Genomic DNA, 71,313 nt, shown 5'->3' on the forward strand with positions numbered 1-71,313 from the left:
AGTCCGTGCTGCACAACAAGAGAAGCCACCGCAACGAGAAGCCCGTGCGCCGCAATGAAGAGTAGCCCCTGCTCGCCACAACTAGAGAAAGCCTGCGCGCAGCAGTGAAGACCAAGGCAGCCAAAAAATAAATAAATTAATAAATTAAAAAAAAAAAAAAAGACCCTGTTTGGCGTAGCAGAGAGGCACGGTTCTAGGGCCCAACGAAGACAAGGTGAGAGTAAGAGGGGAAATATAGGGCCAAGCTTTAGAAAGGACTCTAGTTGTATGTGCGTGTGTGCGGGTGTGTATATTTTGCACCCCTTTTAAGCAAGGGTACTTGGGATGGAAGCTACAGTGGAAAGAAAGAGGCTTTGGGCTTCCCTGGTGGCTCAGTGGTTGGGAGTCCACCTGCCAATGCAGGGGACACGGGTTCAAGCCCTGGTCCAGGAAGATCCCACATGCCACGGAGCCACTGAGCCTGTGCGCCACAACTGCTGAGCCTGCGCTCTAGGGCCCGTGAGCCACAACTACTGAAGCCCACGTGCCTAGAGCCTGTGCTCCGCAACGGGAGAGGCCACCGCAATGAGAAGCCCCCGCACCACAACGAGGAGTGGCCCCCGCTCGCCACAACTAGAGAAAGCCCATGTGCAGCAACAAAGACCCAATGCAGCCAAAAATAAATTAATTAAATAAATTTAAAAAAAAAGAAAGAGGCTTTATTTCTGTTTTGTGAAAGATTTGTTATCAAATAAGTCCCAGCCCGTTTATTTGGTTGGTTATTAATTATTTTCTCCCCAACATGTTTCAAAGAAACTAGGGCAGTGTGGCTGTGCCTGTGGAGAGCAAGCTGGGACAGGAAGGAAAAGTGGGGACGAGACTTCTCACTACAGAAGACTCTTTCAAGGGCTCGTTCCTCCTTCGGAACCAGCCTGTTCAAACAGCCAGGAGAGTTGGGCTATTCTTCAACATCGTACTTTTCCTAAAATACCTTGGGGAGCTGAAAAAGTCCTTTCCTTCCTTGCTGTTCTATTTATTTATTTATTTATTGCGGTACGCGGGCCTCTCACTGTTGTGGCCTCTCCCGTTGCGGAGCACAGGCTCTGGACGCGCAGGCTCAGCGGCCATGGCTCACGGGCTTAGCCGCTCTGTGGCATGTGGGATCTTCCTGGACCGGGGCACGAACCCTGCAACGGCAGGCAGACTCTCAACCACTGCGCCACCAGGGAAGCCCTATGTATTTTTATTTTTTTAAAATTTATTTATTTTTAAATTTATTTTTGGCTGTGTTGGGTCTTCGTTGCAGCGTGTGGGCTTATTGTGGTAGCTTCTCTTTGTTGCGGGGCACGGGCTCTAGAGTGCAGGCTCAGTAGTTGTGGCATGTGGGCTCAGTAGTTGTGGCACGTGGTCTCAGCAGTTGTGGCTTGCAGGCTCTAGAGCGTAGGCTCAGTAGTTGTGGTGCACGGGCTTAGTTGTTCTGCGGCATGTGGGATCTCCCCGGACCAGGGATTGAACCTGTGTCCCCTGCACTGGCAGGCGGATTCTTAACCACTGCACCACCAGGCAAATCCTCCTTGCTGTTTTAAAAGAGAGAAGGGAACTTGATTGTGTGCCTGGATGAGAGTTGCTGGAAGGAGTTCTGTGTTCTCAGATATGAGAGCTCAGAACTTAAATGACCTGCCAGGAAGCAGTTTTGACCTGAAACTAAGGCCTGCTATTACTCATGCTAGAGACCCAGTGAATGGAACAGCTAAAACAAACAAAAAACAAACTCCCAACCTCCCCAAAAACCTTTGGGGAGGTGGGAACTGGAGAACCCCAGAAGAAAGATAGGGAATAGCTGCTATACGGGAAACTAATTTTCCCGATAGGCGTTTTGTTAAAAACAAAAAAATGAAACAAAGAAAAGAAAGAAAGGACTGCCACGCCTGACTCTTTTTCATCCTTCCAAATTCATCCTTTCTTCAAAAGCTTCAGCTTCACAGTTCTCTGACTGCGGATTCTAACCAAGGTGGGCAGAGCAAAGCTCGTACTCCAAGGGAATGAAACTGGAAACCAGGGCTGCGAGTCACCAGAGGCAAGCGCTGGCAGAGAAGCGTGTCAGGGTCCAATGACAGGCTAAGCTCTGGGCTTGCACAGGTAAGCTCTCCATGTAGCCGTGGCAGACCCCTTCTCAACTTTGACATCCACTGACGTTACCCAAAAGTGGATACACATCGAGCACAGCACAGTCTCAAGTGGGCATGGGTTTTTATTCTCAGTGCACAACAGTTTGGTTTCTGCGCATCAGCAACAGCTTTATTGGTTCCAAAAAAATTACCCTTTTTTTTCCTTCTTTTAAAACTCCCCTTCGATTCTTCCTTTCTCAATGGAACAACATATTTGAATTTCAGATTTGCCAGTTTATAGCATTTTTTTTCTAAGAACCCTATAAATACATGCAAAACATTGTACAGAGAGCTTAAATAATATCAAAATGCAAGTACAGATTGGGTGCACGGTTTAGGTGAACTGCAGATTACGGCAACACACACTGGGGTACACATTGCTTTGATATCACCATTTGTTTGTTTATGTCATGCAGATCACAACAGTCAATCTTTTGTTTTGTTTTTTTTTTCCTTTTATATAAAAATACCAGTGCCTGTTATACTAGTTACTGAAAAAAAAAAAAAGAAGAAGAAACTCAAAATTCCTATCTGCTGATTTGAAAAGAACAACACAGATAGATTTGTTGGCACATATATATGGCATATTCACATATGGCATATATACATATGGGGAGAAATATGTACGAAAGGCCAATTCAGTCATGGGGAGCTCACTTCCCTCCATCTCTCCTAATCAGGAGGAAAGGGGACAGCAGGCCCAACAGCAGGGCTGGAAAGGCAAAGGACAGCACTGAGCTAAATGGAAGGGTGTCTGGTCTTTTCTGAGGAAGAGCCTGGAATGGCTTAAGAAGAGCAGACATTTATAAGTGCCCTACCCCCACCACAGTAGTGGGGTGGGCCTCAGATACGGAGAGTGAGGAAGAGTGAGGAAGTACACACTTCGTGATGGCATCATGGGCTGCTTCAATCACTAGGCAGGGAAAGGAGGAAAGAAAGGAAGTGACGTGTTCAGAGGTTTCAGGGCACATGTGAGCTTGCCACACCCCTCTGGTTTTTGGCAGTAAGGTCATCACTCAGATTTAAGTGTGCAGACTCCCCCACTCTGGAGCTCAACGGGAAGAAGGAACACAAACTCTAAAGAACTCACATGTGCTGGTGGGATTTCTCGGTGGTCTCTCTACAACCTTTAGAGATGGAGAGTCATTTCAGAGGGCAGAGGGCACCTGTGGGAAGGATCTAGTCAAGACTGTCACCCAGGCTAGAACCAGCCTTTATTTTTCCACTTAGAGCTCTACCTCCCAACTAACATATCACGTGAAACTTTTCTAGGGGAGGGAAGGAAGTCTCAAATCAAATCCTTGCACAAAAAGTCGCTAATGGAAAACTCCAGGGGAAACAGGAGGTGAAAAGAACCATAAAAAAAGGCAAACCCCAAATCAGAGAGAGTATCCTTGCAGCCCAGTGTCTTGGGTACCACTCTGCCAGCTGTTCTTCAAGAAATATAAATCTATCTGAGGTCCCTGGTCCTGACCACTAGTTCCTGGTACCCATTTCCATGGGGGTGCACGCTCATTTCCTGCTGGCTGTCCCTTCTTCCTGGATGCCTTCCTTCCCATCCGTAATCCACTGCCCATTCTCCTAGGTTTATCAAGAGAGGAATCTAGGATAATATTTCCCCCTTTTCCCCATCAGACCCTTTTCAAATCCAAAGCACCATTTTTGGGGAAAGCTTTATTAACTTACGCCATATTTATTCACTGCCAGTTGGATCACTGCAACTGAACAGGAAAAAAAAATTTATATAAAAAATATATGCACATAAATACTTAAACTTAATTCCATATCAACAAATTTATATTAAAAACATTCTAGAACCCAACAAATTTTTTTTTCCCCTAAGTATAAAGATGGCTGTTTGGAGAAAGGAAGTTTGGTGCATTGGTTTTAAAACCAATTGCAAATATACTATAAGTCACCTGCCATGTCTAACAGCTGGTTATGTGCTCCCTTCCACAGGGTTACATGACAGAACTTTATTTTAAATCCTTTAAACAAAATACATATGGCTGACTCAAAAAATATCAGTTTCTCGTCTAAAGAAAACTATATTTCTTTGCATAATATTTCTAAATTTTCTCTCCTACTATGGAAACTAGAATACACACAAAATCCCCATTGACTTTAAACAAGTAGACACAAGCCCTCACAAGTAACCTGTCAGGCACCATGAGAGTCTTCTGGGAGCAGGAATGATAAAATAGCCTCCAAAGTTTGTTTTAAAAACTGATCTGAGGTAATCAAAAAGACTCGACAGAACTAAATCTTCCACTGTACTTAATAAATATATATGTGAACACCTATCGCCTCGGGTGAGCTATTTTTTCCCCCATTAGTATTGAAGACAGAGAAAAGATCACTGAAACATGTAACCTTTACAAAACCAAAATCAGATCTGGTCGCTGATGTAGTAATAGGGATGCGCAGGGGATACTGTTTCTTTATTCTTCCTTCCTAGGGCAGCTCAGGTGAAAGGGTGAGGGAGGAGGGATCCAGAAGAAAAGGCCGGAGAGGAGAGGTTCGGGTCACCTGACTCCCAAATGGAAATTCGGCAGTTCCTAACAGCCTCAAGCCCCTTCTCCTTACTCCCATCACTCTAGAAAGAGGGGGTAGGCTTCATTTACCCAGTGGGAGATGGGAATTGGCAGACATGAGCTGACCCCTACATGGAAGAGCTTGCAGCAGCATGGTAGGGATAGAAACGGAGATCCTGCAAAGGCGGCTCCACCCCGTTGCATTAAGGAACACTTAACAAATCTCCTAGCCAAGTCCCCGGCTCCTGAGAGACAGGTGGGAAGGGGACGCTTTGGGCAGTGTTCAGGGAGAGAAGGCACAGGGCTTAACTGTGCAGTACTGAGCACATTCTGGAGGGGGCTTGAGTGGGGTGTGCAAGAGGGAGGGTGGAAGGAGGGGAGCTTTACAGGGTGGGTCTTTTGCTCCTTTAAGTCGGGAAAGCGTCAGTGAAGCCTCCCACTTTGGATACATGTTTTCAGAATCAGAATATTTGAGAAAGGCTGGGGCCTTTTCAGAGACCGATGTTGGCGGACATGGCAAAGAGTAGAATTAAAAACTAAAGGGCACGTCAAAGCTGGTCCCCAGCCACCTAAGCTCAAGGTTTCTGGTTTCTGAGAGGAAGGTTTGCTCAGATGCTGCTGGAATGGCACTTTGGCTTCTCCCAAGGCTTCTCAATACTCACTGTCCCAACAATCAGGTCCTGCCCTGGAAGAGCCTTGGTGGATGGCTTTGAAAGCAGTAGTGGTCACCCCGAGGAGGACTCCACCGAGTTGACTTTGATGGTCTGTTTTCCAAGTCCAGTTAGGAGGCAAGGTCATTCTTAATTCATTCCTTTGCCACCACTTTAGGAACAGGAGAAAGCTCAGGCTTCAGGTAAAAACTACAAACCGCATATATGCAAGCTTCACGTCAATGCTGATCTCCCTGGCACTTAGAAAGCGCACACACCTGACAACATGGCAGTTTAGAAGCAGATAACCTGGCAACAACAGGAATATATTTTTACCAGCTCTCAATTGCTTCCAAAGGACCCTGTTAGCAAAGAAACCTATCTGCCTCTAGAACTAAATCAAGGGCTCCACTGGGGCCAGAAGGGAGCATGGTCAAAGTCGACTTAACTCACCCATGTCCTTTCCATCTTCTAATCATCACAACTTAAAAAAAAAAAATTAGTGAAGCTAAGGAAGACAATGGTCACAAAAGACCAAGAGACCATGGGGAGGCTTGACTGGAAGGGCAGAAAGAGGTAAAGGGCTTTAGGTATAAGTTTTCAAAATGGAGAAATTGTTTTAAAACAATCACGCTACAGGCTGATTCTGTACCTTCCATTCTTACCTCAACACATTCCATTTGAGGATATCTGTCACTCTGAACTTTTAACTGAGCCTGTAAACAGCACAGACTCATAGGGTAAAAATCCAGAAGTGAGGAGATGGCTGACACAGGTATGAATACTGGTGAGAATTTGGGTTGGGGCCAATGCCAAAAGGATTCTTGTCATTTCTTTAAAAATGACAACTGATACAGGCAAGGAGTATAGATCTACCATTCATTACTTGCCTGGGGTCTAACTGGGTCCTGCTACAAACCCCAACTCAGGTTTCAGCTGAAGTCCTCGTAGGTCTGTGCTCTTGCCTCTTCATGGCCAGGTGGGGGTTCACACATACTTGGGAGCAGCTGACATGACAGTGAAAAGTCCCATCATCCCCTTAGTGACGGGGTAGATGAAAAGGGAAATAGGGAAAGCAGGAAGGGGAGTCAGAGAATGAAGTTCAAACTGATGTCTCCAGGCTGTGTAGAGGGTTGTCTGAGTGGCAGGCAACAATTTGCACTTGGCAGCAATCCACCGCATTGTTGTTTTTGTTGGCTTGTGGAGTGACCTCACCATCCGACGGGAGCATCCTAGTCCCAGGCTTAGAGACCTTTTCAAAAGTGTCCTCTTCTTGCTCATCCAGGAGTGGTGTTCGTGGCCCCTCCTCATCTATGGCGAATTCAGGGTGGGTCATGAAGTTGTGGATGGAGTTTTGGTTCTTGGGTTTCTGAATGCTTTCGTGGAGGGAACTATGGAATGCTTTGACCACTTTGATCTACACCAGGGGAAGGAAAAGGAGGATGAGAAAATACGGAGGCAAGAATTGGTTAGTAGAACAAGGAACTGGGGGGTTTGAGGACAGAAACAGAACCCAAACTACAAGACACTACTGCTCAACAACCAAAACCAAACATATGAGAGGAGGTCATGAAACACTAGAAACATCACGCGGCTCAAATTTCAAGCACTGGGGTGGGTGGGGCGAGTGAGTAATGGCAAACAACTGGGATATTTCAAAAGCTGCGTAAAAACAAAGCAGAAGACCCAAAGCAGAGTTAGCATTCCCAAACAATCCACTCTTAAAATGAAACAGGAAACAAAAAGATTCATTAGTTCTTTTGGATGGAGGGCAAGGACGTTGGAACTAGGTGCAAATTAATAGCCGAACTTAAAAGATAATTCAGACATGTGGATTTTTGTGTTGAAGCCAAACATTTTGTGAATGTGGAATGGAAAATTACACACTGAAGTTTAGTTACCTGTTTAAAACCCTCAAAGAGCCAAACACATATCAATTCGCACGCAATACACTTTGGGTGATAAGTGACCACGAATACCATTCAGCGAGGCAGACAAACCGATCTTCATTTGTGGCAGCAGCATGCAGGAAATGAAAACTCTTATACTCTCCAATTTAATAATTGCTCTTTCAGTCAGGAGACATGCATATATTTATAGTCCACAGCCTCCACCATGTCCTCTTCCCCCAAAGAAAGTACGACTCCATGCCTTCAGCCCCTCCCCTGGAAGAGGATGAATACAGGCATCAAAAGAAGCCTCCCCCTGACGCTGACAGAAGGCCCGCTCTCTCAGCTCAGATGAGGCCGGACACGCACGGCCATGTCTCTGACACACAGCAGCTGTGCCCAGTCGTGCAGCTTTCTCCAGCTGTTTGTAAATTATGAAGAGGAATGTGATCTTACGTGGAGAAGGGAAAGGATGGGACCAGGACAGAAAACACCCCATCCAGGAGGCAGTGCTACAAACAAGAGGCTTTTCTGATGGGGGGGGACCAAGAGGATGGGGGAAAGGAAACAATTTGCAGTTTGACCGGGCAAAGGGAAATGCACTGCCCTATAAGTGTCAAAGTCTTTGTTCTACTGCACAACAAAGGAAGGGATTCAGTTTAGAGAAGAGGAAACATTGACAATAATTGATCCCTGGGCCCAGCCTTCACCTTATCCACAGGGAGCAGTTCCTTTTCTGAACTGGGGGCCTCGTTGAGGCATGCTTTGCAACTTGGGTTGGTAGAATTGGAGGAGGGGAGAAGGTTGGATCCTGAGAGTTTGGAGAGAGAGGCCAGGGGAAAAGAAAGTGGTCCTAGGACAGTTTTAGTTGTTGGGAGGTGGCTGATCCTAGTCTTGCCCCAAAGTTCTTTCCTCAGAAAAGAAATGGAAGTAATGCAGGAGAAACTGTTGAGGTGGGGAGGGGGATAAGGAGAAATGATGAGGGTGGGGGTAGGGCACACCTTTCGTTACTCTGCTCTTTAAGCAAAGAATATGTTCCTGGAAAAGAGGCAAGAATGTGGAGACATCAGAGCACCCAAAGAGGCAGGCAAATAAACTGGTTGGATTGCTTGTCTCAGTGTTTCCTATCACTGTACAGAACCTACAAAAGTAATGCATGAAGAAGGTTCATTAAAGCTGTGTCTCCGCTGGCTAAGGCTTTCCTTACCTTGCCTCACTCCACAACAGACCGGCAGACTCACCCAGGATGGAGGGTGCTCAGAGCTCAGAAGGCAAAGGACTCTGTCACTCAATGGAATCCGCTCAACGCTTCAGCCAAGAAGAATCAAGGAACCTGGGCACACATTCACCATGCTGCACAGAAAGTTAGGACCTACTTTTCTATCTTTAGGTGAGATCAGATGGAATATAGGTTCCATCTGGCTTTCAGGAAATCCCAAGTTTTAATGGATCTATGCCAAACATCTTAGAGCAAGGCAACTTGGATTAAGTGAGCCCAAACCCAATGCCTTCTCCCCTGGCCCTAGTCAAGAAATGGGCTCAAAGCCATACCACCCCCTGTAGGAGTGATAATATAGCCCACACTTTTCACTCACTCTTCAGATCTCAACATTTCTAACAAGTGCTACAGGAGAACAGGTACTTTTATACCATGAGTTGATCATCTTCAATATCAGTGATATTCCTGCTTCTATTTTTTTTGAAGCAATTGAATACTTTGTTAAAATAATGATATGTGAAGTCCTATCTAGAAAACAGATTTTTAAAAATAGGAGTTGGGATGGGGGTCTGGATCCCTGTTTGCTGGCTTTTCCTCTCACCTGTTGGGGTGATCAATCACTGTTACAGGTAAACAATAAGGGAGATCAGAGTGAATTGGGGATGGGTAGATGGAAAAGACAGGGACAATTTCTTTTTTGGGGGAGCAAGGAACAGTCATCCAGCTAGATAACAGGACTTCTGGAATCTAAAGGGAAAGCAGCCACCTGTAAGGGAAGCTCAAGACAAGAGGAGTGAGAGAGCTAGGGAGCCCCATCTTGTGGCCTAGCAGGTGGACAGAAGGGTGGGGCTGTGCCAGAACGCTCCTCAACTCCAACACTGGCCTCAGAGACTATACAGTGTGTGCCGATGAACAATCACACAGCTACGTCATCACCAATCCACCCCAAGTGGTGGCATCTTCCTTTCTTGATGCATGGTGCCTGATGCATGAGCAGTGTATGGGGAATAAGACACAGATAGTGAGGCGGGTGCTGTGAAAGCTTCAGGTCCTCTCCACTCAGTCAATCAACCCTCCCTTCCCCAGTCATCATCTCTCAAAGTCTCTGGGAAATGTCTCTTCTGTGGCCCCTATCCTACAGGTGAAAGCGGATGACTGAAGGACAACCCTTTCTCATGGCTCAGAAGCCCAAACCAGGCTGGACCTTAGGTTAGGTATGAGCACTAAGGGCCACTCTCTGGAGCTCAATGAATGGGCAGATGAAGACTCCATTTCCTCAGATGATATTCTGTAGGTTTCTGCTCCTTTGTCAGAAACCAGGGGAAGAGAAGGGATTAGGACCTTCTTACAGAGAGATTCTATCTTAGAGGTTTATCTACTTGAAGGTTAGATAAATAAAGGAATTCATTTGGAACTCTGGAATGAGGAATGGGTTTTAAAATGCATGACTATAACTTCCAGGCCCTCCAATAGGAAGGCACAGCTGGAGAAAGAGCAGGTGTGGCCTGTCTCTCCTGAGTCTCTGTCTTTGAGGGTTTGCACCATATCCTCCACCAGCAGCTCTACTACATGAGCCCAGTGGGCTCTGTCTTTTCCTTAGTCTCCTTCTACCTTCAAATTACCAGGGCAGCTGACACTACCCCTCCTAACAGAGAGGCATGATTTAAGAAAGAACAGTAACTAGTTAGAAGGACAAAACTGGAAGAAAAAAGGAAATGAGAGGAATATGGAAGGACTAGAATGAGAGGCTCTTGCATATTTGTAGGGTAAGACTTACGTAGTTCTTTGACTGCCTTTGAGCCTAAAGAATATGCATCTATATAAACCTCCTCTCCCCCTGCCCCTCGTCTCTCACACAAGAACACTTAGAGTTGGCTAGAAAGACAACAGATAAGCTAAGTCTGACCAACCTACACACTCACAGTCAAGTGAACCACAGACAGTGCAATTGTTCTTTCTTTATCCCCCGTCCCAGGGTTACGGTGGTGGTGATTGGGAGTGGGGGAGGAAGAAACAGACTCAAACACTCAGATATTTGAGGCCCAGAGTATACTTAACGCAGAGAGACTCCTTCCCCACCAAATACCTTAACAGCATTATCAGCAAAGAGCCTTCCATTTCCTCTCTGTGTCCCACTTGGGGAAGGTAAAAAGATCAGGAATAGGAAGGCATAGCATTAGCAAGGATCCAATAATCTACCAATAATCCACCAGATCTTAGGTTGAGCCTTCACAGCTTTCCGGCTAATAGGCTGGCTGAGAAAGGGGTTCCTCAAACTTTACATGCAAAATAAGATATGAAGTGCTGGCTATAAGTAAAACAAACTAGAGGGAAGGAGAAGGGAAAAAAAAAGTTTGCTCTTCGGAAATTCCTAAAAGAAAACAAAAGACTTCCTGAGTCTTCATTTGGCTTAACCTTACACCTAACCTTAGGAGACAGAGCTGAGACTCAAAGGAGCAGAAGGAGAGAAGAGGAAAAACAACATATTCAAACAGAGCAACAAACAAAGTAAAGTCAAACAAACAAACAAACAAACAAACTCAAGGAAGGACCAGGCAATGCAGAGGAACAATCAGAAAACAGGATTACTGTCTTTAAAATGGTTACGGTTTAAGAGCTTTGCAACATAAAAAAAATAATAATAAAATTAAATAAAATGGCACACAGCCTGGTTCAGGAGTGGAATTTCTGCCCCGCTTTTCTTCCCTTAAGTCAAAGATCAAAGGGAAAAACCAAAAGGAAAAGATAACCACAGCTGGTTAAAGTGAATGCCACGTGCTTTCTTGTGGTCATTTTAGCAAATCATGCATCATAATAGACTATCACTCACTGCCCAGAGTAGGAGATGAAACAGCAGCAGCAACAGAAGTGGTGGGGGGAGATTTGACTGGTGCAACTGTTACATAGGATGAGCTAGGAACATGTTTTACATCAAGGTGTTGACCCATGGTCTGGCGCTTTAGGACTCCCTTAAAAGAGGCTCCCGTCTGGAATGTGTTAATTACGTCGATCTGCAAAGAATCAGAAAGTGAGACAGCTTTGCTCCACAGTCAGAAAGAAGTGAAGAAAGAGGAAGGGAGGGTCCAAGAGGGTTAGGGAGGGGGATGGAAAGAGCTGGGAAAAGGGGACAGGAGTTGGAAAGCAAGAGAGAGAGTCCCTTACACACAAAACAATGGTGAAGAGAAGGGGGAAAAACATTAATTGCACATCACGCTTCATTTAAGGAACAGTTTGCCATGGAGTCTAAATACCCAGCCAGAATCCAGTCTTCTCTTCCCTTTTAGCCTATGATGGACATTTTAGGTGTGCCGGTATCCAAAAGTATCTAAAAATTTAAATGGACTTTCCCACTCATGAGTTCTGACAGAGAGTGACAGCTTATTCACTGTCTTATGCTCTGACCTGTACTTTCTTTCTTTTTTTTTGACCTGCACTCTTAAAAAAATAAGGCATGCAATTTAAGATAGTAGGCAAAGTGTATATATCACTGAATTTTGAGGCTCAGGAACCTCTAAACCAATGAAATTGACTACCTATTTTTGCAGATTTTCCAGGAAAACAACTCATGTGTTTAAACAGAGGCGTGTAGTAATCCACACACAGGTGCCATGGTGGAAAGGCTCCTGGACCATGAGTTGCTGGGCTCACCCTCTTCTGGGTTCTTCTTTGAGACTCCCTGTCCTTGGGCAGAAGTGGACAAGGCCCCTGAAAGTGGAGCTCAGGAACCCAGTGGCCAGGCTCTGTGGAGAGAATGCCGCTGGCAGCATTCGCGCACTGGAGATCCTGAGAGGCTGGCGCAAGTGCCGACGAGAACTCAGCAGTTAGACGGGGTGGGGGGAGGAGGAGTTGGCTGGCAGTGGTGGCAGCAGCCGCAAGTCTAGCCCCATACAAGTTGTCTCTGGTTTTCAGCGTCCTACTCCTCAGAGACTGAGGCAATGAATGCCATTTGTTTTCCAACAGCGGTCTTGATCTAGGGCCTCTGTCAAACCTACCATCCTCATCCCTGACCTCTGCCTGACCAAGGGCCAGTGGACCAGGGATGTAGGAAAGGTGCTGATTTCACTCATCTAACTTCACTTCCCCAGGTGAGAAGGTGGGAAAGCAGGCACCTTGTGAGTCAGACAGTTGTCCTTACTTATAAAGCTTCCTGAGAAGCCATGAAATATTTAGGGCTAGTTTCTGGACTCAGACCGAGTTTGAGCTAAAATACCACTCTTCATCACATGATACGGTTTTCAGTTCCAGGGGACCGAGGAGCCTGATGCTGCAAGAGGAAAAGGCCTGCATGTGGGGAGGGTTCAGCCACACGGAAGAAGGGGCTGGAGAGCCACCTTCCTCGGTGCTTATTAGTGTCACAAGGTCCCAACCTCCACAATGAAACTGGCCCCCAGATTTACCTTCCCAAGATTCTAGACCTCAAGTTTCCCAACCTTCTGCTTTCTAGTGCTTTTAGCTCTCCCAAAGCTAAAGGGACCAGGATGGGACAATAGCCTGGCAACACTTCCCACCCATAAGTGTTGCAAGAATGACAACAAGGAACAACAATCGGATGGCAGGGAATTTCGTTAGAACCCAGCTGAGGTGAAGAGCTGATGCCAGGAGAGAGCTTTAGGATCCAGGATGCAGGTTAGCACCGTCATCTGCTTATGGAGTCAGGTGGGACGGCATAGATATGCTCATCATGGCATCTTTAACAGGTTGCCTTTGCTGCCTTAAGTTTAGGCTTTAACGTCATTCTGGTCCAACCGCCTTTGGCTCCAACAGAGAAAGGTAGTATACCTAAAGCTATGTAGACAGCGAAACCAGAGAGGTATATAGTCGAGGGAATGGAAATTGGTAGTGGAGGGGAAGGAAGATCCATGAATCTCAGCCCCGGGAGAGAAGACTGGGAAGGAGCCAGGAGACACTGGAACGAGGGCATTCTGGCTAGGAAAAAAATTACATAGTAGAAGAGGAGGCAGACGATCCTGAAGGGAAGAAAAGCAGACAGGTTATTCTGAAAAGAGCAGACCTACAGGGAAGCACCGAGGCCTTAGAGACATGAGCCAAAGATGCCAAGTTCTCTGGGCACGTGAGGCCCTTGCTCGCGATGGACTTGGCAGCCTGGAGGGCGGGGTGCGTGTGGAAACTCTGGACATGCTGAGGTAGTGTTTGCGGGTCCCATGCGGATTTCCCTCTGGGAAGGGGAACTCAAGAGGAGCCCCAGTGTGCTCCCTCCCTAGCCCTGCTTTCCCATTTCCATCTGTTGTCTTGTCTATAGGAGACCAACGCCCGGCCGCTACAGTAGTTCTCCCTTACCCGTGGGGGACACGTTCCAAGACCCGCAGTGGATGCTTGAAGCTGCAGATGGTGTTGAGCCCTGTATATGCTATGCTTTCTCCTAGAGTAATGGGTGGGTAGCTTATACAGCGAGGATGTGATAGGCAATGGGATGACTTATGTCCAGGGCAGGACAGAGTGGGGGGCGTGAGATTTCATCAGCTACTCAGAACGGCATGCAATTTAAAACTTGTGAGTTATTTATTTCTGGAATTTTTCATTTAATACTTTCAGACTGTGGTTGACCATGGGTAACTAAAACCAAGGGTAACTAAAACCAAGGAAAGCAAAGCCACGGATAAGCGGGGGACCATTGTATTCAGCTTAGACTATTCATTTCACCTCTTCCCTAGGAAGTGGTGGGCTCCACTAGGGAGCTTTTGAAACCATCTGCAAGGCTAATTTCAGAGAGTGAAATTTACTTCTGGGATCTCTAGCCAATCAGCAAAGAGGGATAGGCCTCTTCTCTGGTGAACACCTTTGAGAACTTGGGGATTTACAATTTCTTGAGATGGGAAATCTCAGGACTAACACAATAGAGGTATGTGGGGTGAGAACAGGGAAAGTGATAGGATTATCAATGTCTAGACCAGCCCATTTACCCAGGAGAAGGTAGTTACAGTTGCTGCACGGGAAGTGGGGGAAAAAAGTTACTGTAGGGCTATAGGACGGGACTTAATAGCAGCAGAAGCAGCTTCTATCCCATTTTAGAAATTGCAGGAAGGGAAAAGGTTTGAAGAAATTATAGCTTCTTGTTTTCTGGGAAGCAAGTCTGAATCCTGTAAAAGATACTCAGGCACTGAGAGACTATTGTCGTTTATATACACTTAGCCATCAGATTCCCCATCATGGCCTTAAATTTTGAGTGGGGAAGACATAAGAGAGCGAGTTTCTTTTACAAAGATCAATCCAGATAATACCTACGTTCCCCTAATAGCAGCTTGAGGATATACAGTAAATGTCTGCTGGGGATGCTGGCAGAGAGATATTGTCTAAATCCTTCCCTCTGCAGGGTCAGAAAGACTCTGAACATTTCCCACCCTGAGGTTAGGCCTAGCGCTTACGAGAGACCTTATGCAGGAAGATGGCCCACCCGACAGAGGGTGGGAAGTGGGCCTCAGACGAACCCAAAGCTAGAGGATGATGCTAGCAGTTAGTGTCCCGTGCTCTCGGCCCCCCATGATCACTCTCCTCTCAGAGGAGCCCATACCACTGCCTCTGCCTGTCTGTCCTGAAGCAAGGGAGCTCGGGCTGCCCACCAGTGAGAGGGCCTTAGGAAGGGAAGAGACGTTGGCCAGCAAGAACTACTGCCCTCCCAACACCTCCCAAGAAAGATGGGGGAGATTCCTTCTCCCAGGGCGAGGATAGGCCACTATCACAGTACCTGGGTCTGGATACGGTTCAGGCCCCGGAACCAGAGGATCTGGCCTCGGCGCAGCTCCATCTCTGCATGGTCAATCTCGTCCAGCCCCTCAGCATCCTTGGTGATCTCCTCTTTGGTGGTGCCATGCCCAGCCTCCTTTAGGAACTTCAGGGATTGGGTAGGTATTGTGGAGATGACCTGAGAACAGGTGCAGCAAAAGGGTAGACACCAGAATCAGGGCGAGAAGAGCTGTCACTCAACTTTATGGGTCAGGCCCTTGGGTAGGTCACTCTTTGCCCTACAAACCTTCCCGCTGGGAAAGCAGTGGGAAAAGTGCCAACCCATTCAGGCAAGCGTTTGCCAAGTGCCTACCAGCTGTCAGGCCCTCAGGAAGATTTTCTGTATTTGTGGACGTACAAAGGAGAACTTATATTCTAGTATTTGACCAGCCATCTGCCTTGTTATATACTTCATTCTCTTCCTCCTGTCTCAGTTCTTTCTTTGCATTTTGCCATCTGTCTCTTAAAGGAAATAGAACCATAATGCATGATACACACAGTAGGAAGAGACAGAGACAAGGACCTGGGAGAAAACAAGCCTGGAGACAGGATGGTCAAAATGTATGTGTATGGGCAAGGGGAAAAGAAGGGTGTTGGAGGGGAACGACCCTCTTCTTAGTTACCATATGCTAAGTAATTCCTCTTTTATAAAACTATAGTGAGAGGATACTAAAAGTTTTCTTGGGCTTGGGGTGAGGAACTGGGTGGGATAGCCCATAGAAGGGCCATATGAGTATTATCAGAAGACATGGAGCGGTAGGTTGGGGCTTGCAATTCAAAATAAATCACTCTATAAGCTGTCAGTCAGTTCTCCTTTACAAATAAGACAAGGGCTCAGCTGGGAAAGGGGGACTGTGTGAGCAGTCCAACATGGAGTCAAGTGTTCGAAATAGAAAGAACGTCCACGTTCTGCTTTCAGATGTTAGAAGGAGCTGTTGTGATACAGAAGGAAGGCTGTTGTTACCTGGCATCAAGGCCACATGGCTACATGTGAGACTAGACCCAGGTGAGAGTTTCAAACAGTACGTGAAATAATCAAGCTCCACCCAAGTGTAGAAGTGCTTTAGGGATCCACCGGTAAATAAACTTCAGCCAACAGAGCAGGGTGGAAGGACTTGTGTTAGGAATGGGGATAGGGATTAATCAGGGAGGCATCTAGGAGCTATGAAAGAAACAACTAGCAGGTCTATGGGGGAAAGTCTGCAGCCCTAGGGAGGGATCTTTGGGGCCAGTTAGAGCAAAGCCTCCATTACCCAGGTGGCTGGGCACCAATCAGTAGAGACCTGGGGTCTGCAAGCAGAGGTAAAGGCCAGGCCAGAGCTGAGGATGAGAGGGACTCGCAAAGTGGTGTTAGGGAAGGAATGAAACTCTTATCAAACCTGATTCTATTATTATAATATTAATAGCTAACATTCATTGAGTACTTACAGGGTACTAGACATTGTTCTAAGTCATTTCTGTATTGAAACTGATTTGCTGATTAACAATGATTCACAATGATCCTGTTATCCGGAGTTGAGGAAACTGAGGCAGAGTTGCTAATAAACCTGCTCACTATGATGCAGCTTGTAAAAAGAAGAACCGGGATTCAAACCTAGACAGTCGGTTCCAAAGTCTGTGCTTTGAACCATACGCTATACCGCTTCTCTAGAGACCTTGTGAGTCTGGATTTATCTTAGATGACAGTCAGGCACCCATCCTGGATAAGGCGATGGTGAGAAACAGAAGAGGCAAGGGAGCCCTACGTTATGACAGCACAGCAGCTCACGGCCAGACTGCGGCTTCGTTGAAGACATATGCTTTGCAAACTCTTCTACTTCTAAGACCCCTAATTTTATTTTTAGCAAAATTCCATTGAAAATTTCCACTTCCATCTCAGAGAAGCTAAGGGATGTGTCTGTCTCCAGGCACGATTAGAGAAGAGATCAGAAGCCTCTGAAGTGGTGGGCACAGATCATTCTGCTTTGGGTTCCTACAAGATGGAAAGAACTTGAAAACCTGGTGGTAGAGAGAAGAGGGAAGAATATGAAGGAGAGGAGCTGGGCGTCTCCACAGCTGCTCGTTCCATCTCATCTAGGGGAGGGGGGGGGTCTGCCGGCCATATGACTGCATGGGGAGGGTATGCCCGTACTCACCTGGCCCCACAGCAATTCTCCAAAACCGATGAAGAGACACCAGAACCACTGGGACAGGGTAAGGTTCGTACAGCTGAAGGGTTTCCCCCCAAATTCCACAATGATAATCTAGAACAGAGAAAGAGGCAGCCCATCATTGGGAGGCAACAGGTAGCCAGCCCTCCAGTCAAGGCCATCAAAGCCACATCAGCCCCCTACCCCAGGATCCCTGTGGTGTGAACCCTGATCTGCTTGTTGGGGAAGGAGAAAGAAGAGATCCAGGTGGGGAGAAGGGAAGACAGACACAGTCTTTATAGAGCACTCTGATGGGGAGACAGATACAGCTACTATGAACATTATTAATGCAAAGGCTGGGGGAGCAAGGGGAGCTGGAGGCTTCTTGTGACTAAAGCCAGTAGGTGACAAAGAGAAGGCACAGCGATGGAGAAGAGGAATTTAGGAGCGGGGCAAATAAGAGTGAGGCAGGAGCTCTTTCGTTACAGGGCAGGCTCATGATCTCTTGTATTGGCAGATGTCTTAGTGTACCTCTGACTGGGGCAAGAAGGAAGGGGCTCAATCCTTTCACCACCAGGGCAGCCATGCCCTTGACCCCGCTTCCCACAGAAGGAGCCCACGTCAGGCTTATCTGTCAACTACATATGGCAACATTCCATGTCTTCTCCTTTTCTCTGAATTGCGTACCATTTTCTACCATGAGCGCTTTCCAAACAAAGGGGCAAGGAGGGACAGGGAGAGATCCCGTATAGCACTTGCATGCACATTTCAAGTACGCTGGCAGGAGGCATGGAAAGGGGTTAGAAGACAGTGATCTTCCTCCTGGTCACTATGTGAAATTGCTGTGTTTTAGAAAGATAAGGAAAGGATCCCACAGATTTTATTTTATTCGCTACCAACACGCTGCCTTGCACTGGAGCACTTGACACAGCAGGATCCAATTCTAGAGCAATGAGCAAACGGAAGCGTTTGGGAACCCCAAAGTGTTCAACCCACAGCCTGAGTCCCCATCACTCCCTCACTCCTTTCCCCGGGCGCTCAGGGAATCCTGGCCCCCAGCTTCTGGCCTTTATCGTCCCAGACCTCCTATCCCAACTCCAGCTAGAATCCCACCTGGCTGACGAATGTGCCCAAGACCACAGAGCAGAAGATGAGGTTGCGGAAGATGCCTGAAAAGACATTCCTCTCTCCATGGATCTTGCGGGAGTTGATTTCATTGAAGAGCTGCATCAGCACGAAGGTGTTGAAAATAATGGTGTAGTGTTGGCTGGGTGGTGAATGCAGAGGTGCTCTCCTCCCACTATCAATGTCGAAGAACTTCTCACCTAGTTGGGAGAAGGGATGCATCGGAGGATAAGTATGCTCTCAAGCAGGGTTCAGGTTGAGGCAGAACACTTGAGTATGGCCTCACTGGTTGCTTACGACTGGTGTCCATTCTAACTGGTCAGTATCCGAACCACAACAGTCATCAAATATTGTCAGTGTTAGCTCTGGTCTCAATGTCACTTTTTTTTTTTTTTTAAATAAAATTTATTTTTATTTATTTTTGGCTGTGTTGGGTCTCTGTTGCTGTGCCTGGGCCTTCTCTAGTTGCGTTGAGCAGGGGCTACGCTTCATTGTGGTCTATGGGCTTCTCATTGTGGTGGCTTCTCTTGTTGTGGAGCACACGTTCTAGGCACGCGGGCTTCAGTAGTTGTGGCGCACGGGCTCAGTAGTTGTGGCTCGCGGGCTAAGAGCACAGGCTCAGTAGTTGTGGCACATGGGCTTAGGTGCTCTGCGGCATGTGGGATCTTCTCGGACCAGGGCTCGAACCCGTGTCCCCTGCATTGGCAGGCGGATTCGTCACCACTGTGCCGCCAGGGAAGCCCCCTTTTAAAATATTTTTGACTGTGCCATGTAACATGTGGGATCCTAGTTCCCTGACCAGGGATCGAACCCGTGCCCCCTGTATTAGAAGGTGGATTCTTACCCACTGGACCACCAGGGAAGTCCCTCAATATTTCTGACCCTCTCTCTCAGCTTGCTCCATCACTATTTGCCTTCTCGTAGTGCTGCACTGTGGTAGAACTATGTGCACGAGAGTCTGGCAGACATAGGTCTGAATCTTCGTGCCACTATTTACTCAATATGTGACTTAAGCTTCAGTTTTATGATCTAAGAAAAAGGTAACATAAAGCCACCCTTTGGAGATTCTTTTTTTTTTTATCATCTTTATTGGGGTATAATTGCTTTACAATGGTGTGTTAGTTTCTGCTTTATAACAAAGTGAATCAGTTATACATATACATATGTTCCCATATCTCTTCCCTCTTGCGTCTCCCTCCCTCCCACCCTCCCATTCCCACCCCTCTAGGTGGTCACAAAGCACCGAGCTGATCTCCCTGTGCTATGCGGCTGCTTCCCACTAGCTATCTACCTTACGTTTGGTAGTGTATATATGTCCATGCCACTCTCTCACTTTGTCACAGCTTACCCCTCCCCCTCCCCATATCCTCAAGTCCATTCTCTAGTAGGTCTGCTTCTTTATTCCTGTCTTACCCCTAGGTTCTTCGTGACATTTTTTTTTTTTTTTTTTGCGGTATGCAGGCCTCTCACTGTTGTGGCCTCTCCCGTTGCGGAGCACAGGCTCCGGACACGCAGACTCAGCGGCCATGGCTCACGGGCCCAGCCGCTCTGGGCATGTGGGATCTTCCCAGACCGGGGCACGAACCCGGGTCCCCTGTATCGGCAGGCGGACTCTCAACCACTGCGCCACCAGGGAAGCCCCCGTGACATTTTTTTTTCTTAGATTCCATATATATGTGTTAGCATAGGGTATTTGTCTTTCTCTTTCTGACTTACTTCACTCTGTATGACAGACTCTAGGTCCATCCTCCTCACTACAAATAACTCACTTTCATTTCTTTTTACGGAGATTCTTAAAAGGAGTAATAAAATGGCACAATGCACCACGTAGTGGGAACAGAGGATGCACTCAGTAAGCGAAGCTGCTATCATTCCCGTCTTGTGCTCAGCTTGCTCCCTGCTACTTTCTTTCCTTGGGCTGCTCTCTGCCCCCATCTAGCACTCCAAATGCCGCCACCCACCCCCGCCTTGGCTCACCGGCAAAGACAAGGAAAAAGATGACAGTGAGCTGATAGACGGCGTGACCCAAGATGTTCTTCATCATAGTGCGTGAGATCAGAGGCTTATTTCGGCCATAGGGGCGACGCTTCAACAGAGAGTCTGTAGGAGGCTCTGTGGCCAGGGCCAATGAGGCAAAAGTGTCCATGATGAGATTAACCCACAACATCTGCACGGCTTTCAGTGGGGAATCCTGGTGGGAAGAAGAACCACTCCTTTTAGCTTTCCTTGGAGACCACCCCCCACCCCACTCATCAGCCTCATCTTTGCCCTTGAAATGGCCTACCTCCTGCTATCCACCATTTATTAGCTGAGTGACATTGAGAAACTTATTTAACCTCTTTGAGGCTTGGGCTCTTCACCTGTAAAATGGGGATAATACCTACTTTGCAAGGTTGTTTTTGAAGAACAGAGAAACTACATATAAGTGCTCATCACACTGGCTAACGTGTAAGTACTACATTAATGGTAGATAAATTATCATCATCCCACATGAGCAGATGGAGACCTAGTAGAGCTATTCCTGCCCCAACACCCCTTCGGAAACTCTGGTCCTTACTCCTCAGTCGACATAATGTGTACCCCACACCCCCTGTTCCTTAGCCCCAGCCTCATCCCTCCCATCTCAGCTCACCCCACATTCCCTTCACCTGGGTGATACAGGCTCCAGTGAAGGCCACGATCACAGCCACCACGTTGACAGTGAGCTGGAACTGTAGGAACTTGGAGATGCTATCGTAGACGTTTCGTCCCCACATCACTGCCTTCACGATGCTGGTGAAGTTGTCATCTGTTAGGATGATGTCAGAGGCCTCCTTTGCCACATCCGTGCCTGCAATACCCTGAGGTAAGAAGGGGAAGGAAAACAGTGAGGAACTGGACAAAATTCACGCACATTCTGAACTCATATCTTACCTCCGAGAAGCTTCAGAACTCAGCATAAACACCAGAGGGCACACTAGCCACACAAATCCTACAGACTAAACCACCATATTTTGAGCCGTCTTCTCTCCCAAAGAAAATGAAGGGAAAATGTGTCACTGTCACTCTGCGGGAAAGGGGACTGGGCCATGATGCCACCACCTTACTCCTGAACTCAGACTGGAAATTACAGTTATCTCTGATATTCCTTTCTCCCGTCCCTCCTACCTCCCCATCTTAGAAAATAATTAGAAGGTAGAGAAAAAGTCCTATCTGTTCTACCTCTAAATATTAACATTTCTTTTGCCACTGCCAATGTTTAATTTAAATCCTTATCCCTCCCGCACCCTGAAGTTACTCTACGTTTTTTCCCAGGAGGAGGAGTCCGGCAGTACAGTTCAGATGTCCTGTCCTTATGCAAAATCCTGTCACTGGGGAACCACCAAAGCTTTTCTAAATAGACAGATCAGTGGTTGAAAGCAGTGTTTTAGAAACAGTACACTTTCCAGTCTGGTAGTCAAAGCCCTCAACAAGTGAACTCTGGTTCATTTTCCAACCTGCTATATCTTTCTGCTCAAAACCTACTGCTTTATTCACAATTCCCTGAATCTCTCATTCACTTCTAGAGTCCAGTCTTCTACTTACACCCTTTTCTCCAAGCCTGGAACATCCTCTTTCCCCATCTATTTAAATCCTATCTGTCCTTAAGGTTCCATTCAATTAATTAAGCCCTGCTTGCTTGGCAAAGCTGTCCCTTACATCCCCAGCCTATGCTTCTATTCCATGTCTTACAACCCCTGTAACCTACAGAGGGGCTTGTTTGTGAATCTGACCTGCACTAGTAGATTATTTGTACCATTTACCTGGCAGTATTATTTTCCTATCCAGATCGCAACAAATGAATATCTGTTAGATAGGCTATACAATTAAATTTCCCCATCAAAAAGTTCTCTAACACATCCACACAATGCTGTACCATGCGCTGTAAAGAGAAAGGACGGAAAGAAAGAAAGAAAAAAGAAAGAAAGAAAGAGTATCTTTATATATGTACTACTGCAGAATAATCTCTAAGTTAGGTTGTTAAATTAAAAGAAGCAAGGTGGAAAAAAGAGTGTATAGTGTGTATATAGATACATATAGATAAGTAGTAGGATATACCTACAGGATAAAAAGAACTATAAGAAAAAAATTTTAACTGTTTTTAGTAAAGTAACTGTATTATTATTGCTGTTTTGAGACTATTACATATATTTTAGGATAAAGCAAATAATAATTATGTTAAGCCATTAGGAATCAAACTTTTCAGCTTAAGCGATAAATATAAAATCGGGGAAGTAAAATAGGAAGTTAGAGTTCTAGAATTCTAAACTTGAATTGGAAATGCCAACACGAATTCATGAAGTATTTATCTTTAAAACAAAGAAACACAAAAACAAAAAGAGACATAAAAGACATATTTCCTAGCTTTGTCCACTGAAAGGTTCTAGAAACAATAATTTACTAAGAAGTAAGGAACATCCTGACATTCGGATTGTGTTCTCTAAATATCATTTCTCACTGAAATGAAGCAGAACTCCTTTGAGAAGTGGATGATTCTGGATCTAGGACAAGAAATATGCGTGATGAATCTGGAACGTCTTATCATGCAAGAGACCAAGAAAGCTATTCAAGACAACTGAGGTTGTACCCAAAGGACTTAGCAGTGTTGAAGAGGTTAATGACGGGTCAGTATAAACATCAGAATAATAATAAGGGCAATGGATCAAAACATATCACATATACTTAAAACCATGAGCTCACAATGGTATTTTAAAAGAACAGACAATTAACTTTGAGTAGTTTAGTAAATTTAAAAAGTGAACAATTCATTGGTCACCTTTGGAGGATCCTAAAAAGTCAACTCATTATTTTGAAAACTGGTAAATAAAGGGAAAAAAAAATCAAGCATTTAACCTGTCTTTCATGTAGGAAGTGAACCTCACAGTAACCAAATAGTCGACGAGGGCAAATTTCTTTTTACAGAAGTGTTCAAGTTAATAAATAAAGAAAATCAGAACATTGTCATTTTGCAACCCCTAATGAAAGATGGGATGTAGAATCTGATTGCTCATAGAACTAAGTACTAGTTTATAGGAGATACAAGGGCTGAAAGAACAGGTTAAAGGACACTATAGGGATACAATCAACAAAATCCCTGCCATGGGATATTCCATGTAGAAAAACAACATTATTCCTTCAAAACTAAGTAGCTAGAAAAAAAGATGGAAAGGGATTGTGCAGAAAAGAGTTACATATCAGGCCTGAGACTGCTTTCTTGAGAAAGTTCTGTGTGCAAGGTTGGCCCTCGGCCAGCACCTGGAAACTTGGCTCTCAGTCAACAATCAACTGAAAATTAATCAGTGATTCACTGTGCCTAGACTGTGCCCAAACATATGGTTTCCACTGAAAACCTGCTTCCTGCTGGAAGTCTGGAATCTTAGCACGTGCTAGGCAGAAGGTGCCTATACGACCAACCCCAATAAAAACCTACGACACCAAGTCTCTGGTGGGTTTCTCTGGGCAGAAACGTCACATGTATTGTTGCATTTTCATTGCTGGGGGAAGAAGGTGCTCTTTGTGACCCCTAATGGGAGGAAGAGATCATAAGGGACCCTGCGTGTGGATTCCAGACTCTACCTGTGACTTTCTGCCTTACTAGATTCTTACTATACCAATGGACTAAATCTGAACCATGAGTGCCACTGTCTGCTGGGTCCCCTGAGTCCTTCCAGTGAATGCACAAATGTAAAGGGTGGTCTTGGGGACCCCTGACACACAGATCCTACAGGGTCAGTGGCTGCCGAACTTTAGGATGTGTCAGAATCACCCAGAGGGACTGTTAAAACATGGACCGCTGGGCCCCAACTCCAAGGTTTCTGATTCAGTAGATCTGGGGTGAGGCTTGAGAATCTGCATTTCTATAGGTTTCCAGGTAGAGCTGGAAGGAAGAGCACACTTCAGGAAATACTGTTATAGATGAATAGATTCAAGAGATATATCAACCAATTGCAGCGTATGGATCTTGTCTGCATTCTGATTTAGAAAAATAATCTATAAAAACAACATTTATGAAGCATTTGGGGAAATGTGAACACTGACTAGATATCTAATGATAGTGAAGAATCAATTTTGTTGTGAGACAATGGTACTATGATTCTTTTAGATATTTTATTGATACATATATATTTCCCAGAGACACATACTGGATGAAATGACATAATATCTTGGATATGCTTCAGAGCAATTCAGGTGCAGATGGGGAAATGTGTATGTGTGGGCCAAGACTGGCCAAGTGTTGATGGTTGATGCTGGGTGACAGATACATGAGGATTCAATAAACTATTCTATTTTTGTATATTCTTGAACTTTCCTAGAGTAAAAACTTTAAAAATTTATCTTTTGGCTAAAGAGAGCACCCTAAAGACAGATTTCTTCTTGAATCTTCTTCCACTTCTTAAAGATCACCAACAGTTCAATGTGTATGGGAAGCTTACAATCATAAGTTACTTGAGTGTGAGAATGTACTTTGCGATCCGGGGACTTCTAAATGTCCCTGAGCATTAGAATCAATAAGTGTACCTGTTCAGAAAATACAAACACTTCTGGGACCCAGCTCAGACGCTACTGAATCAAGATAGCCGACTGTGGAACCTTGGAATATATGATTTTTTTTTTTTTTTTTTTTTTTTTTGTGCGGTACGCGGGCCTCTCACCGTCGTGGCCTCTCCCGTTGCGGAGCACAGGCTCCGGATGCGCAGGCTCAGCGGCCATGGCTCACGGGCCCAGCCGCTCCGCGGCATGTGGGATCTTCCCGGACTGGGGCACGAACCCGTGTCCCCTGCATCAGCAGGCGGACTCTCAGCCACTGCGCCACCAGGGAAGCCCGGAATATATGATTTTAAATGAACTTTCCAAGTGACTCTGATGCTCCGGGCCTCACAAGTGAAAAGCAGAGTGACGAACAGTGCTGACTACAGAGTGCACATTTTCCATATAGAGTGTGAATTTTCCATAGTGTGCCTAGGCAGACAATATCATCATGTCCATGGGCAAGTTTCAGTTGGTCTTGCTTTGCTGGGTAATGATACCTCATGATTTCCCTGCCTTCATACTTGATGGGTCCCTCATTATACATATTATTATTGGCCAGGTAGGGAGGCGAGATGGAGTTAGAGAAAGAGTACAAAGGGGGATGTGAAGGTACGGGAAGCAGCAGGTGACCAGAAGCCTGTCCCGGCCTCCCACTGGAGGAGGCAGCTTGCGGCAGAGAGACACACTACGCTGAGCTGCTTACCATGGCAAAACCAACATCTGCTTTCTTCAGAGCCGGCCCATCATTTGTGCCATCCCCAGTGACAGCCACCACCTGCCGCTGTTCCCCAACAGTGCTGTCGATGATGCCTGGGAAAAACAGACACGCCACAGTGAGTTCCACATGTGCCATCTGAGGCCATTTCCCCATGAAAGGCAGTTTTTTGGTCTTCCTCTCCGGTCCCCGCCACCACCTCCCTTTCTACGCTCTTTCCTTCTTTTTTCCCCAATGCTAGAGGTTCTGTAGTGTCACCTGATGGCAGTAAATTGTTTCACGGGTAGCACTCTAAGCTAAGAAAGTCTGACCGTGTCGAATATCCTGTCCGGTGCCCCAAGGCAGCTATTATGTGGTAGAAAAAGCACTGGATGATTTGAAGGCAGAGACCCAGGGATTGAATGGTAACACTTCCACTTACCAGTTGGGCAATTTGGATAGGTTACTTGTTGTCTCAGCCTCAAACTTCCTTATTTGCAAAATGGGACTGGCTTAACCTGTACTGTCTAATTCACAGTACTATCAACAAACAAGGCAGGATAATGTTTAAAAACAACTTTATTATATTATATATCTTATACTCACCAGGGCCTCAGATGTTTGCTAAACTGTATGTTCTTCCCACGAGCGGGGAAGCTCTCCTAGGACCTCCCTACTCAGGACAGGAGAGTTGCTTTGGTTGATGGCTCTGATCTGTGCTCATCCCCGCCTGCCTTCCTCTATCCTAGGTACCTCCTCAGGAACCAGCCTCACCTTTCACCAGTGTGTGCTTGTCAGTGGGGGAGGATCGCGCCAGCACCCGGAGCTTAGGCCAGATCTTGTCCAGCTTTTCTTGCTCTACCTGCCAACACCAGACCACACCTGGGTCAGTCAAGCTCAGAACAGCCATCTGGGAAAATCTTACTTCTTTGCCCACGCTGAGCTTCTGGGAGAGCTGGTATTCCATGGGCCCCGGGGGAGTGTTATCCTGGCCTCCAGTGGAGGGGAGGCAGCCAACTCAGGCCCCAGGGCAGATTCACGGACGGTGACCATTCAGGCCCTGCTTGTCTTCTTTTTCCTGCCAATTCCCTACCTGGGAGCCAATTCCATATTTCTTTTTTTTTTTTTTTGCGGTACGTGGGCCTCTCACCGCTGTGGCCTCTCCCGTTGCGGAGCACAGGCTCCGGACGCGCAGGCTCAGCGGCCATGGCTCACGGGCCCAGCCGCTCCGCGGCAGGTGGGATCTTCCCGGACCGGGGCACGAACCCATGTCCCCTGCATCGGCAGGCGGACTGTCAACCAGTGCGCCACCAGGGAAGCCCCAATTCCGTTATTTCTTAGACCCTTGACAGAGGTGGGCCAGGGTTAGCTGTTGGCTCAGGTGGCTAAAGTAGTGCTTCTGAGGTCTTAGGTTCAATATCTACATTGACCTAATGTAGCTCTGGCCTGCTCCACACCCAGACCATGTCCTCTTACCAACCTTTGCCACTGTCAGTCACAAGGCAGTGACATAGGAGGGGTGGGGTAGAAGGAAATCAGTACAAAATCATCCCACAATTGAAAAAAATGGAAAGACGTGAAAGGTTAGTGACACTGTCTCAAAAGATGGCTTGTGAATGAAGATAGTGAGAAGAAAAAAAATCCAGTTTTACTGTCTGAACAGCTTTGGTAAAAGGGACATCTCACTATGAATAGATTTTAGTTTAAAAACCACCCACTTCCTCCCACCTGTCCCAGATGCCTTACACGTGAACCAGCCCTCGCCTAATAAAGGAGGCCCTGATTCCTCCCACCCAAGACCCACCTCGCCCTTCTCGTTTCGGATGAGTCGGTTGAATTCTTTGCCCTCCAAGCACAGAAAGTCATCCCCAGGTGTCACAATGCCACATTTGGTGGCGATGGCCCGGGCTGTGTTGATGTTGTCACCTGTCACCATTCTGACAGTAATACCAGCTCGTTTGCATTTGGCAATAGCTTCTGGCACCTGTGGAGAGTGAGGCAAGAGGAATGGAGGAGGTGGGGGTGGCGAGGCCTGGTAAGCTGTTCCTGTTCAGTTGTCCCTTCATTGTGGACAGCGGAGAGGCACCCTGGAAGCAGAACCACGGGGCGCGGGCTAAGTCTGGTCATTTGTACATCGCTTGGTGCCACCTCGCTTCTGTCCTGTCCATGACACTCACATTTGAGTTTGCCTTATTGTGTCATGAGTTGAAGGGGAAATTTGCTTCAGGAGCCGGGTGTAAAAGCTTACTCTCCCGCTTACAATCTAGATTTCTTAGCAGGGCACGCCTGGCCTTTTGAGATTTTGCCACTGCCTTCCTTTCTAGCAGAAGTTTTAACCACCTTCCACCCCCCTGGCACATACTCCAACAATATCAATTCTTTTAAGTTTCCCAAATGCATGACACACTGTCACGCCTCTGGGTCTTGATGGTTGGTAGTCCATTGGTCTGAACTTCTTAGAAGCAGAGACTTTTTCGATGCCCTACAACGGAGAGCAGTGCTTAGCTGTTCTAGGGGTGCTCGACAAGAACGTGCTTCTTGAAAGAAGGTGGCTAGACACAAAGTTGGTGTTCCAGTTAATTCCATCTCCTGACAATTCCTGAGTACCAAACAATAAGCCCAGTAAAACCTATACTTCTTACCCCTCAGACAGCATGGACCGTAGGAATGCCACTTTCTATGAGTTCAGTACTCTACAGCAGTTCTGTGAAGCAGGAAGCACAAACACATCTATCCCAGCAAATGAGAAACAGTTAGGTAACTTGCCTAGGTTTCCTAAGTTACAACTAGAAACGGAGCTAGTACCCCAGTTCCTGCGACTCCTGGGTGGCCTCGCGTTAGGTCACACTGGGCCGGCGCATGGGCCGGGGCCACTGGAAGACTTCCATTCATGTTTCCTAGCCCTTTTTTCAAGTCAAAGCCTCACCTCTGGGCGCACAGGATCCTCAATGCCCACCACTGCGATACAGGTCAGTTCAGTGAGGATCTCGCTCTCATTGTCCCATGGGGGCTCTCCGTCATTGAAATCCCGGTAAGCTATGCAGATAGTCCGGAGTCCCTCACTGGCCATGGGCTCGATGACGGTGCGGACCATCTCATCCCGGTCCTTATTCTTGAATGGCACTGCTTCCCCTTTCTTGTCCAGGATTCGATTACACCTGGTGGGGCACACAGTCAGAAAGCAGCATCCCCCCTATGTGCTTGCATAGTCATTTACAGACATTCTGGCCACTCGGCACTACTCCTAAAGACACTGTTGTGTGGCCATAAATCTCCACTCATAACCCAAAGCTGAGCCCCTTTTTCCAAGGTGGGGTGGCCAGTAGGTGGGTAACGTCTAGGTGGGCAGAGCATTTGATTCTCCCATGTTGTCTGCTCCTACTCTTATGTGGATACGATATCAAGGGTCATTTGTGGATTGCCTGCTCCTCTGAGCTTCACAAAGGTAGAGACACTTTCTCAGTCCTCAGTATCTAGAGTGCTCAGTGCAGAGGGTGTTCTCAACAAGAACGTGTCACTCGAAAGGGGGTGGCTAAAGCCAAGCTGGGGCACTGGCTTTTAGTTACTGGCCCTATATCCACGTAGGTGATCCACGTAGGTCACCTCTTCATGACCTATGGATCATCTAGCCACTTTGATTATGCAACTTCACGTGATCAGAATTGAGAATAAAAAGGAAAAGGGAACGCAGAACTAACACTTCTAGTATCAATACTTGCTATGGGCAAGGCATTGTACATACATTGAATCACTTAATCAGAGTAACCCTGTGAGATGGGTGGGTATTATTATCTCTTTTCAGAATAGGAAATGGAAGTTTGGATTGCCTAGGTCTGAACCGTGGCTGTGCCACTAAGAGCTGTATCACTTCCAGCAAATTACTGAACTTCCCAGCACCTCTGAATTCTCATCCGTAAAACAGGGATAATGACAGCATCTACCTCGCTGAGCTGTGAAGAGTAAGTACAGTATCCAAAGTACTTAACAGCAAGGCTTGGCCCGAACCAAGCTCAGATGTTAGTCATGATGTCACTGCCTGGAAGGAGGGTTCACTCATCATCCAGGTGGATTCAGCGTGAGGCCTGGCACCCTGACCTCCCTGAGGGGAGGATCCTGAAGGGAGGAAGAAGCGGGGGAGGGGCGCTCACTTGCGCAAGATGATCTCAGAAGCGCCCTTGCTGTACATGCGGTAGCCACTGCGGGGCTTCTCGACGACGGTGCTCATGGACTTGCGCACCGAGTTGAAGGTGTACACCTTGTAGAGCTTCTCCTCGGGCACCTCACTGCGCACGGCGTGGTAATCCTGCTTCAGGTCCGTGACGAAGCCCAGCAGGGCGCACTCGGTCTTGTTGCCCACCTGCCGCGGCAGGCCGCCCTCCTTCTCCGGAGGCTGAGAGGAAAAACACACGTGGGAGTGTTGGATGAGGTGCCGAAGCTGGGGAGAGAACCTAGGAAGGGAAGGACTCCGCTCGAGGCTTTCACACATGTACCCAGGGCCCGTGGGGGTGCCGACTGTGGTCCCTGAGCCACCCAGGGCTTGGGGATTTTTTAGTTGCCCTGGAGGTGGTGCTGGTGTCTCACCCTGTGTGGGTCTTGTTCTAACACTCTCTCTTAGTTTCTAGAAACTGAGTAATTTACTCCTGACCAGCATGAGGTCTCTTTTTATTTATTTATTTTTTAAAGATTTTTTTGATGTGGACCACTTTTAAAGTCTTTATTGAATTTGTTACAATATTGCTTCTGATTTTTGTTTTGGTTTTTGGGCCCCGAGGCATGTGGGAGGGATCTTAGCTCCCCGACCAGGGATCGAACACACACCCCCTTCATTGGAAGGCAAAGTCTTGACCAGTGGACTGCCAGAGAAGTCCCAAGATCTTTTTAGAGATACTACCTTCACCTGGTGATTGGAGGTCATTTCATAGCCATAGATTCCTACCTGCCTCCCCCTTTCCCTCCCGTCCCCCAATCCACTCCCACGGATTATTTCCTAGTTTCACCCCAAACATGTTCACTGGGGAGTGGGAAATGGGATGTGGGATGGCAATTTAGGCAGAATAAACAAGAGAAAATGAAGGGTTCCCTCCACCTACCCATTTTAAGTGTCCTGGCAAAGGAAACGCTTACCAGAACCTTGGAGGTGTAGGCACTGTTGATAGAAATACCATTGACAAGAAGGTCCAGGACCTTGGGCACGAGGACATCAGGGCTTGGGATTTGACGGTAACGGGTTTCTCCGATATAAGCCTGCACCACAGTCATGCGGTTCATGGTCAATGTGCCTGTCTTATCGGAGCAGATGGCTGTGGCATTGCCCATTGTTTCACAAGCATCCAAGTGCCGTACCAGGTTATTGTCTTTCATCATTTTCTACAAAGGAGAAGAGAAAAGACTTCCCCAATACAGGTCAAAGGCCATTTCCTAGCCAGCATCTCTCCACATTTTATTCTCTGGTCCCACACAAAAATGCAGGATACCATTTTTGTAAATACTCTTAAGATTCTACTGGGTTACTTAAATGTTGATGCAACTGATCCAGATGGTCCTTCCAAAGTGCCAGTGGCTTCTGCTCCTGAAGGCATCACCCAGAGTTTATGAAGACAGAGTGGCCCATCCTTTCACCAGAGGCTACACGGTACCCTCCCCTCCGGTCTCTGTTCTGAAAGAAGACACAGTTTCATTCCAGTCTCACCTTCACAGAGTAAGCCAGTGAAATGGTCACTGCCAGTGGCAGCCCCTCTGGCACAGCCACCACCAGCACAGTGATGCCAATGATGAAGAACTTGACAAAGTACTGGACGTAGATGGGAGTACACTCAGCCAGCCATGGTTTGCGCTGTATCACAAAGTTGTCGATCACAAAGTACAGAATCAGGATGAGAACTGTGATTGCAGACATGATCAGACCTGTCCAGGAAACAAGTCAAATGAACCCAGGCTTCAGGGTATTCCTAGGGCCCTAGCCAGAGATGGATTGGCATAAATTGTAGCCTTTGCTATCCATTTTTAAAATGACTATCTAAGTCATACCCAAAGCCCCTATCCATTCTCTGGTGCTTGCACATTACAGTGTAGGGGAAGGAGGTGGCTTTGCATCCTAAAGACATGGGTGCCATTCTCAGCACTGCACTAACTTGACTTGTGGCTTCTGACTGGTCTTGACCGTCTCTGGGCCTATTTCCTCCTTCGTAAATAAGAGGATTGGTCTAGTTTTCTAAAATAGCATTCTATGATTCTATCTCAGACCCACTCTCTTCCTACAAATCATAATGTAGTGACTACAGGTGCCTCTTTCCTAGTAGTTTATCAATTTTAACTTCTTCCCTAGTAGCCTGAGAATGTCAGGCAATTCACAACTTGTTCACAGTGTTGCCCCTATGGTGTTAGCACATCACCTACATAACTAACCCTTAGAGCGGTGCTTCCCAACCTTTCTCTTGACATGGCATAGACAGAAGATGACAATAGTAACAACTATTAATATAGCGCTTACTATGAGTCAGGCGAGCACTTCACGGGTATTAACTCATTTAATCCTCACAACAATCCTGAGAGATGTTACTACTGTCATCTCCTTTTATGTGTCTCTCTAAGGCACGGAGAGGTTTTGGTATGGCGCACTGGTGGGGGGGACCAACCATCCTGGTTTGCCTGCGACTGACCAGTTTCCTGGGCTGTGGGACTTTCAGTGCTAAAAGTGTCAAACAAACTGGGACAGTCATCCTACATGTCCTACAATGGAAGAATCGGCTCAAGGTCAGAAAACAACTGGTCTAGGGGTTCCAACTGCCTTGGGTGCTGCCTGGCTGCTCTGAGGGCTGAGGGGATCAGTATTTGGGCATCTGTAACTACCTGTGGCACAATATCTGGGAAAAGTTCCACTTCAAATCATGGTTTGATTTGTGTCTTTGCTTTTCCCGAGGGCCCAGTGATTCAGAGGGGTCAGAACAAGGCTACAGGTGACTGTATCATTGAAAGCATATTCTTTTGTACTTTGCTTCATCAGGGTCAGGCCTAAGAGGTGAGGCAAGCAAGGCACCTAGGCTGCAAAATTTAAGGAGGCATTCACTCTCAGGGTGGTGCAAGGCACCTCACTTGCTTCCCCCGGTGCTTGGTCTAGATGATATGTGAAATGAATAAACAGAGGAGACCAGTGGCTAGCCCTCGGGTAGCTTGTACTCCCTAAAGAACAAGCTAGGGATTAGGAGCACAACAGTAGGATCTGTCGAATGTTTCAAACCCGTGTGCCAGGCTCGGCAATTTGATTCCACACTTGCAATTTATCTCATCTGTGTATTGTTTTTTTTTTTTTAAATTAATTAATTATTTTATTTTTGGCCACATTGGGTCTTCGTTGCTGCGCGCAGGCTTTCTCTAGTTGTAGCGAGCGGGGGCTACTCTTCGTTGCGGTGCGCGGGCTTCTCACTGAGGTGGCTTCCCTTGTTGTGGAGCATGGGGCTCTAGGTGCACGGACTTCAGTAGCTGTGGCACGAGGGCTCTAGAACGCAGGCTCAGTAGTTGTGGCACACGGGCTTAGTTGCTCTGCGGTATGTGGGATCTTCCCGGACCAGGGCTTGAACCCGTGTCCCCTGCATTGGCAGGCGGATTCTTAACCAGCGCGCCACCAGGGAAGTCCCTCACCTGTGTATTGTTTATATGCAAGAGACTTCCTGGTGGTCAAAATTAGCTAGGTACTAGAACTGATGAATAGGCCAGACTGACACTCTATAAAACTCTCTGTGGTGCTTAAAATGTTCTCTATTTGCACTGTCCAGTGTGGCAGCCAGTGGCCACATGTGGTTATTGACCAACTGAAATAGGTTAATGTGACTGAGGAGCTGAATGTTTAACTATATCTAATTCTCATTAATTTCATTAATTTTTGTTAATTTAAATGGAAACAGCCACACATGGCTAGTGGCTGCAGTAGTGGACAGCACAGATTCTTGCTATTCAATGTGTGCTTAGCAGAGCAGCAAGCACTGCCATCACCTGGGGGATGGTTAGAAACGCAGAATCTCAGGCCCCACACAGAAACGTACTGGACTAGACTCTGACTGTAGTAAACAGAGAGGTGAGGTCAGCAAATAAACAGTGGAAAAAGACTGTAGTTTAAGGGATATGTGCGCTGAAGGAGCGATCTTCCTTTGTTCCCTCCTCTAAATCCCCCGCCCCACCCCACCACCGAAAGAAGGCAGGAGAGAGGAGGGTGCAGAGGCAAGCGATGGAGGAGCTGCTTCCTCTCACGATGCACAGGAGTGCCTTTACTGACCTCTGCTCTGCAAAGCGCCTCTTTAATCACTGTCTTCCTTTTCCCTCTAGTTCTTATTCTGAACTGATTGCTCTATGCCTGGCCATTCCTATGCTAGGGAATTGCCCTCAGCAAACAATAGGCTTCTCTACCGTTAAGGAATTTACAAGCCAATACACAAGCAGGTGAGTAGCTATTAAGGTCTTCCTCCTTGCTAATGTAAATCTCCCATTTGTTTGCGCCTTTAACCCTAACACACAGGAAAACATCTCTCTCTGCAAAAGCTAAACAGTCGCAGAGAGAGACACAGCTACCTGGACTGCACTAGCCACTTGGAATTTTCAGCTTCTTTCTGCCAGACCTGGCTGGTGTAGAAAGAAGGCAAGCAAAGTAGCGAGGATCCAGAATAGCACTGATAAACAAACCAAGAAGGCTCCACCCTACTCACCAGCTTTCCCAATCTGTACGGCCAAGCGCGTCAGCTTGCCCTGCAGCACCGACTTCTCCTTTTTGGGCAGCTTGGCTGCCTTTTTCTCCTTTTCCTCATTGTCGATCCCCTCCTGGCTGTTGAGTGGCTGGATTTCCAAGGCCACTCCATCCTGAGTCTTTGCTAGGGTGTACACACAAATAGGACAGGTAAGCAGGCAAGGTAGTAGCACTGAGTAGCAGGCAAGTGGAAACTAACAAATCCTTCTGTCTTATTCCTGGAATATACCTTGGACCCCTGACATCAGATCTGACCACCCTCACCCCATGCCAGACAGGGAACTTGACTCTGACCCTCTATTAGGGCTTTTGGAATGATATCTTAACAACTGGAGGTGAAATATGGTGCTTTTAGGGTATGGATTTCCACTTCAGTGGCAGCTTCCTGGCACTACCTCAGAGTCCCAAGCCAGGTTTATTCCAGCAAGAGGATTAGTCATGCCACTAAGTGCTATTACCAACAACCATCCTTCCTGGAATTCAGGGCTTAATATGGTGAATCTTTACTTCCCCTGGCTGAAGGGGAAGGCTGGTAGATATTCCTAGAGCGTGAGGGTCCTTAGTCAGCTCTTTGAAAGCTTCATCTCTCTCTCTCACTATATCTATATCTATCTATATCTATATCTATATCTATATCTATATCGACTGTCAAGGAAGAAACATGGACCCCAGACACAGGGTATTTTCCAGTTCCCTCTCGTATTAGTTGAACGATAGGGGAAGGAAATCTCTTTTCTCCCCTCTCTGATGAAGGTAGGGAGGTACAGAGTGGGACCTAGGGGAAAAGGGAAGAAGCTGGTGTGAGGGACTCCCTGGAATGAGAGAAAGGCAGGATAAAGACAGACATATAAATCCACTTTACTTTAAAAAGAAGAGTTAAAGAAATCTAAAATTAAAGAATTATTTTTGTGGAGCCCTGGTTCTCCGACATGATGCCTTTATTTCTAAAAACTACTATGATGTGGGTTACAAAAGGAAAAAATCTCTAGAAGCTGTCTCAAGAGAGCAGTTCTTGCTGGTTCCTGGCACCCCTCCAATCTCACCCCTGCAGAGCTCAACCCCTTTGGTTAGATGCCCTTCCTGAGATACTGTCTCTGCTGTCAGACTCACAAACAAGACAGAGACAGGATGTAAACACAGCCACCAAAAAAGCAACACACATCAGATTAGGAGGAAGAAAACAGACTGTGGAGAGAACAAAGAAAGAGGTGGGGAGCGAGGTTACGGAGAAAGGGCTCTCTCCACCCCCGAGAAGGCTAGCTGAGAAGGAATCCAGATCAGAAGAGGACACCGATGAGGAAGCCAAAAGAGGAGGGTGCAGGGACTGCCCATCCCAACTCCTTCCATCATAAGGACCCTGAAGTCTTCCAGCCCAGAAACCGATGACCGTTGGTTGTTTAAATCTGGCCTAGGGCAGTGAAGCAAAGAGTTCAGCACCCTGGGAAGAGCAGATCAATCTCACAGGCTCTCCAAGATTGACGTAAGGTTCCTTGAGCCAACAGCAGAGGACGCTGTTGTCCCATCTTAGATTGGGTTTGAGAGCTTGAGACCACCCCCAAATCTCTGCACCTTCCTCAGGATAAGGCATCTGGGCCGCAGCAGCAGATAACAAATTTATGGAGAGGAAAAGGGAGGAGGCAGATGGCCTGGGAAGGCCTGGTTTGAGTGTGGGCAGGTAGAGATGGTAAATGAGTGGGTGGAAAGGTTACCTTTGTTGCGATTTTCAGGGACTCCTTGTTTTTTACCTGTTTGAACAAGAAAGAAAAAAATGGGGTGGAGACCCAAAGTGACTATTAAGAGATCAGGTATCCAATGTTTCGGTCCTGCTCAGAGCCCAAAAGGGCGACAGCAAAGGGGCTGAGTTGCAGGAAAGGGAATGTAAAGGAAGCTCACGTCTGTTTACTTCCGTCTTCATTAAGGGCTCTCATGAATCCTTGGGGTATGGACCAGGCCACTCACGCAGGTGAGTGCACACCCACTTCTGAGCTGCTTTCTCCTGGAGCACAGCTGCTGTTGGGAGGGTGCTCCCGGCCTGAGTCACACCACTTGGAGAAATGGGGTGGGGGTTAGGAAGCGAGAGGTTTGAACTGTTTCCGCCTGGTGGCAAAGGCCCTGCAAGGCGACTCCATGTCAGTTTACCAGCGCCAAGCAAGCGTCCTCCTTATTCACTTGCAGGCAGCTGCAGAAACGGAGTTTAGTTCCTGAGTGAATGTGTTTTGTCTCCTTCTCATTAACTCCCCTTCCCTAAACAGCCCAAGAAGGTCCTCCAGCCAACTGGTAGAAATCCTCCTCTCCTCCAAGGGAAGAAGGAATTCTTAAGGGAAAGGTGTAGATATGGTTTGGTGTCTTTTTTGCCTTCTGTTTTTCCTTCTTTCAGGAACAAGTGAATGGCAAAGACAGGGCTAACATCGGGGTAGACACTCCCTCTCTGCTCCCACTCTCCTGGCCGTGTCTCTCTTCCACTGACAGCCCATAGTTTCAGCAGGAATCCAGTTTCTTCTCCTGGATGGTTTTCCCTTAGCCTTGATGATTCACATAATCCCCCATGGCTGAGGCAAAAAGGGGCAAAGGGCCGGAGGACTACACAGAGGAGAGTTGAGCACCTCGCCAGCTCATCTGGGGCAGGCTTTCTACCTCATCCCTTTACAATCCGCCAATAGACACAGGAATCAATGCAACCTGACTGGGGAGCCTAGAGCCAGGATCTGGTTTCCATTAGAGCACTGTGGGGAGCCAGGGATGATACCCTTAGCTCAACAAGGGGTTTGGATATCTGCACTCATCATCCTGCAGATTCTTCCAACCAGGTACTGCATCCAGACCTGCTCCCTTTCCTAGTTTGTCCACGGGGGTGGGAGGGAAAAGACTCTCCTCCCGAAAGCCCTTTACCTTTCTTCTTCTTCTCTTCCTCTTCCCCCTCACTGGCCCCCAAGAGGGTAAAGATGATTCCAGTCTGAGAGTTGATACCCACAGCAGTCACTACCATTCGGCCAGAACCTTCCATGACATGGGTCCCTAAATGAGAAAGAAGACAAGAGAAGTGTTGTTTTTTTTTTATACCTGGCCATTCTTTGGTGTGAAACATAGAGCTGGAAAAAAGCAATCCCTCTTTCTTCCTCTCCCGTGGATAGTGATATACTCAGCAGACAGTAGGAAAAGATCAAGAGCAAGAAAACTGGGGGGTAAGGAAAACAATGTTCCTAACTGCTTTAGGGTAAGGCTCCTTTCCCGCCACCCACCCCCAGCCAGCAGAGCCCTTATAGCACCTGCTTCAGAGGCAACCTCTTCTAGGTTGCTTGATATCCTTGTATTCAACCCACTAATACGCTACTGCCTCAGCTGAACCTCGGGGCAGGGCCAGAAGGGAGAGCAAGGTCTGGATATGGTCTCTGTGGCTGACTGTGTGGGGGAAGGTAGAATGGGAGCTGGTGTAGCCAGAGGCCATACCTGAGAGCAACATGGGGTCTCTTTCCAGGGACTTTTTGACATGGTCCGATTCCCCAGTCAGAGAGCTCTCGTCAATCTTGAGATCATTGCCCTGGATCAGGATTCCATCTGCAGGCAGCAGGTCACCTAGTACGCAGAGGTGAAGGGGCAACAGGGAAAGAGGGTAGGTAAGGACCATCCAACCCCATCTCAGGGCTGCTCCCATGGGGCCCTGCCTATACGGCAAAGGCCCAGGGAGAATCTGGAGAGCATTTGAAAGACAGCTTCGGCTCTGACAACCTGGGATAAGACTCCATTCCCGGTATCATAAATTCAAACAGTTACTGATCCCCAAACACATTCCCGTGGCCTGAATATTACATACTTTGAATCTAAGACACACAGGGTACAGTCTAACAGCCTTTGGGAGTTTCAGTTCCTGCCTTCTGTGAATTTCTCTTCCATAACCTCCTTAAACTCTAACCTAGAAGCTAACACAATCTGGGGTCTTATCTTTTTGGGTCCTCAGCAATTCCAAGCAGCCCCCTTATGCCAAAGGACCTAGCCTTCAAATAGGGAGGGTGGCACAGGTACAAGAAACACAGAGCTCTCACCGTATTTGATTTGGGCAATGTCCCCCACCACGATCTCAGCCACAGGGAGCTGAATGATGTGACCATTTCGGATAACGGAGAATTTCTGTTCCTTTTCAATGCGGTTCTGCAGCCCCCGGAATTGCTTCTCTTTGCTCCAATCATTGAAGGCAGTCACTAGTACCACGATGATCACTGAGAATAAGATGGCTGCCCCCTCAATCCAGCCGGCTTCTGCCTCCCCTTCATCTTCTGGGCTAGTTACGGCTAGACCACACTCTAGCCCAGGGAAAGTAGAGAAAAGAAGGGTCACCTAGGGGCTTTTGTTGACATTAAAAATGGGGGTGGTACTTCTGCAACCCCCCAGAATAGAAAGACAGGGAAAGAGAGTAACAGCTATTCTCTTGGGTAGAATAGCTCTCCTCTGAGGATACTGGAGGACAGCAGGATTGAGCATCATCTCACCACCAATATAACTATTTATGTTTACCTAAAAGAAGCAAATGACTAGCATGAAACATGTCAATACAAATTACAGGCAAGTCACATATAAAGAACTTATGACCGCCAACATGGTAGCTCCCACTGCGACTTCCTATGACGCTCACACAACTGGGGGAACTCTGAGATGCAGGGCTTTGTTGGTTGAGTGAGCATAGAGGATTTAAGACATTCTGAATAAGGATTTGATAGGAAAAGGGGGAAAAGACCCTGGAATCAGGATAGGTTGGAAGAATAGCTTACTAGCTACTTGCTAGTTTCCTTTGGAGAACCCGCTCTGGATAATGGGGGCGCATTTTAAAGCTATAATCTGTCAACGTGAATACCAAGTGCTTTTCGGTGGTGCTGGAAAGAGTCATGCTGGTCTGTTCAAGATACTCACGTTCGTTTTCTTCCCCAGGGGGGCGATAGAAGGACAGGACCAGGGAGATGATGGCCGCGATCTCCAGGATGATGAGTGTGACATCCTGAAGGGCTTCCCACACTAATTCTAAAAAGGTCTTGGGCTTTTTGGGGGGAATCAGGTTTTGTCCAAATACTTGTTTACGTTTCTCCAGATCTGCAGGGTTTCCAGATAGGCCTGAAAAAGACATAAGAGTGGAGCAAATGAGCGAGAAAAAAGGGGTAGAGATGAATGACAGAAGAAGGCAGTTAAAAGATCCCTTTAAAAAAGATACCTTGCTTCCCGATCTGCCCAAGTATGAGATCCAGTTAGGGTGACTGGTCTCTGTGGCTGACAGACTTTTTGCTCAGACTCAGGGGGTGTGAAACTTTCAGTCTAAAAATGGGGGCAAACCAAGACAAGTTGGTCACAGGGGCCACTCACTCCTCTTGGTCTCCAGGGTAAGCTAACCTAGGCCTAAAACTTCATCTCTTCCTCATGGGGTTTGCTCCAGGCTCCAGCTCTAAGAGCACAAACATTAAAATGTTTCCTGAGACTCACACAGAACTTTCCTCTCACATTAACATGTAAATGCTGGTCATGATTTAAAAACAGAGCTGGGACTTCCCTGGTGGCGCAGTGGTTAAGAATCTGCCTGCCAATGCCGGGGACATGCATTCGATCCCTGGTCCGGGAAGATCCCACACATGCCGTGGAGCAATTAAGCCCGTGCACCACAACTACTGAGCCCACGTGCCACAACTACAGAAGCTCGTGCACCCTACAGCCTGCACACCGCAACTACTGAAGCCCGCGCGCCTACAGCCCACGCTCAGCAGCAAGAGAAGCGACCGCAATGAGAAGCCCGCGCACTTCAACGAAGAGTAGCCCCTGCTTGTCGCAACTAGAGAAAGCCCGTGTGCAGCGATGAAGACCCAACACAGTCAGAAATTAAAAAATAAAATAAAATGTTAAAAAAAAACAAAACTAAAAACAGAGCTGGCTTCCACCCAGTGGCTCATACACAAAAGCAAGAAAGAATAAGCTATCTGCCCAAGGTCGTGCTAGGAGGCTAGGGGACAGAGCCCAACCAGTTGTCCTGTCCAAGTTTCAGCGGTTTCAGGAGATCAACAGAGTAGAGGCTTCGAGACTCCAACTTTGGGCATCCCCTTTTTGCACACAGCCATCCTTTTCTGTCACACACAGAGGCATACGTGCATAGACACACACACACATCACTAAGAGGCACGATTGTTCTGCTAAGTACTATGTACTTAGAGATGTACTAGGTGCTAAGAGAAGTACTACTTAGACAAAGTACTAGGAGAAGCACTATTATTCAGGTTGAATAAAAAGAGAACAATGAAGGTGAAGCCACTGAGTTAGCTATTCTCTTGGGTAGAGTCCTTGATTATCAGCATGCCCCCCACTAACACACATGTGCTTACATACCTGTGTCAGTGTGCACACATAGTCCAGGCACGTTGCCAGAGAGAAGAAGAGTGAGGCAGAATTATTCCCAGTGTCTTCCTCATATTTAGGCCCTTCTCCTGGGCCCCAGGGGTGTTATACTTTAAGGGAAGAGGAGACAGCTTCTAACTTTAATTAATGCCAGGTGACATTTATCAAGTTGTTTGCACAACTCGATTAGCAAATTAGCTCTGGTTTTGGCACTGGACGTTGGTGGCTATACTGTGGGATCCCCACAGGCAGGGCGAGGCGACCTTTGTCTTGAAAAAAGATCAGCAGCTGAGGAGGGTTAGAATCAAAGGATGGGGACACTTAACCCAGCTTCACACAGAGGTGCAAGAAAAGCAGATGACGGGGAGCTGCAAGGAGAAAATGGGGATACTGATGCCAGAGGACTTCTTCACACTTTAGTCAACGTGAAGGGCTACTCCACTGGTGGGGGATGGGGGCTTAGCAGGAGGGCAGACATCTATTCTCCATCTCCACTGAATAGGATGCAAGAGTGTTACTTTAAATGGCGAGGAGAGAGATTTGGGTTAGAACTAAGGAAGACAGAGCAAGATTTTGAAAATGGGAAAATAGGTACTCAAGGGAGTACTGTTTGCGGGGTCCATTTCTCCACCCTAAAAACAAAAACCATCAGGAGAGGTACTTGAAATCTACCTGGGGACCCCGCCTGGAGGTAAAGTGGGGGTGTGAACTGGCACCCACGATTGTGGAGTGAGGACTGCAGACCACTTTCTCTTGCCAGTGCTCAGGAGAGGGAAACAGGGGGAGTGGCGCCTGATGCTCTTATCCAGGGCCTCCTGCCTCCTTGGGCCCGAAAGCACCACCCTGGCTGGAAAGCTGAGAGGCACAGCAGAGCTCTGCAGGGGAGCGGGTTTGACCAAAGCGCTAGAAGCAAGCTGGGCTGCCTGCCAGAGAATCCCTGCCTCTACCACTCTGAGAAGTCAGTTCTCAGCAGGAAAGAAAATCCAGGGCCTGGGAAAGGAGTGTTTCTGGGCAGGGCATCTTGACCCCCAGGCAGGCAGAGGCAGAGTTGCCAGGGGACAGGGCCTTGCTGGTTCTTCCTCTCAGGGACCTGAGATAGCAAGTCTGTGCCAACTTGGAACTGCTGGGCTGGACGGCCAGGCTTGCTGGAGGGAAATAGGAGTTCTGCTAATTTGTTAACCTACCTAGGATGTTTCTCAAGAAAGCAGGATTCACAATGTAAAGGGAGGAGATGTTATTCCCTCCTTAACAAGGGTGAGGGCAAATCAAGACATCAGATATTAGAGGTTATCATCAAGGGACATCCCAATAAATCTAATGAAGGCCAAAATGGCGTCAACACAACAAGAACAGTCTCGCTAAAAGCACCCCATCTGAGGTAGCCCTGCCTCTCCCTGCTCTCATATTAATGCCTCACAATCACCCTTGACTCCTCTCTCTCTCTCTCCCTCTTATCCACTATATCCGTTTAGTCAGGGAATCTGTCAGCTCTATCTTCAAAATATATCCAAGTTTCCCTCACTTCTCATTTTCCACAGCTCCCATCCTGGTCTGAGTCACGGTCGTCTCTCGCCTGGACCACTGCGATCTGTCTAACTGGCCTGCTGCTTCCACCCTTGCCCTTCTGTTCTCAGTCTCTTCTCTTTCCAGAATGATCTCTTACAGCCCAACCGATGACACTCATCTACCCAGAATCCTCTGGTGCCTTTTATTTGGAATGAAACTGGATACAGAAGACATTACAATGGCCTATAAGCCAAGCCCCCTTTATGAGCCCCCAGCCCCCCACCCCTTAACTCCTACCATTTTCCCCTTGTTCACTGAGATGCCATCAAGCTAGCCTTCCTGCCATTCTCTGCACGCACTAGACACGTTTCTTTTTCAGGGCCCCTGCACACGTTTCCTTTCTCAGATTCCTCTTCACTAGGTAGGGCTCATCCTTTCACCTCCTTCAGGTCTTTGCACAAACGCCACCTTCCTCGTGAGGCCCACCCTGACCCCCGTATTTAACACAGACTTTTCTGCCCCTAGCACGTTTGATCCCCTTATCCTGCTTAACTGTTTCCCTCTACAGGTCTTCTCTCAGAACAGATTCTATACTTATCCTACGCTTGTCTATCCCCCTCCACAAGGGCAGGATTTTTGTCTTTGTTCCTTGGGTCTAGAACAGTGCTGGACACGTAGTGTGCACACAAATTTATTGAATGAACTGCATGAGTGAGTAATAAATAAGATTGTGAACAGTGAAGCGATTACAATTGTGCCATATGCTTCACCAGGCACATTTGTGTCTTCTCACTGAAACACTGCAAAGCCCTATGTAGTAGCTGCTATTAACCCCACCTCACATATAAGCAAACTGTGGCCTGGAGAGGTTTTCTAACTGCTCAAGTAAGTACGCGGCAGTCTATACCGCTCTACAGGAAGCAGCTGGATGCCAACCTACACACAGTGGGGCTGGGGTGTGGAGGGAGCCGCACTCAGCTGAGGCTTCATTCTGGCGTGACTAGCTTGTCCTGGTTTGTCTAGGGCTTTCCAGGTTTTAGCACTGGAGCTCCTGCCTCCTGGGACGGCCCCTCAGCCCCAGGCAAACAGGGATGGTTGGTCACCCACCCTCCTTTATTTACCTCAGGGCAGGCCCACATGCTGCTTTTCTCTACACCTCTAGGCAAATCAGTCCCGTTCCCACTCTTTATTTACAACCGGGGTGAATTAGTCCCATCTTTTCCCGTCCTCAGGGATGGTAACACCAGGGCTGTCAGAGTCTCATCTATGAATTTTGTATTCAATAAAAGGTTCATTACTGGCTTTTTTTGGACCGAAGCAAATGAAACAAGACAGGCTGTGGAAAACAAAAAAGGTCAGGCCTTGCTCGCACTTAGATGCCCTCAAAGTCACACATTTACTTCCCTTTTGCCATTTTCTCTCATCTCTCTGCTCCACCTTAAGTCACCCTACGCTCTTACAATAGCTACCTTAAGAAGTCAAGTGGCTGCCCAAGTTCCCAGCATGCCCTGTGGCAGGCCGGGGCAGTTTGGGGCTGTCAGCCTAGTAGCCTTGGGAATCCTCTCTGACATGTGGCATGGCACAGGAAAGCCATGTGGGACTGGGAGCTCGGCCAATCCCCAATTTTGGGCTTTCCATTCCCATTCTTCCTGCCCCCAAGAGGCTCTCAGGCCTTGATCTCAGCAGCTGTGATTTCACATAAATACTTGTCCAGCCCAGGAGGGGGTTTTAGTCCCTTATCTCCACAGTTGCTTCTAAAATATACCGCTTCCCGAAGAGGGGAAGGAAGACTTGGCAGGGAGAAAATGCTGGAAACACTGGAAAAGGGTTTCCCCTAAAAATACACCAAGAAAACGAGAAGAAACCTTGTCCCCAAGAACATAAGAGAGAAAATCCTACCCAAATCGGGAATACATCTGGCCCGAAGAACCAGACTTAACACATGAGCTAGGAGAGGTGACAAGAATGTCAGTCTGTGAAGTCATTGCCCCCACCCCACGCTGGGGAATTACACAGCCCTGCCCAGGCTGGTGGGAGACGGCATAAGCAGCAGTGGAAAATCTGTGTCTGCTATGAGCCTGTGCAGGGACCCAGGGCTTGGGAGGAGAAGCAGAGGCCCAGCCCTCAGTGGCCTGGCTCCAGCAGGGAAGGACCAGGGCCAGCTACCCTAGGAGGCCGAGGACTGTTGGCAGAGGCACCCCTTATCAGAGCCAGCCCAGGCCCAGAAAGGGTGGGGCTAGGTTAGACATCATGAGGGACTTCCCAGCTGTCTGAGTTATGATACCTTGCCAATGGGACAGCAGAATCTTCTCCTACAAAAATAGTATAAGGGAGAGGTTTCTCTGGGTTGATTTGAAGGCAATCCTATTTGGTATATAAGAACAGACAACAGAACACCTTTCAAATCCTACCTTAAAAACCCTGGATTAGGGGGCAAGAGGGAAGAGTAGCCTAAAATCAACATAAGGACTGACAGGCTTCAGCCAGCTACTGCTGCTAACCCATTGCCACTCCTCCGAGGATTCAGAGCAGTTTCCCTGCTTCTGCATCTCTAGCTTAACACACCCACAGCTTGGAGATGTGCTCTGTACCTGCTGGCCTTCCAGCCCCCAGAGAGAAGGCAGTCTCCCTAAGGTCACAACAAGAGGATGATGGACTTTGAGAAGAATGCCCCTTTCTCACTCGCCATCCTAAAGCCCTGCCCTAGGTTAGAGCGCCCTCCTCACCCTCTGCTTGGCCGCCCTCTCCCACGCTGCATGCACACACTCCCCTCCGGTGTCACACCCCCCAGTACTCACACCTCAGAGCTAAATACAAAGAGCGAAAGCTCCACTTCCAAGGGTGGATGCAACGTCTGCCTCAGTTAAGGAGGGAATGCTATCTTTCTTCCTCCCCCTAGCTGATGGTTCAGTGCAAGGCAACGACAAGAAGGTTTAAAGCAAAACAAAACTTTTTGTTTTGGGCAAGGAGGAGCTGAATAGAAAAGAATTCACAGAGCGTGGGGCTGGCCTGGGAAAGAGCAGGCCCAAAGCTGTCACGCACGGTTGGCCTAATTCAGCCCTAGGCATATAACTCAAACCAGACAGGGAACTCCCAGGATGCAACGTGGAATTCCCTGCAGGGGGAGGAGGGACTAAGGGAGGGCACTTTTTCTCTCCTGTCTTTCTCAATCATCTACCATCCCACTGTTGATGCTGCTTCCCCAGGTTTTGTGAAAACCTTTCCCACCCCTCTGCCAAGTACTAAATATTTCACAGCTACTCACATCACAGTGTAGCTGCTCTCTGGCTGTTTGAGCTGGTTTGCCCATCTCTACCCCTTCTCCTCCCTCTAAGATATTCTTTTGGCATGAGTCTCTGTCATACCTTAAACTTAATATGTCTGCCCAAAGTGTGATGGGCAGAGAGGACCACAGATTGTTATTCTCAGCAGTCACGCCCACATGAATTGCTTTTAGGATAATTTATTTGGCATCTTCCAGGTGACGGCTATGGGGCAGAGGGCATGAGGAAAGAGAGGTAGCTTGGCTATGCTTCTAAGTTGAAATTGATGGACTCCTAAAAGTGGATTTTCTAAAACAGACTATAAGCCCTACAGATAGGGAGGAAAATCTCAGAGAAGCCAGTTGCCCATCTTCTTCTCATATCCGTTCCATCCCATATCCACTTGCCCATTTCTTTACATCCCCTGCAACATCAACATTCTCTAAAGCAGTGGCCTCTAAATGGGGGGCATGCATTCATCCGTTAGAGCGTGGGAAAGGTACTGGAACTTTTTGTATTACTTCATCCATTTCTATTTCTTGTAGATCCTACTATGTAAATAATATTAGTGTTAGAAGTACTGTAGGTGAACATTTATTGGGGCTACGTGTGCAATTTTCTTTCAGATTGACAATGCCACTGGAAATTTCAATCTCCTACACTGAGGAAGAGCCCAATCCCAGTATGTCCCAGCTTACGGGAAAATGGATAGTTCTTGGTAGAACATGCCACTGACCTCAAAAGGCATGGCAACAGGAACACAGCTAAACCCCAGAGACCTTAAGGTGGCAGGAGATATTAACCTAAATCCTGCAGTTAATGAACCAAAATCAAAGTTTGCGCTGTCTGAAAACAGATTCTTTCCCCCTCCTGCTGTTTACTCCCCAAAGAATCTCAGCTCCCAAAACCTAGCAGGTGCTCAGTTATTAGGCAAGGCAAAGATGCTTGCATCTTATGCCAGGAGCATTTACTAAGTGGTAGCAATGACCGCAGAGCATGGCCAGGCCAGAGCTTCCCCAGGCAATCACACGATGGAGGAATCCTACCTCTGACTCCTAGGCCCCCTTTTCCTTCCCTACAATCCCCTCAGCTTAGGTCCCTGTACTGTGTGCTCCCATAACACCATCATAGCACTACGACAATATTTCTGAAATTGCCTTAATTTTTGTGTATCCTCTTATTGCCTGTAAGCTTTATGGAAGCAAGAACTGTCCCTGTCGTGTTCACCGTTTTGTCCCCAGCACCTGCTGGACATTAAATATTTGTTTAATGTGGTTGACAAGAAATTAGAAACCCTCTGTATCCCACTGTCACACCCTCAACTCTGCAGAGGCGGAAAGGAATAGCAGGGTACAGAGGGAACATGAGACAGAAATTCCCACCAACATTCTTCTAGATCCAAATTCAACATAAATAGTCTTTAGCCTTCCGAAAGAAGTCCACAGGTAATGACTCATTGTTTAGTCAAGGCTCCCCTTCTCTGCCCTTTCTCATCTGGGCCCAGACCTCCCCCCTAACCGTTGGCCTAGCTCCTCCTCAGAAAACGTCATTCTTCCTCCTAAAAAGGGTAACACAGCTGAGGACCAATGTGGAAAAGTTCTATGGAGAAGAAGAATTCATACAACTTTCTATCTAGCCCAGAGAATCTCTCAACTAGGATCCTCTCTGCTTCCTGCACACAAAGGGAGACTGAGACTAAGGAAAAATACCTCTTCTTTCTTCCCCTTAAGCCACGGGTAATTCTCATTCCAGACTCACAAAGGTTTCTCTTGCTCTTGGAAGCCAGGAGATGGCATGGAAAACTGATCAGAAGATAAAAGGCTATCTTCTAGGGGGTAGCACCCAAAATGCTCAGCTCTCTGGGGATTGGAGAGATTGGCTGGGGCTGGGATGTAATGGGGAAAGAAGAGGCAATAGAAAGAGGGGGGATAAAGAAATTGGAATGAGGAAAGAAGCAAGCAAACTAAACAGATTCCATTGGCGCGAAACGCTCAGGTTTTCCCTACTGATAAACCTCAGGCAACACAACCACCACTTATCCAGGAACTAGAGCCTCACCTCTGCCTCTTTGCCTTTCTTTAACATGGCCATGAAGGCTGAACTCTTTAGTGGCTTAGATGAAAGCATGTGTCGTCTTTCACGTCTCCCCCACCCCTTTTTGCTTCCCCAACTTTCCTTCCCTTTTTTGCTCACACTCAGCCTTGTGTCTGGTCGTTGCTGAATGCCATGGAGGCTGAGCACCTCCACGTCATCTCGAATGTAACCAACTCTTGGCCACTGGGGCATCTCCTCTTGTTCCAACTAGCCATTGTACTCAAGGAACGCAAGCCAATATTAAACTCACATTAGCATTGGGTCACTGTTAGACATTTTATCAGGCATTGGAATACAAAACAAATTGCAAAATTATCTGTGATTCTCCATATTGCTGCTCTAGCCAAAGGGGCAGGAGAACATTAATGGACTGTGAATCAGAAAACATGAATTATTCCATCGAGTTCTACCCTGTGGTAAGACTTTAGGCAAGTCATTTAAACCTTTTGGTCTGTTATGAGCAAGAGCGAGCGAGTGAGACAATAAAAAAAACATGTTAGTGTTTGAAATGTTATAAACTCCAAGTTCCATAAGACCCCTTAGTAGCTATGGTTTAAAATAATCTACCGGGCTTCCCTGGTGGAGCAGTGGTTGAGAGTCCGCCTGCCGATGCAGGGGACACGGGTTCGTGCCCCGGTCCGGGAAGATCCCACATGCCGTGGAGCCTGCGCGTCCGGAGCCTGTGCTCCGCAACGGGAGAGGCCACAGCAGTGAGAGGCCCGCGTACCGCAAAAAAAATAAATAAATAAATAAAAAAAATAAAACAATCTATCAATCTATACTAAAGATACTATCAATCCAACAGAAAATAAAGGGGAAGAGTTATATTCTACGAACCAATCTCCCCTATCTTACTTCACCTTGGTTTCCAATCAGCAGAATTCTAACACCGGGAAAATTTCTTTATTCTTATTATTAGCATGCAGGGGCCTCGCACAGCTATGCTAGGCTGTCAGGCACCTCAGAGCAGTCTTTTGTGAACAGGCTGTTTTTTTAATGGCACCTAGATATTGATGCTCTTTTCTCAGCCTGTCCAACCAAACCGCTCAGCACCATCCCTGTCTGGGGAGAGACTCCTGTGTCATAGCTCTTCTGTGTCTCCTTTTCCTATCCCTTTGCTCTTCTCACATATGAGGGGGTCATTGTTGGCACTGGGGGCTAGAAATTACTCATGGAAAAGTTATTTTCTGACACCCTGCCTCCCCAGCTCCAGGACCAGCCCTATGGGTGAGTCGTAATATTGAAATAAATCAGGATACATATTTGTGATCTAAGGAAGCAGGAGAATGGCAGTGGACAACTGTGACAATGGTAGGGGTACTGGGATATAGACATGGCCAGGGTTTGTAGCAACAGAGGCACCTGACATCAGAGGGTGACTTTCAACCACAGGTCTGAAACCAGGACTGGGAAAGAATCTAAGCATTTGATATCTGATGTTGAGATTAAAGTACAATATATATGCTGGCCTTTGGGAATGGAAGAGCTCTCTGGGAATCAGGAAGTTAACAGTAACAGCTATGAGAAAGGGTTTGGAAAATCGGGAGGAAAGTGTGGACCCTGCTCTTAGGAGTTTCTTAGGTTCCAGCTTATTTGGACTTCTGAGTTTCACTTTGTGAGAGAAACAACTGACCCAAGGGATAAGAACAGAGGAGGAAGGGAAAAAGAAAGATCCTGCTTAAATTCTGATAAATGTTTCGAAAGTATTGCAGTATCTCAGTTAAACATAATAGGAATACCCTCTCTTTAAGGTCAATGCCACCGTGAAAGTGGCAGAATAAAGAAATCTAGCTGACAAGAAGTAGGCGTTATCCAAAGGGCAGTCATTAGATACTAAACAGAAGGCCTTTGCTAAGCCACATGAAAGCAACTAAGCACTGCCATCTTAACCAGGCTTTTTGACATCAACAGGTGAATGGAGAAAATGGACAGTGGTTGCATGCAGGCTGCAGCAGCCTCTCCAGATGTAAAAACACATTGCACTCCATAGGCACTCATATTCTGGCAAATATCTTCAGACACGTGGACTCCACTTTAATGTGAGACGACTAATTTACTGAACACCCATTATAAGTGTAGGCATTGTATACAACGTTACATTATTTAATTCCAATAACTCTGCAGCCTAGGTACTGACATCATTTTCAAAGAAGAAAATGATGTTTATTTAGGGAGGCTGAGGAAATTGTTCAATGCTATTCAGCTAGTAAATGGTAGAAGTAATTTTTTTTTTTTTTGCGGTACGCGGGCCTCTCACTGCTGTGGCCTCTCCCGTTGCGGAGCACAGGCTCTGGACGCGCAGGCTCAGCGGCCATGGCTCACGGGCCCAGCCGCTCCGCGGCATGTGGGATCTTCCCGGACCGGGGCACGAACCCGTGTCCCCTGCATCGGCAGGTGGACTCTCAACCACTGCGCCACCAGGGAAGCCCTCATTTTCTTTTAAGAATAGATTAAGAACAACTATACTAAAAGTGCATAGGACAGGGTTGAAAAAGTCATCAATAATTCCCTGAAAGAAAACAGAGTGAGTAATCCAAAGATATGGTGGGTACAACTCTCTACATTATGACTTACCATTCCGTTTGTAACTGTGTACCATAGAGAAGTGCTACATTAGGTAGATGGACTCACCCACTTTTCTTCATATTACACTGTAAGATCAGTGTGGGGAAGAATTATATCTTCAACCTTTGCAATCAAAGACTGATACAGAATAAGGGACTTGATTACTGATAAAAGCATCTCTAACATAAACATTTATAAAATAGAGATCTTCTGTACATTGATACAGAAAAAGGAGGGAAGAATGATCTTCAGAGAATACCACAGTCACTCAACATCATCTCTGGGAAAGAAATGACATTTCTCTCCATAGCCGCACCTCCTTTCAGCGCTTCAGATACTATACTTTACCCACCAGACACAGATATACCAGCAAGGTCTCCAGAAATGTTCCTTCTCTAGAAGTTGGGAAAATAATATATTTGAACACTAGCCACCTTCCTCCAACTCCCCACCCCTGGTACGGCCTTTACCTTCCACCGGGTTGGTTTTCAGTCTACTGCAGAGATTCATTACTCCTCCATAGCGGACATTGATCTGGTTTATTGCATCAGTTGAACGCAGCTCCATGAGCTTCCTCAGGTCCATTACCGTGCAGCCAAATTCCCCTTCATGGCTCTCAATTATCGAGTTGGCTGGCAAGGCGTGCTCTGTTGGGTTTGTCATTTTGCCTGATGTTACCAAGCCCCTCAAGCAGAGAAAATGTGAAATTTCCCTTCCACTGATCAGGGTCTCGTGCCTCTCTGCCTCACTTCTTCTTACTTTTTGCTTCACTGGGAGCCCAGATGGGAAATAGATCGACTATGTCTTGTGCAATAAGCTTCAGAGTAGCAACCTGTAGCCCAGATCCTTTTCTGGGTATGAAGCTTGGCAGTAGGAGGAGGAAGAGGATGGGGGAACTGAGTGGAACTGGACCACGTGTCACGATGATTGGTGTCCCCAGGTGGTGATGGAAGTGGTTGTCCAGGGTAGGTAGGTTCCTAGCTTAGACCAACTTGCACAGATGGAGGTGTAAACAGGATGTGCATGTTACCATGGAGGCAACCTTAGCAACAACCAGCGACTGCGGTGGTAGAGAGGTGGCAGGAGGAGGAGGAAGAGGAGGGTTCCCTGGATACCGATGACAACAGGATCTCTGGAATAAAGATTCAAAGATAGACAAAAAGAAATAATTAGAGCAGCATGGAGATCCAGCATCTGCAAGGGCAAGAGGTACTCATTCTAGCACAGGGTTTAGGTGACAGTTGATGTCTGAGCTGAACTGATAGCTGAGGCCCCTTCCTCCCTGGGAGGCCCCAGCAGCCTGTAGACTCCAATAATTTCAGATACACCCCAGTCTTCATACCTCACCTCTTCCAAACCACGTAACACAAATCCTACAACTTCAGAAAATTGGAAATAAAAGGTTATGGGGCTTCCCTGGTGGCGTAGTGGTTGAGAGTCCGCCTGCTGACGCAGGGGACGCGGGTTCGTGCCCTGGTCCAGGAGGATCCCACATGCCGCAGAGCGGCTGGGCCCGTGAGCCATGGCCGCTGAGCCTGCGCGTCCAGAGCCTGTGCTCCGCAACGGGAGAGGCCACAGCAGTGAGAGGCCCGCGTACTGCAAAAAAAAAAAAAAAAAAAAAAAAAAGGTTATGACCTCTAATTGTTCTAATGCACTCCCTGTCTATTTGAGGGGCCTGCTACAGAATCTTTTAGTCTGACCTTACTTCTAAGAGGTGAGAAGAGGTCAGAAAAGGAGTCCAGACCAGAGTGATCCGGAGGGTGGCCTGCCAGTCTGCCACCCTCCCCCATACCTTGCACCCTCCCCTACTCCTAACACACACATTTACAAACCAGGAGGACAACCTGGTAGAAGAGGCCCAGTCCTCTGCAGCCCCTCAGAATACTCAGCCTGATGCTGTAGAGAAATTCCTCAGGATGCCGCAGGTGTCAGTAGATCAGGAGCTAAGCCCCCCGCTGCTCCAAAAAGCTTTTGGGGGGAAAGGATGAGTAAAATGCTCTGTCAGTAGGCGATACAGGGTGGAACCTTTTTACATAAAGGGGACAGAAGGACCTCTGAGGAGGAAAGATAGTGAGTTTGAAGCCTATGAGTGTTAAAGTTCCTCTGGGGTGGCAGGAACACGACAGCTACTGATTCAGATAGAGCCTAGGGCCACAACAAGGTGAGTAGGGGAGCGAAGTTAGTCTGCGTGTGAGTGACACCAGAGGGTCTCAAACCGGCATTTCTCCCCTCAGGAAGGCATGTGTTACCTCTTACACGTGCTCACTAGGGAGAGAGGGTCAGGAGTATGTAAAGGTGAGAACAGGGAGGATGAAGGTGAAAAGTCTTATCCTGAGCCCCGTTCTCGGCGTCAGAAAGGGGCTGCTGTGTGGCATGCAGGAGGACTGCCACACATTGGCTATTTAAATGTGAAGGGGCTCTCCCTGAACACAGCACCCGAACGCTCTGGGTCCAGCCCCTCTCTAACAAATGGATGACATCCTTGCTTCTAGAAGGTGAACGAAGGAGCACAAGGACCGTCAGATAAGGACTTGACTCTTTTATCAATTAATTTTCCAGAAATCACATGTGGCCAAAGTTCCTGCTAATTGTAATCAATCCTGTCCCCGGCAGGTTCCACTGGGATAGAGGTGGTTAAACCCCTCCCTCTCCCAGTCTGCCCTCTGCCTCCTCCTTCTAGTATAAAATTTTTAGAGCTACTCTGACTTACAAAGGGTTACGCAAGCAGGGTTTTTTGTTTTGTTGTTGTTGCTATCGTTTTTTAAACATCATATTCCCTTTCTTTTTAGATGTCATCAGAGAATCCTGGGGAACAAGGAGGTCTGGAGAGAACCTGAGGCAGAGTGTCAAACTCTCTTCAATCATACTGGCATAGGGATAGGCAGTAGCACAGACTTTTCTCTCCAGTTCACCTTCTTCTCCAAGTCTGGAAGCAGTGGGAAGGGCTGTAGCAGCAAGAAGCCCAGCTGACCCTTAAGTTGAACCCCTTAACCTTTCAAGAGGAATGTTGAGGACAGTGCTGATTGAGAGCTTAACTGGAAATCAGAAGATTTTACTTTTTTTTACTCTCTACCCACTGCCATGTTTGTTCTATGAAGGCAGAGATTTTTCACGTGTCTTCTTCACTGCTTTCTCTCCGGTGCCTAGATAAGCACCTGCACAGAGCGGGCATTCAGCTAATTCTTTTGGTCGAATAACCAGTAGTAGATTCAGAACCAGATTCACCATCTTCCCAGGTACCCCTCGGGCAAGTCGCTTGGCCTTCTTAGTGCTCAGTTTTCTTAGGGCTCAGCTCCTCCCATCTTTATCTGGGGGAAGAATCAGCCCTACCTTTTCACACCATCCTAAGAAAGTGATAAAGGGAAGGGATTATAAATAGAAATAGTGCTTTGAAATCTTAGATGAAAGATGACCAGTGTCCAGTATAGGACACTCAAGTGATGAGAAAAAGCTTAATTTGATCTTAGTGAACTTTTTTTATCTAGCCCTTTAAGCAGAAGAGCAATAATTTCCATGTGCCCCTCCATCTTTCCTTGCCAGGGGGAACTCCCACACCCCAAAAGAATGGAAAATTCCAAGGCAGCTTCATTAGCAGTAACCATTAGCTAGGTTATAACCATTTGCTATAACCACTAGGCAATGCAGCCTCGGATCTCCAGAGAAGTAGTGGCAGTCTGAAGAGATCAAAGAGGAGAGATTCTTCCACTCACACAGACAACCAATGAGAAAAGGTCACTTAAGATTAGAACACATGGGACACGCAGAAAAGAATGAGGTTTGTCTGCTTCAGGTTGCTCTAGAGACACACATGTAGGTCAAGCACTGAGCTGCTGGCACAAAGTCACAGGGACGGTGCCCATTCGGGACCCTTTCTCAAGTTGGGCTCTCCGCGAAAAGTTCTTCCAGAATCCAGAGGCATAGCTGGTGTCGATACTCCTCTCTGAGCTCCTAGAATAAGAGCTCTCGGCTGAGCTTGCCTAGCCCCTAACCTTATTAGGCAACTGGCAAAGAATAGTATGTAAATGCTCACACAGGCTCAGCCTCAGATGCAATGCTCAGATGCCAGGGAGGTACCACCTCTTGTCAGGTCAGGATTAGTCATTCGGCTCAGGGCCTCCTGGGTGAGGTATGTTCTCACTCCCCGTTTCTAGCATTTTGCCAGCTTAATGATGATGGGATGGAAGAGCAAACTCTCATCCCTTCCTGCGGGGGCAAGAAATCATACTACTTATATGATCATTAAATCATTTTAATTTTTTCCCTCCTAAAGTTCTGTAACATCTGTTCTACACCTTGCAGTGACATGTAAAAGGACTGTCATATCAATTTTAGGCAGGACAGCTGTGACTCCCACCTTACAGATGAAGACGCTGAGGTCCAAAGACATAAAAAGTGATTTGTTCTTTGGCAAGTCAGTGGCCTTGACTGCCTGGTCCTCTTTTTGTTGTACCTTACTCCTTCCTTCAAGTCTGGACCTCCCCATTTTCTGACAAATGTAAGTCCTTTAAAAAGTAGGCAGCTTTGGGATACAGAGAACACACATAACCACTTGGAGGAAATGCTGACTCTTACACCTGCTCTTTCCCTTTCAGAATCAACTACATCACATCCCAGGCAATGAGGGTGAAAGAGACCCCCTCCTGTTCCTACACATACCTGAGAAGCAGACCATCCTATATTTCCTGATGACTCAATATGCAGCTAAGCTCCCTAGCAAGTTCTAAACTGAGGAGCTGCCAGAGACAAAAACCTCATGCCTTAAGTCACCAAACCATAAACAACAGTCAGACACTGTTTCCTCCAATTTTGTCAAGAAATCCCTTACTCTTAACTTTCCTGGGGTGCATCCCCAGGCTATGAGGAAAAAGGGTAACTCCCTATGTAGGGAGTAGGGTATTCTGAGAATCTGAAAGGAACCCACCCCCTGAATCTCCCCTGCCAAAAGCTCCTATTGAATCTGGCGTGATGCATGGGAAATGAAGTGTGAATGGAAAGAGGAGAAAGGAACAGGAGGGGCCAGGGGCCTAGGGCTTCAGGCTGGTGCAGCACTGCAGCCAGACTTGCCTGGAATAACAAGTAGCTATGCTCAAATCTGGCTTCCGGGCTGCAGGCAGGGGCTGTCCAGTGGAGCGGACTCTCATGCCCTGCCCTCTTCGCTGGGCTGGGAGCCTCCGCTCAGAAGTGAGTTGGTAGCACTCGGAGATGCTGTGTTTGGAGCGTCAGTGCCAAGAAGGGAAGACCTTGTGCGGGTGGGGAGGGGGGTGGCACAGGAGTAGGCTGGGCCCACCTTAGCATGCACCAAACTGAAATATGAAACCTGCTTCAAGCCCACACTTCCCCAAGAGAAATCGTATATGTAAACTCAGGCACACGCGCACACGCGGTGTAGTGTATAGGCAGCAGCCTAGCACAGCAGCTGATATGTAGTGGTTGGTCCATACATAGTAGTTATTTATCATTATTCCACATATTGTCTCACTGAATCTTCACTAACAGCCCTATAAGGAGGGCACCCCATTTTATAGCAGGGAAATAGAGATTCAGAGAACCAGGATCTGTGTCTTAGTCTGAATCCAAAGCCACCCTGCCTCAAGTACAAGGACAATCCCGTAAGAAAAATGAAAAAAAAGCTACAGATTTACTTCCTACAGCTTGATCAGAAGGCCCACGGAAACCTATCTGTCTGTCCCTGGCCCACAACCCCTGAAGCCTCTACAACACATCAGGGCAGGCGTAGGGGTAGAGCTACAGCTTGTGAGGGGCAGACACTCCCCACTCCATCCCCACCCCCACACATACGTATCCCCCCCAGCCAGAATGCCCTTAGCTCTGGATTGGCATGGTTCCAAGTATATCCACTTCCCACCTAGAGACTGAAGGAGTGGGGCTGAGGGCTCCCTCCACTCCTCTTCTCACACCCAGGGCCTTGCAGCCTGTAGGGACTGGGGAGAGGCACGGAGAGCCCTGGCTCTAGATTCTCTCCCTCCTTTCTCCAGCGGGGGCAGTTCCTCGGCCATTACCTACAGTGTCTTAAGCTTCACTCCTTTTCTCGGCACTGTCATACCTCTTAGAGGGGCTTTCAAGAAAGCTGGCAAGCACCTGAACATGGCAGGCTGCCCAGCGCGAAAACATCCCTGGTTGGCCCTTCTCTCTGAAAGTCTAAATTCTACACGAAGGCTGCTCTGCTCCCTCCTCATTACAGGCCCCTTATTCCCATAACCCAGAGTCTAGCCCACCCGCGCTAGTTCCCACCACTTGGGTGTAGCAGCCATCCTCATCGTGGTTCCAGGTTCTCTTTCCCTCCCCATGTCCGCCCTGCCCTAATTGCTCCCCTAATGCCTGCTGACTTGCAGAGCAGACCTGCGCACATACCTTCCTTCAGTCTACTGAGGCCCTTTGGAGGCATATGGGAAGAAGGTCAGAGGCAAAGGATGTTGGCTAAAGATCAGGTAGTGGGCGGCACCACCTGTCTTCATCAGCAATAGCCGTGCCGGTGCCAGGAAGCCAAGTGACGGCTGAGGCACCAAACCACGCCTCTGTACTGACTACAGCAGGGCACACTGGAGCCTGTGCTTCTGGTCCTGCTCTTGGAACGCGATGCTAATTCTCAGCCAGCCCCTAGGATTTGGGTTCTGGTGGGTACTCCCTTCCTAAAGAGAAAACATCACTTGCTGGTTAGGAGGTGGTATACATGAGGGTCCCTCCCTTACCCTCCCCCTCCCCAAGTCTGCTACCCTGAGAATGTCTTCTTCAACTCAGCAGCAGAAATGCAGTGCTAGAATCAAAGCATCCATCTGGAGAAAATGTCTTGCCCTCAACCCCTGGGTCTCAGGGATCCAGAATTTCCCCTCCTCCTTGGAGCCACCTGGTACCTGACCGAACTAAGTCTACGCATCCCCTGGATCCAGTCATCAAGTGGGTACATCTCCCAAAGAAATTCTCACACAGGTTCAGAAAAGGGCATGTGTAAGGATGTTCACTGGGGCGTTATTTGTGGTGACAGAGAGTTGAAGGCAACCTGGGATCCCCTCTCCCAGTGATGGCCAGGTAAAATATGTGAGCTAGATAAGAGGGGATATTATGCAACAGTTAGAAAGACAGATCAGATATACATACAACAATACTGCTATCTTAAAAATAGTGCTGGGCTTCCCTGGTGGCGCAGTGGTTGAGAGTCTCCCTGCCGATGCAGGGGACACGGGTTCGTGCCCCGGTCCAGGAAGATCCCACATGCCACTGAGCAGCTGGGCCCGTGAGCCATGGCCGCTGAACCTGCACGTCCGGAGCCTGTGCTCCGCAACGGGAGAGACCACAGCAGTGAGAGACCCGTGTACCGCAAAAAGAAAACAAAACCAAAAACAAAACAACAAAAAAAAATAGTGCTTAGTGGGCTTCCCTGGTGGCGCAGTGGTTGGGAGTCCGCCTGCCGATGAAGGGGACACGGGTTCGTGCCCTGGTCCGGGAAGATCCCACATGCCGCGGAGCGGCTGGGCCCGTGAGCCATGGCCGCTGAGCCTGCGCGTCCAGAGCCTGTGCTCCGCAACGGGTGAGGCCACAACAGTGAGAGGCCCGTGTACGCAAAAAAAAAAAAAATTGTGAGCTAGATAAGAGGGGATATTATGCAACAGTTAGAAAGACAGATCAGATATACACACAACAATATTGCTATCTTAAAAATAGTGCTTAGTGGGGGTAAAAAAGGTGCTTTAACAAAAGTTAAAAACACATGCATCTAAAGCGAAACTATAAATTTTAAGGGATGTATTTAAACAAAAAGATACATATTAACACATGAGAATGCTGCTCCTAGGCAAGGAAGGGAAAAGACATGGGATATGGGGAAACAGTGAGCACAGGAAGGGCCTTGCACGGACCAACGATAATACTGGGCCGTGAATCCACAGTATGATTGACTCAATAGTCTGTACCTGAGGTCCGAAAAAAATAAAACAAACTGTGATGCTGAAGCCTGGAGGGGCTGTACTGTCTAAGATGTGCTATGACAATGAGGACAAAACCTATCAGTTCTGGCCAGATGCCTTCAGAGGGCAGGGAGAAGGTCAGGCCCATAGATAGCACAGCCTTCTCTCAACAGTGATACCAAGAATTGACCCAAGGCTGATGACAGTCTCTTCCTGATCATCTGGCCTGTTGATCCGGCCCCTCTCAGAGACTCCAGGAACCATCAAGATGAAGACAGGAAGCTTCACAGCATGGGTTGGGAAACTGAAGCTGGCGTGTGTCTAGTGGGGCATTGTCACCCCCCTGCATTCATCCTAATAATAGCATCAATAGATCAAGATGAAAACGGACAGTCCCTTGAGCCTAGAGCCATAGGGAATATACCCTCTTTTCCAAATAGTATGAGTCATACTGGTCCGGGTCACCTCCGCGGACTCCTGTGACTCAAGGAGTGTTGAGGAAATGTTCACAGCAAGCTAGAGCTAAAAAAAAATGTAGAGGATGGAACAGCAACCTCCCCCTCCTTCAGCTGATTCAGGAGGACAAGAGGTGACTTCAGGTGGGAGCAACAGTGCCATCTAGGTCTGTTGTCTAATGAAAGGAGCGCTGGCCAGACTGTGGGAAATGCTCAGGATGTGGGTTAGAAGGGTACCTGCCTCTAACAGGAAGGTGCAGCTGCTCGAAACGGGGACGGTTAGAGGCAGACCCTTGGACAGCAGCATTCAAATATCCAGTACACACACTCTCCCGGGTGACACAGGCTGCCTTTTCTTCAAAATGTGGCTGCGGTGTTGCCACATTTTGGTCCCGAGGGAATCAAGGGGCTTTTTAGCAGCTGGGTTGGATCCTGTGTTATTTTTAGAAACAAATTTCAGCAGAATCACTGCCATGCTTGTGGAGGGGGGAGGAGGGCCAATCTCCCTTGACTACTGGAGTCAGTCAGGATCTCCCTGCTCCCGGGCCTCAGGCTCTGGGGAGGCCTCCGGGTGAGAGGGAAGTTGCCTGGCCTCGGACTGAGGAGGCCACATGGCATCTACCTAAAAGAGACTGCCGGGGCAGCTGTCCCAGGGGCTCAGCAGGAGAGGAAGCAAAATAACATTCCTGTGGGACCCAGACACTAGCCAGAGTGCCACACCCTGGACACCGTGCCTGCCGGCGTCCCATCGCCTCCCCCAGTCCACGGCCGTCTTGCCGGTACAGCCTACGGAGAGCCAGCCCCCGCAGCTGCCTCTTCCAGGCTCTCTCAGCCCAGCTACTTCCCGGAATTCCTAGGCGAATGGACAAGGGCTCCATGCTGAGAAGATGGAGTTCACCAGGAAAGAGAGCCGGGAGCATTCCAGAATAGCTGTCGCCTCACCCCCCAGTTTCACTCTTCCTTCTTCACACAGGAGGCGCTAAGTCAGTTCTGGTCTTTAGAAAGTGGGCAGACCATACTCTCTTGCACTTCTGTGGTGCCTTGGAGCAGTGATCCTGAAACTCGACTGAGCATCAGGACTCCCAGGAGGGCTCCCAGAGTTGCTGGTTCAGGAAGTCTGGGGCGGGGCCTGGGAATGTGCATTTATAACAAGCTCCCTAACAAGAGGATGATGATGCTGGTCTGGGTACCACACTTGAGAACGACGCCGAGTTTACAACGTCGTGAGAATCTCCAGCAACACCAGGCTAAAGCACTTTGAGAGCCTCGATTGGGGGCCCAGTCCCAACATTGTCCTCAGATCCAGCCTGACAGGGGAGGCACAGGAGGCTCTTGTCACGTCTCACCCTCCTTTAGTCCTTCCAGAATGTTGATCTCTGCTTCCATTCATCTTGGGGCAGCCCCCTTTCCCAGAGAGACCCATGATCCTCCCAAGGAAAGCTCCTCTCCCGTGAGTCCTTGAAAAAATAGACTTGAGAGGACCTCTCTGAACAGGCTGCAACTGAAGCCAAGCTTTATTCAGAAAGTTAAAACAAGATACCTGGTGAGGTTCAGAGGAAAACCCAGACCCCTTTCGGGTTCTGGTGCAGCTAAGTACCCTCTGCACTCCTGTTTCCTACTCGGCAGGAGATGAGAGACGGTGTGGTACCCAGGGGCGGGGGAAACACGGACACAAAAGACACCCACCACTCACTTCAGGCTCCCCAAATATTACTGCTCCCCAGCACATCTGAATCCCATGCTGCTTTTGCTCTGTCATTTCCCACGGGCCCCGCAGAAGGGCTGGTCTGTGGCCCCTGCAGCACCTCTCGGGGTTGGGGGGGGGGGTGCCTGCCTGCTGTGCTGAGGCCAAGGCAGCGGCACGGGTGCAGCTGACGAGCATCGGCAGCTGCTGTTTTCCAGTTGGGGCGACAGGCTGCTATAAACACTCGTCGAGGTTGCTATGGCAAAGTGAGTCTGCAGCCTGGCTATGGTGTAGCTATTTATGTGCCTGTAATGGCAGAGTGGTCTGTTTTTTATTATTTTACTTTTAAAGTTTTCCTTTCCCAACCCCCTAAAACAGCTTAAAAAAAAATGTCAGCACAACTTTCTCAGGAACGAAAAGAGTATGGCCAGACTATAGAGCGTGCGGTTTGAGCCAGCAGGGGGAACACTGAAGTGAGGAGTAGAGTAAGTAAGTTCCTTTAAAGAAGGGAATGTACGGCTTCTTTGCCCCTACATGCCTCTGCCTCAGCTCCTCAAGGAGAAAGGCCCAAACTCAGGGTTTTCTCACCTCTGCACCACTCACACTGAGAAGAGACAAAGGCGCTTTGTCCTCTTCCTTCCTGTCAAAGGCTGGCTCCAGCCAGCAGCATTCCTCGCATCCCCTTACTCCCTACCAGCCCCCACTGGCTGCCTGTAACATCAGGATGAAGATACGGAGACTTCCACCAGGGGTCGTGGGAAGAGAGCCTCAAAGCAAGCCCCACCCCCTACAACCTGGGTGCAGTACCACCCAGCATGGAGCCTGGTCACTCCTGGCTGGAGGGCTGCCGGAAATGACCTCTGAGGTATCTCTGAAGAGACACATGTTTCCGCCACTTGTACAGAGAACTTTCATCCAATTCTTATTCCTCAGGGAGCTCTGGGGTGAAGGGATACTCCTGCACAACAAGATTCAAGGTTCTAGTCACCAGCACCAAGGAGTCAGATGCTGAAGGATGACCAAAAGCGAGGTTGATTTATCCTTGGACACATATGTCTCCAGGGCACTAGGCAATAGGGAAAAGATTTTGGTAGAAATAGCGAGTACCTCCTACCTCTGGCTACTGGATGGGGCACCACAGCCTCCTACATTCTCCACTTGCCCAGTCAAACTTAGAGTAACAAATGAGAACAAAGAAACGGGCCATCAGGTATAGGCGGATCAAGTGGGGCAAGAGAGTGGAAGATTACCATGTGGTAATCTCACACACACACATATACACGCCCACACACATACACAACTGAGCTGAAAGTGTGTGCTGGCTGATAAATATGCCAGTCACTAAATGCTACCTAAGGAATGGAGACACCTTCCAGAAACAGCTGCTTGGAAATACAAAAGGGGCTGCAGGACTTTTACCACTCTTCTTTCTCCACCTCATTACAGTTCCTTGCGGATTGTTATACACTTAGTAGGAGAAAAAACCCCACTGCCGATGGGCATATTAATCAGATTAAAAAATAAAGTTAGGGCAGTGTTAAGAAGAGCAAATCTCACAGACTGTTCAATTCTGTCCATCTCAGATTATAAGTGAATGTCTTGCAGATACCACTGTGACTCAGAAAGGCTCTCAATGAGAACAGCCCCCAAGGGGAAGAGGGAGGAAGAAGCGGGAAGCTGCTGCTGATTCCACAAGGGAAGCGCCCTCCGCTGCCCCAGGAGAGGTCAAAGTCCTAACTGACAGCCGGGTGAGCTGATAAAACCTTGCTGGGAAAATCAGAACTTGGGACACAAATCGGTCTTGGCAGCACCTTGAGGTCAAAAGAGCAGAGCACACATGGTTTCTAGGCTTGTCAAACCAGCTGTCATCAGCATCCCCTTGTTCCTGTAGGGTAGGGAGGGAGAAGGGAGGAGGTGAGGAAAGGGCCCAATACGGGGCACCGTCCTGGATTGTCGGGAGTAGGCTGATAGCATCATAGACACCAGTGTTTCTGTTCCTAAGTCTCAGGGTATTTACTCAGGCTGAGTGGCCGTTACTTGGGAATACATAAAAGACAAAGAAACAGACATGTCTCAGAACCCCCAAGGTAGAGTAAGCTTCCAAAAATCATGGTTAGAAAGAGCATCTATTCAAAAGAGCTCAGATTCACAGTGATGGACACAGGGCCCATTGTTGAAAGAAACAACGGGCAGGCAGAGAGGTGACTCAGCCCCAGCTGGTGGCTGTTTATGGAAATCTCACGGGAGAGAAAGAGGAAGGTACTGTTTATTCTTCTGAGTGAGCAGAAAGGTTGTATCACCTCTCTCTCCCAGTGTCTGTCCCAGCGTCCAACCTAACACGTGGAGTTCGTGAATGAACCACCCTTCTCTGCTCCAGTATGCTTTTGTTTCTAAAGGAAGCAGAAAGATGGAAGGCCCAGAAGGGGACCCAATCTGCACAGAGAATCAGTTGTCTGTAAGTCCCAAGAACCACAGCCTCAGCACAGGCCCCATCTCCCCCTCTTCCCTCTGGGGATATATAGTGTTGGTGTATTGGAGGCACATCACCCTTGTTCTCCAAGACACAGTCACAGGGCTTTTCTGGTGCAGACAGAAGGGAAACCAGCCATCACTGTAGGAATCATCCGCTCTCTAGGCAGAAGCAAAGGTAAACTATAAAGAATTCAAGTTCTCCTAACACCCATTTGATTCTAAACTCCCACACACAGCATTTTGAACATCACTGCCATACCTCCAAGGAAAAACCTGGGAGAACTATGATGATGGTGGTTGGGGGGAGGTCTGTAGGAAGTGGCAAAAAAGGGTGTTTTCTGGATTATTTTTGAAGCACTGAGCTACCAAAAATCATGGGAAAAATACCCAGCACCAATTTCTTTCCACCTCCTCATTTTTCTCTGTATACCTCATTTCCAAGCCTCTCACTTTGTTTTTTCATATCTCTGTATATCCTTTTCCCCATCTCTCCCTCTCTTATTGCCTCCTTCCTTCTCTCTCTCTCTCTTCCTCTCACCTCCTCTATCTATCTTCTATCTTTAAAGAAGGGAAAGGGATATACAGAGATGTGAAATAGATAGAAATAGATAGCCTCTATCTATCTATCTATCTATCTATCTATCTATCTATCTATCTATCTATCTCAATCTCAAAATCTCTCTCATTCTCTCTTTTCCACATCTCCAAGGACAACCTAATTGGACAGAATTCCATTCTCCTTACCTGGGTAATTTCTGAAACCAATCAGCCCTGTCAACTCCACATTGGCTCAAATAGCGAAAGAGTATGGAAGTGCTGAGAGGCAAGCCGGGAACTCATGGGGCTGCCACAGCTAGCGCCAACACAGGGCTGATCCGTGTCATGGGTCGTGGATCATGGGCCCAAAGGCACACAGGATGAACTCTATGAACCAATCTGCATTCTCCCAAATCTACCTGGAGCTTGCCTGGATAAGTCGAATATGTAGTATCTAACCATGCTTGAAGCAGAGGCAAACACTGAGGACTCAGAAGTGAGAAGCCCTAACAGAGGTGGGGGGAGAGGAAGGATATGAGACTATTCCTATGGATTAAAAAGTAAAGTCAGGATTTAGTATGCTCAGCCGTTCCCAATCCAGTATAAATAGGAAGTGGCCTGATGGAGGAAGAGGCTGGGAGATCAGACAGATGTAAAATACACCTTGTGCTACAACTGGACTCTGGATCCTTTCAGTACTCCCACAGGAGGTGAAAATTCAGAACTGATCATGATAAACTAGTCCTACCCAACCACAAGCTGCAAGGTGGCTCCACTATTCCACCTGAATTCCACTCTGAGCCTATAAAACTGGGGCTGGGTATAGACAGATGGAGGCAAACGTTCAGCTCCCTGGTGACATGGCCACCTTCTCCTAGCTCTCCCCACCACCTGCAAGGATTCAAGGATTTGCAGAGGGGACCAGAGGGGACCAGAGGGGGAGCAGCAGAAGGCATCCTAATCCAGCAGAGCCAGAACTCTGTAGGCATCTCACACTATTTACCCAACATTTGCTTCTGCAAAGGTTTGTGGGAGCGCCAGTCTCACATGCCCTGGCCAGCTGTTCCAAATCAGTTAAGACCTCTATCTCCAGAGAAAATCCTTTTCAGTGTGGGGGGAGGGGTCAGTGCCCTCCCTTCAAGGCTTCAGCCACTAAACCCTCCCATTGCAAGCCTCCAAGTCCAAAGAGAAGCCAAGGACAGGCTAGCCCACTCTCTCCCCTCCCACCTCCAGCGGCCAATTCAAGAAAGAGGACTCCTTCGTGGGGGAAGTCCCTCGGCAGTGAGGCTATGGAAACTTTGCCGTCTAAGGCTGTGGAATTCTTCTACCGGGTTCCTGCAGTCAATCATCACAGCTCCCTGGATTCCCTACTTGGGGCTTTAAAAGGTAGCACCAGAGCAAGAAGTACAAACATGTCAAGAAGAAAAAGAAAAAAAAGTTGGTGTGAGCTAAAAGATAAGCACCTCCAACAGAATTTTCTCAGCAACCGAGTAATTGTGAGAAGGGAAAGGAGAAAAGAGCATAAGAAAAATAAGTGTGGACCAGACACTCCAGAATACGCTTCAGGATTCCCAGCTAATGCTGCCTGTATTCATACTCTGGATCTTACGGGGAATGTTGCTCCCATTCCTAACCGACTTGTGAAAGGATTATATCGGGGTTGGTTTGTTTGAAACTTTCTTCTTTTAGCAGAACTGAAAATTCAGAGGCTCCTGTCCCACTTTGGAAAAACGTGTTAGAGACCTCGCAGCTGTGAGTACAAGGCTTTGGAGCATTAACTTCCAAGGTGGTAGAAGTGGCCTCTTAGGCCAAGTTGCCATGGTTTCCAAGAGAACAAACAGAATATGGCCCTAAAGAGGGGTAGGAGGGTGAACTGCCTTTTTTTTCCAATGGGAGTAGTTTCAAGAGCTAAGACAGGAGGGGCATATCGTAAAATGAAGAGACGTTTACAGAAGGTTACAGGGGACAGGAAATGGACTTGATAGTCCCCATTCTTCCTGGGGAGGCTAGGGTGGAGGCCCCATTTTTAGGATGATAAGGCACTATGTAGGGGGTGAAATAAACCTAGGAATTACCTAGGAAGATGAGCAACTTCTCTTCAAATGCCCAGCCAACCTAACCTAGGAGGCAAGGAGAACAGAGGCTGAAACTGAGTTGCTTTGGGAAAGGCAAGGACCTCCAAAGCCTCTGAGTTTTGCCTGCAAGAGACAGGTGAGACAACTATCCCCAAAAGTGACACGTAGAGGTGCTGTTCCCCAGAACTGAGGCCCACCCCACTGGCCGCTCCCTACACCAGCATCAGCGTACTGCCTCCCCAGGCCCCCTGGTCAGGACTCTTTATTCTCGTTCCAAAAGGAGCCAGATGGGGCAAAATAGTGTCAAGTGCCAAAATGCTACCATGTCTTTCCAGCAGGACCTGGCAGGTGAATGGGGCCACCTGGCCTAGGAATTCCCTTTCACGCTCATGGGCAGCTCTCTGCATCGTACAAGAACCCCCTGGATGCCTCCTCTAGAGCTGCTGCCAGCTTGACTCATACTGGAGAGATGGAAAGGAGACAGACCTGCTCAGGACTCCACTACACCCGGAAGCAGTGACCGCAGCACCTTTGTAGGTTAAGTACCATGTATGCCCCGCTACCTTCTCAAAGCAGAGTGGGGCCAGAGGTTGACTGGCCACAAGCTAGGGGGCAGGCCAGACCTAATCACAATTTCATTATTAGTAACTGCACTCAAGAGTAAGTTCCCCGGCTTTCCAGGGAGCAGATCCTCTGCTCTTCCTACCAACTACAGCAAACACCTCACAGAATCCCAGAATCACAGCCCGGTAGGGAACTTTGGGGAAAGCCTAATACAAATCCCCTCATTTTACACTGAAGCCTCTCTGAGTCAAACACTGTGCTGGGCACTAGGACAAAAAGACTATACAATCTAGATGGCGGACTTCCCTAGTGGTCCAGTGGTTAAGACTCTGTGCTCCCAATGCAGGGGGCCTGGGTTCAGGGAACTAGATCCTGCATGCTGCAACTAGGAGCCCACATGCCACAACTAAAAGATCCCACATGCTGCAACAAAGATCCCACGTGCCACAACTAAGACCCTGCCGCAGCCAAATAAATAAATATTAAACAAAAAAAAAAATCTAGGGGCTTCCCTGGTGGCACAGTCGTTAAGAATCCGCCTGCTAATGCCGGGGACATAGGTTTGAGCCCTGGTCGAGGAAGATCCCACATGCCTCGGAGCAACAAAGCCCCTGCACAACAACTACTGAGCCTGTGCTCTAGAGCCTGCAAGCCACAACTACTGAGCCCACGCTCCTAGAGCCTGTGTTCCGCAACAAGAGAAGCCACTGCAATGAGAAGCCCGCGCACTGCAACGAAGAGTAGCCCCCACTTGCCGCAACTAGAGAAGGCCCGCGCGCAGCAACGAAGACCCAACGCAGCCAAAAATAAAATAAAAATTTTAAATAATTAATTAATTAATTTAAGAAAATCTAGATGGGAAAGCAGGGGGCAGATGATGCGAAGAAATCTGTCCTAGGTGTCAAATGAAGGGCGGAAATACCTCACTTACCCATTCACCTGTGTGTATCCAACACCTCCAGGGTCTGCTCTGCAGGCCAGCTTGCAGCCATCACGTGACTGCCAGGGAGAGCTCACTCACAGCACCCCCACCCCCCAACTCTGGGCTCAGCCCACACCCTGAGCAAAGCAGAGGTTTCTTACAGCTTTCCAGAGCTGCTACATACAGGTGTGCAGGGTGTGCCCTGAATGTGAGAAGCCATGGTAAGGAGCAGGTTGGGAGATGAGACACGCTAAGTTTTGCCAGGTAGGCTACGCACCCATGCGCTGCGTTCATCTGAAGGGAACACCTTGCTAACATCTTTGTAAAGGTGACTTACGGGCTGACGGTTGCACTTAACCGTCAACCTGGCACGTTGACTTGGGTCAGCAGACCCTAAGAAATATCTAAGGAAGAAAACCAGAAGTGAATCCAGTGTGACCAGAGGATACCCCAGAAGCAGCCAGTCCCGTGGACCCAGGCCCTGATGAAGCTCTGCCTGGGGGCCAGATCTGCCCACTGTTGGCCAGGCTCCTGCCCCTCACAGCTCACAGGCTTTCCCTTAACAGTTCTTCCCAAGTAGCACTAGGCTTGCCTTCCCCTCAGCACGCTCTCCTCCAAATCCATTCTGCCTAGGCCTTAATTTCCTCATCTGAAAAAAGGAGATATGAGAGTAACTGGCCTCATATGAAGTTGAGAGGGTTATTACTTCTTTTGTATCCAAAGGTCCATTGCCTTTGGATGAAGATCAGTTGCATTAAGAAGCTTTTGCAGAATGGAGACAACCAAGGCTGCCCCTCTGTAGGAGGCTCACAGTGCCTCTGGCCACCTTGCTCCTATTCCTCCCAGTACTGGGTCTGGATCCTGGCTCTATGTGCCAGGAAGACATTGATACTCCCCATTCACGCATCTCTCCATAATCTCCAGCTTTGGCAGCTTTATCTTGGGAATCTGTCTGCCTGAGGTTTTCTGTTAAGTGGTGTCAGGAAGACTGAGGAGAAAGGCAGAAAAGTTCATGAGAGTCAAAGAAGATCGAGGTAAGAACTCACATCCGGGTACTTCCTCGTAGTTTCAAAGCACTTTGACGTGTGATCTGAAAGCAGCCTTTTTAAGATAAACAGGACTGATGACATTATTCCTTCTACAGATTTTACAACACATGGTCTTAAAGGTGACATGACTCAGTTAAGGCCACGCAACCACAGGAAGAGCCTAGAAGCTAAGACATACTACATGCTACAAGTTCCTATAAAGAAAGTGGAAAGAAACAGGAATAAGAGGTAAGAGAGCAGCCTATATAAAACAGTCAGATGATGTTAGGCCCAACCCAGGATGTTGAAGCTGGGAGATTCCTGTCCTGATGAGCTCAGAGGATTAGTATAGGTTCTCCCACTTCCCCTGAGAAGTAACTGTGAGACACGCTGAGGATATGTGTGATGACGGTGGTGTGTCATCATCTTAGCCACAGACACCTTGAGGGTACAGATTGTGGTCCACATAAAGGCTATGCGGCTCTGGTGCATTGAGGGGGTGTGAAAGGGAGAGAAGCAGAGAAGGGAGAACAAAAAAGGGTGGAGGAAGATTCAGAGAAAGGAAGAGAGCCCTTCCCTTAAGGGAACTCCCAGATACAGAAGTCTAAATAAAGAAGACAGGACACGTCTCTATTAATAAACCCTACGATTATAGTATAGCACACACAGAAATACTGACGTGTCAAGCAGGAGACCAGAAATGACAGAGATTGATGAGAAGAAATATACAAAACAAAAACATACAGACAAAAACTTAACGATATAAACAGGAAAACCAAAGTTGCTCTAGAGTCTCTAGACCCTTTGCCTACAGCACTGAAAACAGAGCATCCCTGGGGCAGCAGTAGGCTCTGTCCCCAGGAAGGCAGGCAAAGGCAAGCTTGTAGCCCCAGATAATCCCTTCTCTCCTTTGCCACTAGCACTTCTGGGTTCAGGTGACGTCAGCACATTATGTACCTGTTGGGAAGAGACCTCTGGAAGGGTGAAACCCCAGAAGAGGCTTCAGAGCAGAGTTTACAAACAGCACACTTGCCTGCACCCTCTCCCACCATCCGGGACAGTGACACCCCTCCGTGTTCTGCTGCAAGAAGCTGTTTTCTCCACATTATTGCAAATTATGATGCGCCCAAAGAAGTTCGATTAAAGAAAAGAGAGCAGGGACTTCCCTGGTGGCGCAGTGGTTAAGAATCCGCCTGCCAGTGCAGGGGACACGGGCTCGAGCCCTGCTCCGGGAAGATCCCACATGGCGCGGAGCAACTAAGCCCGCGTGCCACCGCTACTGAAGCCGCGTACCTGGAGCCAGTGCTCAGCAACAGAAGAAGCCACTGCAACGAGAAGCCCGCGCACTGAGACGAAGAGTAGCCCCCCGCTCACCGCAACTAGAGAAAGCCCCTGTGCAGCAACGAAGACCCAACGCAGCCAAAAATAAATAATTAATTTTTTAAAAAACAGAGCATTCATCCACAGATGAATGGATGAACAAACTGTTGTATAGCCATACAATGAAATATTATTCAGCCTTTAAAAGGAATGAAATTCTGATACATACTACAACATGGATGAAGCTTGAAAAAAATTATGCTAAGTAAAAGAAGCCAGAAACAAAAGGACAAGTATCGCACAGTTCCACTTAGGTGAAGTGCCTACTCGGGACACAAATTCATAGAGACGGGAAGTGGCATAGAGGTTGCCCAGGCTTGAGGGGAAAAGTGTACGGGGGTTACTGTTTAACGGGTACAGTTTTTATTTAGGGTGATGAACAAGTTCTTGAAATGGATAGCAGTGATAGTAGCACAACAATGGATACATTTTACGTTCTGTGTATTTTACCACAATAAAAATTTTTTTTAAAAAAAAAAAGAAGACAGGGGCTTCCCTGGTGGCACAGTGGTTGAGTCCGCCTGCCGATGCAGGGTACACGGGTTTGTGCCCGGGCCCGGGAAGATCTCACATGCCGTGGAGCGGCTGGGCCCGTGATCCATGGCCGCTGAGCCTGTGCGTCCGGAGCCTGTGCTCCGCAACGGGCAGTGAGAGGCCCGCGTACCGCAAAAAAAAAAAAGAAGACAGGAAAGCAAATGGAATAGTGCTGGTACAAACAGGTGAGAAGGGAAGAACAGTCTAGTCCAGGACTGTGGAATCCAGCTGCTCTTGTCACCAGGAGCTCAGCCCCGTCTTGGCAGTGGAGGTGGAGGCCCAGTGGCGCAGAGGTCAGTTATCACAGACTTACCCAGAGCTGAGAGACCATGGAGGGTCTAGCACAACATCAAACAACTCAACAGGGGACCTGGAAAGGCTGAGTGGCAAGGCCAGGGGGAGGGGAAGCAGACTGGGGCTTTCTTTCTTTCTTTCTTTCTTTTTTTTTTTTTTTTTGCGGTACGCTGGCCTCTCACTGTTGTGGCCTCTCCCATTGCGGAGCACAGGCTCCAGATATGCAGGCTCAGCGGCCATGGCTCACGGGCCCAGCTGTCCCGCGGCATGTGGGATCTTCCCAGACTGGGGCGCGAACCCGTGTCCCCTGCATCGGCAGGCGGACTCTCAACCACTGCGCCACCAGGGAAGCCCCTCTTTCCTGTTTTTTTTTTTAATATAAATTTATTTATTTATTTATTTATGGCTGCTTTGGGTCTTTGTTGCTGTGCCCGGGCTTTCTCTAGTCGCGGCGAGCGGGGGCTACTCTTTATTGCGGTGCGGGGCTTCTCATTGTGGTGGCTTCTCTTGTTCTGGAGCATGGGCTTTAGGCGTGTAGGCTTCAGTAGTTGTGGCATGTGGGCTTCAGTAGTTGTAGTTCGTGGGCTCTGGAGCGCAAGCTCAGTAGTTGTGGCGCACGGGCTTAGTTTCTCCGCAGCATGTGGGATCTTCCCAGACCAGGGCTCAAACCTGTGTCCCCTGCGTTGGCAAGCGGATTCTTCACCACTGTGCCACCAGGGAAGTCCAGACTGGGGCTTTCTGAATACCATGCTCTGTGTGTATGTGGTGTGTGTGTGTGGTGGTGGTGGGGGGGGTAGGGGCGGGGATGTAGAAGGGTTGAGGGCAATGTATAAATCACCTTTTAAAGAAGCAGAGAAAAAAGTCAGCTTTCATCTACTCACTCTCCCAAAGTCACCCCATCATCAGCTCAGAGCACATAGGCATCTGCTTAGAACAGGTACAGCTAAGGCCTTCCTGACCCACGATGGAAATACAGGGTCTCCAGTCTTTCTAAGGACCTCATATACGATCTCAGTTGATCCAACAAACTAAGTGGATACTACCACCCTTATTTTACAGAGAAGAAAACTGGTTCAATACCTTGTCTAGGGCCACACACTAAAGCAGAGCCAGAATCCAAACCCAAGTTTGGCAAAGGCCACACTTTTCCCACATTACTGCCTTGAAGGTGCTCTCCAGACACGAGGGTTCTTTTTCTCAGGGACCAGTCACCTTACAAGGTATAGTGCAGTGATCAAAAGCAC

General features: G+C 47.9%; 1 protein-coding gene across 3 annotated transcripts; it reads right to left on the minus strand.

Annotated features, from left to right (window-relative positions):
* Positions 1–6,433: 6,433 nt before the first annotated feature.
* Positions 6,434–50,865, minus strand: ATP2B4 (ATPase plasma membrane Ca2+ transporting 4). 3 transcript variants are annotated; one of them, XM_065876059.1, is made up of 21 exons: positions 50,673–50,865; positions 39,314–39,511; positions 38,452–38,709; positions 37,859–37,984; positions 37,301–37,426; positions 36,121–36,156; positions 34,374–34,535; positions 31,367–31,581; positions 30,802–31,044; positions 29,826–30,067; positions 28,604–28,835; positions 27,482–27,661; positions 26,452–26,539; positions 25,687–25,793; positions 21,083–21,274; positions 20,412–20,625; positions 18,423–18,634; positions 17,316–17,423; positions 15,143–15,319; positions 11,270–11,450; positions 6,723–6,748 (listed from the first exon to the last, which is right to left on the minus strand). In XM_065876059.1, exons 1-21 carry the CDS (start codon positions 50,863–50,865, stop codon positions 6,723–6,725), a joined length of 3,516 nt encoding a protein of 1,171 aa, XP_065732131.1. The 3 variants fall into 3 exon arrangements, with proteins under 3 accessions (XP_065732122.1, XP_065732139.1, XP_065732131.1); XM_065876050.1 differs by lacking the exon at positions 11,270–11,450 and having other exon boundaries at positions 6,434–6,748; XM_065876067.1 differs by lacking the exon at positions 36,121–36,156 and having other exon boundaries at positions 6,533–6,748.
* Positions 50,866–71,313: the final 20,448 nt, after the last annotated feature.

The sequence above is a fragment of the Phocoena phocoena genome, chromosome 1 (genome assembly GCF_963924675.1).
Source record: "Phocoena phocoena chromosome 1, mPhoPho1.1, whole genome shotgun sequence".
In the NCBI taxonomy this organism is placed as follows: Eukaryota; Metazoa; Chordata; class Mammalia; order Artiodactyla; family Phocoenidae; genus Phocoena; species Phocoena phocoena.

Bases quoted from the DNA above. Each gene is read 5' to 3' on its own strand.
- ATP2B4 (XM_065876050.1), bottom strand. From the start codon at position 50,865: ATGACAAACCCAACAGAGCACGCCTTGCCAGCCAACTCGATAATTGAG. The intron at 39,512-50,672 runs GTAAAGGCCGTA...TGTCTTTTTCAG, and splicing joins GAAAACCAACCCGGTGGAAG to GCCTATCTGGAAACCCTGCA. The intron at 27,662-28,603 runs GTGAGGCTTTGA...CACTCTCCACAG, and splicing joins AGGATCCTGTGCGCCCAGAG to GTGCCAGAAGCTATTGCCAA.